The sequence below is a fragment of the Triticum aestivum genome, chromosome 2B, assembly GCF_018294505.1.
Source record: "Triticum aestivum cultivar Chinese Spring chromosome 2B, IWGSC CS RefSeq v2.1, whole genome shotgun sequence".
Taxonomy (NCBI): domain Eukaryota; kingdom Viridiplantae; phylum Streptophyta; class Magnoliopsida; order Poales; family Poaceae; genus Triticum; species Triticum aestivum.
The window spans coordinates 698670884-698739600 of NC_057798.1; the positions used below are offsets into that span (position 1 = coordinate 698670884).

General features: G+C 44.4%; 2 protein-coding genes and 1 pseudogene across 2 annotated transcripts; all 3 read right to left on the reverse strand.

Moving 5' to 3' along the window:
• Positions 1-29694: 29694 nt before the first annotated feature.
• Positions 29695-30588, reverse strand: LOC123042130 (hevamine-A-like; annotated as a pseudogene).
• A 14468-nt stretch (positions 30589-45056) lies between these two features.
• Positions 45057-45756, reverse strand: LOC123042131 (histone H4). The gene has a single exon (XM_044464649.1). It carries the CDS (start codon positions 45714-45716, stop codon positions 45405-45407), a length of 312 nt encoding a protein of 103 aa, XP_044320584.1. The 5' UTR covers positions 45717-45756; the 3' UTR covers positions 45057-45404.
• Positions 45757-50686: 4930 nt separating this feature from the next.
• LOC123042129 (hevamine-A-like) lies at positions 50687-51580 on the reverse strand. The gene has a single exon (XM_044464648.1). It carries the CDS (start codon positions 51578-51580, stop codon positions 50687-50689), a length of 894 nt encoding a protein of 297 aa, XP_044320583.1.
• Between the last annotated feature and the right edge of the window lie 17137 nt (positions 51581-68717).

Below are 68717 nucleotides of genomic sequence, written 5' to 3' on the forward strand. Positions count from 1 at the left end.
CACACTCCGGAGACCAAACGTACTTGACGTGCTTCTGAAGAAGATTTGAGAGAGGCTTGGCGATCTTAGAAAAGTTTTCAACGAATCTTCTGCAATAGCTTGCGAGACCGAGGAAACTGCGGAGTTGCTTCACGTTCTGAGGAGGTTCCCAATTCACAATTGCAGACACCTTCTCAGGATTCACGGAAATGCCCTTGGCAGAGATGATATGACCAAGATAAAGAACCTCATCGAGCCAAAATTCACACTTGGAGAACTTGGCGTAGAACTGATGTTCTCTGAGCTTGTCAAGAACCAAACGCAAGTGCTTGGCATGATCTTTCTTGTTCTTCGAGAAAACCAGAATGTCGTCGAGATAGACCAGAACGAATTCATTGGTGTAGGGGTTGAAGATGAAGTTCATCATGCGAGAGAACGTCGGAGGAGCGTTGGCGAGGCCAAAAGACATGACGGTGTATTCATATGAACCAAAACTTGTTCTGAACGCCGTCTTGGGAATATCTTGCTCACGAATACGAATCTGATGATAACCCATACGGAGATCAAGCTTGGAGAATACTTGAGCACCCTTGAGTTGTTCGAATAGCTCATTGATGTTGAGAAGTGGGTATTTGTTCTTGATGGTCTTCTTGTTTACTGGACGGTAATCAACACAAAGTCGACTCGATCCATCCTTCTTCTTCACAAAAAGAACACCACAACCCCACGGAGAAGTACTAGGCCGAATGAGACCCAATCTTTCTTGCTCATCGAGTTGTTTCTTCAGCTCCTTCAACTCTTCAGGCCCGAGCTTGTAAGGACGTTTGCACACAGGTTCCGTGCCAGGCTCAAGTTCAATAACGAATTCAACTGGCCGGTGCGGAGGCATTCCTGGGAGCTCTTCTGGAAAGACGTCTTGATATTCGCAAACGACAGGAATTTGCGAAATAGCATCCAATTCACCCTTCTCATTGAGAGAAAACAACCGGATGGAATTATACTGTATCAAGACGAAGCATATTGAGATTCGGTATCATTTCATCCGGGATCACATTAGGCGAGGGTAGATCGAGCTCAAGTATGTCAACACTCATGATAACCTTGCAGATATTTTCATGAAGCCCTTGGATGAAGCAAGATTTCGCGAGTTAAGGCAAGAGCTAAATATCATTGATTCGAGCAATGTGACTTGAACCCGTGCACCCCCACCACACTCAACTTGTTGTCTAGTTTAGGTGTAGGCATGGACATAGGGGGAGTGTTGTTCTCTCAATGAACTTTCCCTCCCCCCATTTTGCATAAATAGATCAACTCTTTCACATTAGCCATTTTTGATGGTACTTGTGCTTCAAAGACGAGTTTTGGTTATGGGCCCAAGGATAATTCTTCGTGGTGCCATACCATCTAAATCAAACATAGGTGGCTCCGGCCACCGCCCTCTCCTTTTTGAGAGGTTGTGTCGCATGGTGCTTTCTTGTTGTCTTTCTGCCTTTGGTTTGTGCGTGTTCTTGTGGCATCCTTTCTGTGAAAAGTTTTCTTGCAAAGACCTTCTTCTCGTGTTGAAACCCGCTGTGTCTTGAGCTCACGGTACTACCGTGTCCTGCCACAGTACTACCGCGTATGGGAGCACGGTACTACCGCCCCCACGCGGCAGTAATTTTTTACTGCCGCCTGGGTGAGCGGTACTACCACTATGGTGCGGTACTTCCGCCCGAGCGGTACTACCCCGATGATATGCGGTACTACCGCGCTAGCGTGGGCGCGTGGGGATAAGGACAGTCAGGGGGAGTTCTAACTCCCCCATACCCATTCACAGTTCCCCCCCACGTCGTCTCTCTCTCTCCCACGCTCAAGAATAGAGCCGGCGTTCGTCGCCGGATCTCCTCCTACGGCTGCCCTCCCGTGATTCCGTCCGGTGGGATCATTCCCCACCACGTGCTCTTGCTATGGACCAAGGTTTTTCCCCAACTTTTTCTCGTTTTGTTGAGATCTTTGCATCTAGGTTTTTGGGGGAGACTTGTGTGTTCTAGAGATTCTTAGGCTATTTCTATGCAAGAGTAGGATGAAGGAGAATGGTTTTGCGTAGGAATTATACTTGTATTTTTGTCCTGTGCTAGATTTGATCACCGTAGCGCCGCCATGGTTTCACGGTTCTTTTCATATTCGAAATGATGATTGGATCTGATGCGACGCGGTACTACCGCCCGTCCGGCGTGGTACTACCACTGGTCCGGTACTACCGCCCGTCTGGCGCGGTACTACCGCGCTCACATCGGCATTAAAATTTTACTACCGCTCCAACCACGGTACTACCGTGACCTCGCATGGTACTACCGCGACCTGGAGCGGTACTAATATTTTAGTACCGCAGGCTCTGGCAGCACTACCGTGGCTCACATCTATCTCATGGCAACTTTCACTTATACTTTCTATGTGTTTCGTGTGCTTTGCCGTGGTCTTTGCATTGATCCTCTTTGCGTTTCATTGGTGTTTTGCGTTTGTGTCTCAGGTGGTGGCTCTCGCCGTTCCAATCCCAGTCATGACATGGGCTCCAAGCGTCTGCGCAATCCAGGTGAAGCACCGGAGGGCTCCTCTGCCCCAAGCGCCATGTCAAGACATCTTCTAGCAAGCACAAGGAACCCGCTAAGGGCATGGACGAGATATCCCAATCTGAGTACGTCCGTCTCAGGCAACTCCACCTGTATGTGCACCCTCGTTCTTCTGTCAAAGGTTGTGAGCTGTTTTGGAACAAGCAACAGACTCTCATCTATCTGGATGTCATCCAAAACAAGAAGAATACCTACGTGGATGTGAAATGGATTGAAATGCATCACATGAGGAAGGACAAGTTTCGTGAGTACTTTGGAGAGGCTCTGGACTTGGTGGAGCAGTTTGGCATTGAGTATGTGATATCCTTTCACCTTGGCTATGACCCTGAGCTTATCTGTCAGTTCTTTGCCTCATTATACTTTCACTCTAATGAGGAGCGGAGGATGACCTGGATGACCAATGGCCGTCAGCTGACTGCTACCTGGAAGGAGTTCATGGATTTGCTCCAGGTTCCTGATGACGGGCTCAACACTCCCGTGGGTGTTCGCCCCCATGCAAACTCTGAGTCTACCAACAAGGACAAGCTTGCGCCATACTATGTTGAGAAGGCGCTCGCCAATGGCAAGACGGGGTTGGTGCTCAACTCTTTTCTGGATATCACGTATCACATCTTCCGCAACTCCTTGTTCCCTCACATTGGTGACAAGGAAAAGGTTCATGCCTATATGGTGGATATGATGCTCATTTGCGAGGAGGCTCGTTTGTCTCGGACTCAGCCACTTGATGTCTCACACATCATGTGGTGTGAGCTTCGGTTTGCGGTGTTCAACCGCAAGGTGCCTATCTATAGGCCCTATCTGTTTCTGCTGATCTCGAAGACGTGGGAGAAGATGTTCCCTGGTGAGGAGTTCCTTGCTCCAGACTAGATTCACCATGATCCCATATGTCTGCGTGTCCAGCCCCAATGGGCCAACACTACTACTCGTGGTGAGGCGTCGGCTGCTAGGGCTGCTGTTGATGAGGAGGATGCTGGCGCTGAGGATGTTGCTGAGGGCCGTGCTGCTAGGTCTTCCCAGAGTTCCTCTATGCCTTCGTGGGCGAAGAAGCTGAAGGACAAGATGAAGACTCTTTTCTGCATGCAAGCCAAGGGGCAGTACAGGACTCATGTGGCATCTAAGGAGAGTCACCGCCGGGACAAGAAGATCTTGAAGCTGTATGGCGAGGACATGTCTGGTGGTTCTGAGGATCGCATCACCCCAGAGGCCGAGTGGATGGAGAAGCAAGGCTACAAATGGACTGATTCTAAGGAGGACGTCGAGGAGACCATCCCTGCCGCCGAGGAGTCTGATGAGGAGCCTTGGGATGAGTTCCCTGCTTGAGCCACCCCTTGTGTGTAGGTGTCTTCTTTGCCTTTTTGGCGTCTCGATGCCAAAGGGGGAGAGAGTGTAGGGATTTGCGTCGTCGTTCGTGTTCGGTGTGTCTGCTGCTTTCTCGTTTTGAACCTCGTTTCAGTTGCTTTGGGTTGCTTTACTTCATTTGGTGTAAGACATATGCACTCTATCTATCTTAGCGAGCTTCTGATATATTGTGCTACCTTTGTGCTATGCTCTACTTAGATGTTAATTATCATGCCTTTGTCTCTAAAATATAGTGGGAGTGTTGATCCTAGTTTGTGTGTTATGCAGTCCAAAGCATTCATCTAGATTGCACACATCTAGGGGAGCCCGTCTATATTTTAGAGAGGAGGGGTTTTCCTTTGCTCAATATTATCTCATCTATGCGCAAATCCCGTATTGTCATCAAACCAAAAAGGGGGAGATTGTAAGGGCATATTTATCCCTTAAGTGTTTTGGTGATTGATGACAATGCATTTGCGGACTAATCGTGTGCCTTGAGTTTCTCACATGCTTCATCACTAGGCACGAGACGATTCGGTGCCCCTCGGAGACTATTGAAGACGACGTTGTTCTACGTTTCTCTTTGGTGGATTTGAGTCATAGGAGAGCCGTACTATTAAGAGGGGGTCCGCGTCGGAAAGGTTTGGGTGGAATCCACACATACACTTGTCCTACCTTTCCTTGCACTTTGGAGCGTCTTTCCGTTATCCTAGTTGTGCATAATCAGACGGCTACTGCTGTACTTCTGGTAGTACTGCTCTATGGAGTGGTAGTACCGCAAGCACCTGCGGTAGTACCGCTGGGGGTCACGGTAGTACCGCTCCTCTGGAGCCTTAGTACCGTAACTCCCAGGCCTAGTGCTGCTCCAGTACGGTAGTTGGAGCGGATGTAATTTTTTACATCCGCGCCCACATGGTAGTACCGCACGTCATGCGCGGTAGTACCGCGGGAGGCCACGGCAGTACCGCTCCCCTGGAGCCATAGTATCGTGGCCCTCATACCTAGTACCGTTGCGCCGCGGTAGTAGGAGCGGATGTAATTTTTTACATTCGTGCGTCAACAGTAGTACCGCACCTCGTGCGCGGTAGTACCGCGTCGGGTTTTTGCACTGTTTCTTTTTCAGCAAAAGTCGGCACGGATGTATTTTATTTCATCCGCGCTCTTCGTAGGCTTTGGCTTGCCTGCCTTGCGGTAGTACCGCAAGGGGAAGCGGTAGTACCGCGCGAGCGGTAGTACTGTGCTCAGCCAGGCTAGTCCCAGCCTCTGCTGCTGCCGCGGAAGTACCGTGGTCCTCCACGGTAGTACCGCGTGGCCTTGCGGTAGTATTGCACCCCTGGAGTGGTAGTACCGCATGTCGCAGGCTGGTCTAAGTGGATAACGGTTGGATTTCTTCCACGAGTATAAAAGGGGTGTCTCCTACCTCTAGTTGACTACCTCTTCCATCCCTAAGCTCCATTTTCGCCCGATCTCTCTCCCTAGACAATCAAACTTGTTGATTTGCTCGGGATTGGGTGACAAGGCCCCGATCTACATTTTCACCAAGAGAGATTTGATTCCCCCCACTTATCCCTAGCGGATCTTGTTACTCTTGGGTGTTTGAGCACCCTAGACGGTTGAGGTCACCTCGAAGCCATACTACATTGTGGTGAAGCTTCGTGGTGTTGTTGGGAGCCTCCAATTGTTGTGGAGATTGCCCCAACCTTGTTTGTAAAGGTTCGGTCGCCGCCTTCAAGGGCACCAATAGTGGAATCACGACATCTCGCATTGTGTGAGGGCGTGAGGAGAATACGGTGTCCCTAGTGGCTTCTTGGGGAGCATTGTGCCTCCATACCGCTCCAACGGAGACGTACTTCCCCTCAAAAGGAAGGAACTTCGGTAACACATCCTCGTCTCCACCGGCTCCACTCTTGGTTATCTCGCGCCTTTACTTTTGCAAGTTTACTTGTGTTGTTTCCCTTACTTGCTCGTGTACTTGTTGTTGTTGCATCATATAGGTTGTTCACCTAGTTGCATATCTAGACAACCTACTTTGATGCAAAGTTTAATTTGTAAAAGAAAAGCTAAAAATTGTTAGTTGCCTATTCACCCGCCCTCTAGTCAACCATATCGATCCTTTCACCCACTTATTTTTCAAACACGCGTTGTAAATGAACTCGCACACGTAGTATCCACAGTAATCATGCCCTTGTTCCTGCCACAAGCACTTTACGAGAAATAGAGGTCAATCAAACTGATAATGAAGCATTATAAATGGCATTGATGAAAGTATAGCTATAGAATCAACGGGAGATGCGCGCAACTAGCTAGCTAGTAGTACTTACTTTCGGGTATGTATATCGCAGCTCCTTCAGCAGTCCCGAAGCTTCTGCGGTGAACTGTTTCCAAACCCTACAAGACAAAGAAAATAATTATTATTACTTGAGATATCAGGAAATGAACAAAAAGTTGCCGATATGGTGCGATAATGATCGATTGAACTTACTTGTTGAGCATTTTAGTCATGTCCGCATAGGTTTCAGGATCTTTTCGTCTCGAGTCTAAGACGGTTACTAGTCCCCGCTCAAGCTTAATCTCCAGAAGAACATGGTGGAAGCTGCGCATGCATGCATAACTCATTGATTACATTACTATAACCTTGCACGAGTAATAAGGGAAACCAATATGCACATGACAGTAACACTTACTCGAAGTTGTAAGGAAAGAGTATTAAATCTTTGTTTTGATTTTTCATCAACGATTGTAGCAAGTTGGCCTCGGCCTCTTCGGCGTTCTTTGTAATCGGAAATCTATCTATGATATTTGTGTTAATGAACCCAATATCATACATTTCTTGTTTTCTGCACTCGACGATCTTCAATCTGCATAATATAGTGAGGATAATTAATTATAAATACATGCAATGAAAGAGCTGAGCTATATATAGAGACTTAATGACATAAATAGTACTTACAGACAGTAGCAAAAGACCGTTAAATTATCGAGGGCCTTTTGATTGAAGAACTCGAAGAACTCCTCAAATGGAACAGGAAACATATCATTTCCAATGAGGTCGTGCTCCTCTTTAATTCTCAGATACAAAGTATTCATCCCCCCAGACTCTCTGCAGGTTTTCATGTACCAATTATGGAATCTTCGCATCATCGTTGTTAGAGATTTTTCATCTTTGACGAGAGGCTTCCCGTACTCGTATTTGTGTTCGTCCACCCCCAAGAAATCAAAATGTACATCGTCAGGCAGGTAACCTCTAAGATTGCTATAACCGGGCACCGTCCCCGGAGCATTAGCGACAATGTCGCTAGACACATTGAGCGGGGGGCACGATTGCTTTGCTTGTTCGTCGAGCTGGGCAATTTTTTTCCCAGCTGCTCATTCTTTTGACCTTTGATGTCTGACAGTACTTCCCGACCGCTCCGCTTCGAGATATGCCTTTTCAGTAATGCGCTCATAGTTGGTTTTCGGCGGAGACTTTGGTGGTTTCCTCAGGGCATCGATAGTGCGCTTTGCTTTCACCGGATCTACCTTCTCCTCTGGAGGTGGATGTCTCTTTGCTTTCAACCCTTCAAAGAAGTCCTTCACTTCGGTCCACATGATCTTCGCGTTTTCCTCCTCGGTCCTCTCGTACAGTAACTTCTCTAGAGGCTAGAGAGGTGGACCATATCTGTATTGCCTCCCACCTCTGGTTGTACTGCTAGACGCTGGAGCAGACGGAGTGGCTGCGGCTGTCTCCTTTCGTGCTAGCTTACGAGGCGGAGGAGAAGGACTACGACGCGCCGGAGCAGCCGGGACGGCGGCGGGTCTCTTCCGCCCTTGCTGGCGAGGCAGAGAAGGAGGAGGCTGCTGGCTGCTTGGGCGCGCCGGCGCATGCGGATAAGGAGGCTGAGTGCCCTGATCTTGATACGTCTCCAATGTATCTATAATTTTTGATTGTTCCATGCTATCATTTTACCCCTTTTGGATGTTTATGGGCTTTATTTTACATATTTATATCATTTTTGGGACTAACCTACTAACCGGAGGCCCAACCCATATTGTTGTTTTTTTTGCCTATTTCAGTATTTCAAAGAAAAGGAATATCAAACAGAGTCCAAACGGAATGAAACCTTCGGGAACGTGATTTTTGGAACGAACGTGATCCAGAGGACTTGGAGTGCAAGTCAAGAAGCAGCCGAGGCTCCCATGAGATAGGAGGGCGCCCCCCCCTATAGGGCGCGCCCCCTGTCTTGTGGGCCCCTCGGGCGTCCACCGACGTACTTATTCCTCCTATATAAACCTACGTACCCCGAAAACATCCAGGGGGCAGACGAAACACAATTTCCACCACCGTAACCTTCTGTATCCGCAAGATCCCATCTTGGAGCCTTAGTCGGTGCTCCGCCGGAGGGGGAATCGATCACGGAGGGTTTCTACATCAACATCCTTGCCCCTCTGATGAGTTGTGAGTAGTTTACCACAGACCTACGGGTCCATAGTTATTAGCTAGATGGCTTCTTCTCTCTTTTTGGATCTCAATACAATGTTCTCCCCCTCTCTTGTGGAGATCTATTCGATGTAAACTCTTTTTGCGGTGTGTTTGTCGAGATCCGATGAATTGTGGGTTTATGATCAAGTTTATCTATGAATAATATTTGAATCTTCTCTGAATTCTTTTATGTGTGATTGAGTTATCTTTGCAAGTCTCTTCGAATTATCAGTTTGGTTTGGCCTACTAGATTGATCTTTCTTGCCATGGGAGAAGTGCTTAGCTTTGGGTTCAATCTTGCGGTGTCCTTACCCAGTGACAGAAAGGGTTGCAAGGCACGTATTGTATTGTTGCCATCGAGGATGACAAGATGGGGTTTATATCATATTGCATGAGTTTATCCCTCTACATCATGTCATCTTGCTTAATGCGTTACTTTGTTCTTATGAACTTAATACTCTAGATGCATGCTGGATAGCGGTCGATGTGTGGAGTAATAGTAGTAGATGAAGGCAGGAGTCTGTCTACTTGTTGTGGACGTGATGCTTATATACATGATCATGCCTAGATAATCTAATAACTATTCGCTTTTCTATCAATTGCTCGACAGTAATTTGTCCACCCACTGTAATACTTTTGCTATCTTGAGAGAAGCCACTAGTGAAACCTATGGCCCCCGGGTCTATCTCATATCATATTTGCTTCCAATCTACTTTTATTTGCATCTTTACTTTTTACATCTATATTATAAAATACCAAAAATATATTTATCTTATCTTACTATCTTTATTAGATCTCACTTTCGCAAGTGGCCGTGAAGGGATTGACAACCCCTTTATTCCGTTGGTTGCGAGTTCTGAGTTTGTTTGTGTAGGTGCGTGGAACTTTTGAGGAGCCTCCTACTGGATTGATACCTTGGTTCTCAAAAACTGAGGGAAATACTTACGCTACTCTGCTGCATCACCCTCTCCTCTTCAAGGAAAACCAACGCAAGCTCAAGACGTAGCAAGAATGATTTCTTGCGCCGTTGCCGGGGAGGTCTTCGCTCAAGTCAAGACATACCAAGTGCCCATCACAAACCCATCTCCCTCACATTTACATTATTTGCCATTTGCCATTGCCCTACTCATGGTTTGAATTTATGGATGATCATACAAAAAATTTATGCTGGTTTGAACTTTGCTTATAGAAATCTCTTAGATTCGGCCGCGGGAGGCACGTTTATGGAAATCACTTTAGGAGATGCTACAAAACTTCTTGATAATATTATGGCTAATTATTCTCAATGGCACACCGAAAGATCTTCTAGTAAAGAAGTGCATGCTATAGAAGAAATCAATGTTTTGAGTGGAAAGATGGATGGACTTATGAAATTGTTTGCTACTAAAAATACTTCTCTTGATCCCAATGATATGCCCTTGTATTCTTTGATTGAGAATAATAATGAATCTATGGATGTGAATTTTGTTGGTAGGAAGAGTTATGGAAACAATGCTTATAGAGGAAACTTTAATGCTAGACCGTTCCCTAGTAATTCCTCTAATAATTATGGAAATTCCTACAATAATTCTTATGGTAATTTTAATAAGATGCCCTCTGATTTTGAGAATAGTGTGAAAGAATTTATGATTTCTCAAAAGAAATTTAATGCTTTGCTTGAAGAAAAATTGCTAAAAGTTGATGATTTGGCTAGGAACATTGATAGACTTTCGCTTGATGTTGATTCTCTTAAACTTAGATCTTCTCCTCCTAAGCATGATATCAATGAGTCTCTCAAAGTAATGAGAATTTCCATTGACAAGTGCAAGGAAAGAACCGCTAGATTGCGTGCTAAAAAAGATAGCTTTATAAAAGCGTGTTCTTCAAGTTTCCATGAAAATAATGATGAGGATCTTAAAGCTATTGATGCGTCTCCTATTAGATCTATGTTTTGCAATATGAATTTTGATGATTATGGGACTGATGATGAATCAACTTTGCCTAGAAGGCGCCCCAAGAATTCGGAGTTTTTAGATCTTGATGCTAAATTTGGTAAAAGTGGGATTGGAGAAGCCACAACTTCAAATAACATTGAACCCACTATCTCAGATTTCAAGGAATTTGATTATGATAATTGTTCTTTAGAAGGTTGTATTTCCTTGTTGCAATCCGTTGTTAATTCTCCTCACGCTTATAGTCAAAACAAAACTTTTACCAAACATATTGTTGATGCCTTGATGCAATCTTATGATGAAAAACTTAATTTGGAAGTTTCTATACCTAGAAAACTTAATGATGAGTGGGAAATTACTATAAAGATTAGAATTAAAGATCATGAGTGTTTTGCTTTGTGTGATTTGGGTGCTAGTGTTTCCACGATTCCGAAAACTTTATGTGATATTCTAGGTTTCCATGATCTTGATGATTGCTCTTTAAATTTGCACCTTGCGGATTCCACCATTAAAAAGCCAATGGGAAGGATCAATTATGTTCTTATTATTGCAAACAGAAATTTGGTGCCCGTGGATTTTATCGTTCTTGATATAGGTTGCAATCTTTCTTGCCCTATTATTCTTGGTAAACCTTTCCTTAGAACGATTGGCGCGATTATTGATATGAAGGAAGGGAATATTAGATTCCAATTTCCATTAAAGAAAGGCATGGAGCAATTCCAAGAAAGAAAGTCAAATTACCTTATGAATCTATCATGCGGGCTACTTATGAATTTAGTGCCAAAGATGGCACTCGTTAGATCTATTTTTCTTTTATGCCTAGCTAGGGGCGTTAAACGATAGCGCTAGTTGGGAGGCAACCTAATTTTTTTTGTTTTTTTTGTTTTTGCTCATGTTTAGTAATAAATCTTGCATCTACCTTCTGTTTAGATATGTTTTTATCTTTTAATTAGTGTTTGTGCCAAGTAGAACGTATAGGATAACCTATGATGATAGTTGATTTGATTCTGCTGAAAAACAGAAACTTTGCGTGCACGAATATAATTTTGTTAAATCACAGGAACGTGCTTTTGCGTTGATTCTTTTTGATGCTGATCAATAAACAAATTGTCCAGGACTTCCTATTTTGGTAGAAATTTTAGAGTTCCAGAAGTTTGCGTTAGTTACAGATTGCTACAGACTGTTCTGTTTCTGACAGATTCTGTTTTTCGTGTCTTGTTTGCTTATTTCGATGCATCTATGGCTAGTAAATTAGTTTATAAACCATAGAGAAGTTGGAATTAGGTTTAACACCAAAATAAATAAAAAATGAGTTCATTATAGTACCTTATGTGGTGGTTTTGTTTTCTTTCACTAACGGAGCTTATAAGATTTCCTGTTGAGTTTTGTGTTGTGAAGTTTTCAAGTTTTGCGTAAAGCTTTTATGGACTATGGAATAAATGGTGGCAAGAGCCTAAGCTTGGGGATGCCCAAGGCACCCCAAGATATTCAAGAATAGCCAAAATCCTAAGCTTGGGGATGCCCCGGGAAGGCATCCCCTCTTTCGTCTTCGTTCATTGGTAACTTTACTTGGAGCTATATTTTTATTCGCCACATGATATGTGTTTTGCTTGGAGCGTCGTGTATTATATTAGTCTTTGCTTTTTAGTTTACCACAATCATCCTTGCTGTACACACCTTTTGGGAGAAGCCTATTTGATTAGAATTTGCTAGAATACTCTATGTGCTTCACTTATATCTTTTGAGCTTGATAGTTTTTGCTCTAGTGCTTCACTTATATTTTTTAGAGCACGGTGGTGACTTAATTTTGAAGAAATTACTAGTCTCTCATGCTTCACTTATATCTTTTTGAGAGTCTTTTAGAACAGCATGGTATTTGCTATGGTTTTAAAGTTGGTCCTAGAATGATGAGCATCCAAGTTGGGTATAATAAAAACTATAATAGAAAGTGAATTGGATGCTATGATCAATTTGATGCTTGATAATTGTTTTGAGACATGGAGGTAGTGATATTAAAGTCATGCTAGTTGGGTGATTATGTATTTAAAAAATGCTTGTGTTGAAGTTTGTGATTCCCGTAACATGCACATATGGTGAACCGCTTTGTGATGAAGTTGGAGCACAATTTTATTTATTGATTGTCTTCCTTATGAGTGGTGGTCGGGGATGAGCGATGGTCTTTTCCTACTAATCTATCCCCCTAGGATCATGCGCGTAGAACTTTGGTTTGAGTTCTAGATTTTTGCAACAAGTACATGAGTTCTTTTGACTAATGTTGATTCCATGGATTATACGCACTCTTTCACCCTTCCATCATTGCTAGCCTCTCTTGTGCCGCGCAACTTTCGCTGGTACCATACACCCACTATTTACCTTCCTCAAAACAGCCACCATACCTACCTATTATGGCATTTCCATAGCCATTCCGAGATATATTACCACGCAACTTTCCACCGTTCCGTTCATATGACACGCATTACTTTTGTCATATTGCTCTTTGCATGATCATGTAGTTGACATTGTATTTGTGGCAAGGCCACCTTCATAATTTTCATACATGTCGCTCTTGATTCATTGCATATCCCGGTACACCGCCGGAGGCATTCATATAGAGTCATATCTTGTTCTAGCTTTGAGTTGTAAATCCATAAAAGTGTGATGATCTTCATTACTAGAGCAGTGTCCTAGTGAGGAAAGAATGATGAAGACTATGATTCCCCCACAAGTCGGGATGAGACTTCGGACTTTACAAAAAGAAAAAGAAAAGAAAAAAAAGAGAAATGCCAAAAGAAAAAAAAGGAGGCCAAAGAAAAAAAAAGGAAAAAAAGAGAAAAAGAAGAAAAAAAAATATACAATGAGAGAAAAAGAGAGAAGGGACAATGCTACTATCTCTTTTTCCACACTTGTGCTTCAAAATAGCACCATGATCTTCATGATAGAGAGTCTCATATGTTGTCACTTTCATATACTAGTGCCCTAGGTCTTCGTGAGCAAGCAAGTTGGATGCACACCCACTTAGTTTCTTTTGTTGAGCTTTCATATATTTATAGCTCCAGTGCATCCGTTGCATGGCAATCCCTACTCACTCACATTGATATCTATTAATGGGCATCTCCATAGCCCGTTGATACGCCTAGTTGATGTGAGACTATCTTCTCCTTTTTTGTCTTCTCCACAACCACCATTCTATTCCACATATAGTGCTATGTCCATGGCTCACGCTCATGTATTGCGTGAAAGTTGAAAAAAGTTTGAGATTATTAAAGTATGAAACAATTGCTTGGCTTGTCATCGGGGTTGTGCATGATTAAATACTTTGTGTGATGAAGATAGAGCAACAGCCAGACTATATGATTTTGTAGGGATAACTTTCTTTGGCCATGTTATTTTGAGAAGACATGATTGCTTTGATTAGTATGCTTGAAGTATTATTATTTCTTATGTTAATATGAACTTTTATTTTGTATCATTTGGATCTGAACATTCATGCCACAATAAAGAAAATTACATTGAGAACTATGCTAGGTAGCATTCCACATCAAAAATTTCTTTTTTTTATCATTTACCTACTCGAGGACGAGCATGAATTAAGCTCGGGAATGCTTGATACATCTCCAACGTATCTATAATTTTTTATTGTTCCATGCTATTATATTACCCCTTTTGGATGTTTATGGGCTTTATTTTACACATTTATATCATTTTTGGGACTAACCTACTAACCGGAGGCCCAGCCCATATTGCTGTTTTTTTGCCTATTTTAGTATTTCGAAGAAAAGGAATATCAAACGGAGTCCAAACGGAATGAAACCTTCGGGAGCGTGATTTTTGGAACGAACGTGATCCAGAGGACTTGGAGTGGAAGTCAAGAAGCTGCCGAGGCTCCCACGAGATAGGAGGGCGCCCCCTCGTCTCGTGGGCCCCTCGAGCGTCCACCGACGTACTTCTTCCTCCTATATAAGCATGTGTACCCCGAAAACATCCAGGGGGTAGACGAAACACAATTTCCACCACCGTAACCTTCTGTATCTGCGAGATCCCATCTTGGAGCCTTCGTTGGTGCTCCACCAGAGGGGGAATTGACCATGGAGGGCTTCTACATCAACATCCTTGCCCCACCGATGAGTTGTGAATAGTTTACCACAGACCTATGGGTCCATAGTTATTAGCTAGATGGCTTCTTCTCTCTTTTTGGATCTCAATACAATGTTCTCCCCCTCTCTTGTGGAGATCTATTCGATGTAAACTCTTTTTGCGGTGTGTTTGTCGAGATCCGATGAATTGTGGGTTTATGATCAAGTTTATCTATGAATAATATTTGAATCTTCTCTGAATTCTTTTATGTGTGATTGAGTTATCTTTGCAAGTCTCTTCGAATTATCAGTTTGGTTTGGCCTACTAGATTGATCTTTCTTGCCATGGGAGAAGTGCTTAGCTTTGGGTTCAATCTTGCGGTGTCCTTCCCAGTGACAGAAAGGGTTGCAAGGCACATATTGTATTGTTGCCATCGAGGATAATAAGATGGGGTTTATATCATATTGCATGAGTTTATCACTCTACATCATGTCATCTTTCTTAATGCGTTACTCTGTTCTCATGAACTTAATACTCTAGATGCATGCTGGATAGTGGTCGATGTGTGGAGTAATAGTAGTAGATGCAGGCAGGAGTCGGCCTACTTGTTGCGGACGTGATGCATATATACATGATCATGCCTAGATAATCTCATAACTATTCGCTTTTCTATCAATTGCTCGACAGTAATTTGTCCACCCAGCGTAATACTTATGCTATCTTGAGAGAAGCCACTAGTAAAACCTATGGCCCCTGGGTCTATCTCATATCATATTTGCTTCCAATCTACTTTTATTTGCATCTTTACTTTTTGCATCTATATTATAAAATACCAAAAATATATTTATCTTATCTTACTATATTTATTAGATCTCACTTTCGCAAGTGGCCGTGAAGGGATTGACAACCCCTTTTTTGCGTTGGTTGCGAGTTCTCAGTTTGTTTGTGTAGGTGCGTGGAACTTTTGAGGAGCCTCCTACTGGATTGATACCTTGGTTCTCAAAGATGAGGGAAATACTTACGCTACTCTACTGCATCACCCTCTCCTCTTCGAGGAAAACCAACGCAAGCTCAAGACGTAGCAATCGTCACTCGCCAGAGGAGGAGGCGGTGGAGGAGGCGGAGTGCCCTGACTCGCCGGGGGAGGAGGAGGAGGCGGAGGCGTCCAGTTTGGAAGGTTGACGAACTCCTTCCGCCATAGGCATGGAGTCTTTAGAGCAGAACCCAGCTGAGTCGCACCTTCACCGGTAGGGTGGTCAAGCTAGAGGTCCTCAAATCCCTTCGTTATTTCTTCCACCATCACCCTAGCATATCCTTCTGGAATTGGACGACAGTGAAAAGTTTCACCGGGTTCAGAAGGTCGAACAAAGCCGACAGCCGCCTTGACTTTTAAGTTCTGCCATTGCGTCATAAGGTGGCAATTTTGAGACTCCGTAATAGCATCCACGGGGTAGCTAGCAGGAGCCATCAAGACATGCTCCGGCTGAAGCAGCTCGGTGGAAGCCATGCTGCTTCTCCGCTGAGATGGTGGGGTAGCTTCGGGGGAAGCTTCGGCAGTTCGTTTGCTGTGATTTGCTTCTCGTTCCTCTATTGCTTGTACCCTTGCGTGCAGCGCCTACAGTTCGGTCTGCTGCACTTTCTTCCTCCTCTCCTCGCATTTGTAACCGCCTGCGTCCGGAAAACCAGCCTTCCACGGAACGGAGCCTGGCGTGCCTCGTGTCCGTCAGGGTGCTCAGGATTCTCGAGGGCCATTGTGAGCTCGTCATTCTCTCTGTCTGGAACAAACATCCCTTCCTACGCTCATCGATATAGTGTTGAAGCCTCTTGACTGGTATTTTCATTTGCTCGTCCGTCCAAAGGCACTTCCCTGATACAGGGTCCAAGGTTCCGCCAGCCCCGAAGAACCAAGTCCGGCAACGGTCTGGCCATTTCATTGTCTCTAGTTCGATCCCTTTATCAAGCAGATCATTCTCAGCCTTGGCCCACTTAGGCCAGGCTTTGAGGTAGCCACCTGACCCCGTGCGATGGTGAAGCTTCTTCTTCGCAGCATTTTGCTTGTTTGTCGCCGACATCTTCTTACTCTTTTTCGATGTCTTGTGGGCCACAAATGCGCGCCAGTGATCTCTGATCTTCTCATATTTGCCGATGAATTCTGGTGTCTCTTCTTTGTCGACAAACCTTTTCAGCTCATTCTTCCACCTCCTGAATAGGTCTGCCATCTTCTTAAGAGCATGAGACTTAATTAATTGCTCTTTAACTGGCTTCTCCGGATCCTCCTCTGGCGGTAGGGTGAAATTTGCCTTCAGCTTAGTCCAAAGATCATCTTTCTGCATATCATTGACATAAGACACCTCAGGGTCTTCGTTCTTAGGCTTATACCATTGGTGGATGCTGATCGGGATCTTGTCCCTAACAAGAACCCCGCACTGAGCAGCAAATGCTTCCTTTGTCCGGATGGGTTCAATCGATTGGCCGTCGCGCGCGATTGCTGTGATCTCAAACCTTTCATCCGAGCGCAACTTTTTCTTCGGGCCTCGTCTCTTTACTGAAGTTGTGCTTGATCCGGAGGGCTAGAAAAAAGAAGAAAGACGAGAGTTAATTAATATGTGTACATATACCAAAACAATGAATGCATCAATTAGCTAGTTAGCACAGGCTTAACTAATATATATACCTGGCCGGACTCGGTTTGGTCACCGGAGCCGTCATCACGGTCTCCTTCTTGCACCGTCATTGGGTCACCGGAGACATCATAATCATGTCTTTCCTCCTTCATTCTTCGATCACCGTAGCCTGCTTCTTCATCCCGTTCTTCCAGACCATCATTGTCGTTAAGATGCGACAAGATATCACCCCCGGCTAAGATTATGTCCCCAAACACCTCTTCTGCTTCCTCGTCTCGCATGTGCTCCATTGTTTCTGCAAATATTACAACATGGCAATTATTACACAAACATGACAGCAGGTGGATATATTAGTGGCAAATGTAGACCGAGCTTATTCCGGGTTTGGGGTGGCCTCGGCAACGCTTCAAGGGTAGGGGCGCGGCGGGAGGGGTAGGAGACCGACATCGTTTTTTTCTAGGGTTTGGGTGTCCTCGAGAGTTTTGGTCGAGCGAGAGGGGGTGGCCTCGAGAGAGTTTGTCGGGTAGGGGCGCGGCGGGAGGGGGTAGGAGACCGACATCGTTTTTTCTAGTGTTTGGGTGTCCTCGAGAGTTTTGGTATAAGTTATCACAGTCGAGAGGGGGTAATATCGACAATGATGACATACATACACGGGAAAATAATGTTATCGGGGAGGGGGTATATCGATCCCCCCCACGTGTTGAAGTTATCGGGAGGGGGTTATATCGACAACGACGACATACGTACATGGGAAAATAATATTATCGGGGAGGGGGTATATCGACCCCCCCCCTCGTGTTGAAGTTATCGGGAGGGGTATATCGACAACGACAGACTCGATAAAACATAAGGAAACGAAGAAGAAATAAAAAGAGGAGAAAAAAGAAAGGAATAGAGGAGAAGATCAAAGAAAAAAAAGAAGAAAAAAAAGAGGAGAAGAAGAAAAAATAGAATATTTTCTATTTTTTCTTTTTCTCTTCTATTCCTTTCTTCTTCTCCTCTTCTTTTTCTTCTTTTTTCCTCTTCTTATTTATTTCTTCTCTTCTTCCTCTCCTCTTCTTCTCCTTTCTTCCTCTTCTTATTTTCCTTTCTCCTTCTCGGTCTATGCACGATAGAAAAATCTAAAAAAATACATATATGATCCCTCATACATACATACATACAAAAAATACATCTAAAAAATACACATATGATCCCTCATACATACATACATACAAAAAACATCTAAAAACAACATATAAGAACATCTAAAAAAATACATATATGATCCCTCACACATACATGCCTACATCTAAATTTCTTTTATGAACAACTAAAAACATCTGAAAACAGCATATAAGAACATCTAAAAACATCTAAATAAATAGCATATATATATATATATATATAACAAAAAAAGAAAGCTAGGGGCCGGGCAGAGGGGCATGGCGGCGGCGGTGGCGGCGGGGCAGGTCAGGGGCGCAGGTGCGCGAGGCAGGGCAGGGGCACGAGGCAGGTGTTCACAGGGGGTGGCGGGGCACGGTGGGCGGCGTCGGGGTAGGCGCAGGAGCGCGGGGAGTGGCGCCGATGTCGGGGCAGATGGCACCGAGGGCGTCGGCGGGGGCGGCGCAGGGGTGTGGGGAGCGGCGCCGGCGTCGGGGCAGATGGCATCGAGGGTGTCAGCAGCGGCGAAGTTGAGCAGCCTAACGGCGTCCTCGTCGTCGGCGACGGTGACGCGGACCAGCCTGACGGCGTCGGGCAGGCTCGGCGGCGACGGCGACGAGGAGCAGGGGACGTCGGGCGGAGAAAGTTATTGATTTTGGAGAAACTGCTAAGTCCTGCTTATATACACAGCGCACTGGTCCCGGTTCGTGGCAAAACCGGGAAGAATGCCCCCTTTGGTCCCGGTTCGTGCCACCAACCGGGACCAAAGGTCTCTTTTCAGCAGCCCAAAGGGCGGGAAATAGAAGCCTTTGGTCCCGGTTGGTGGCACCAACCGGGACTAAAGGGGCGCATTGGTCCCTGTTGGTGCACGAAAGTTTAGTCCCACCTCGCTAGCTGAGAGAGCTCGAGAATGGTTTATAAGCGCTGCTGCGCCCACCCTCTCGAGCTCCTGTCAATTGTAGGCTTTCAGGCCTAACCATACGATGTGTGCCTGTGGTCCTACTGGGCCTCATGCGGGCCTGAATCCTGGCCCATGGTAGGGTTTCTAGTCGTATTCACGCCGTGGGGGCCCAGTAGGTGGCACTTTTTTTGTTTTTTGTTTTCTTTGTTGCTTTATTTATTTTATTTTGTTTGTACTTACAACAAAATACTTATTGTTGCTATTTTTATTTATTTTATTAAAGTTTATTTTTAATTATTTTTCTTTTAGGTCACAAAAATTATAAACTTTCTGTTAGTGCCATTAGTTTTCAAATTTAAATAGTTAAAATTACTGTGTTTAAAATTCAAAGTTTTTTTCTAGTTTTTTTGTTTTGTTTTTTGTAGTATTTATTTTGTTTTGTTTTTTGCTTTATTTTTTAATTCTTTTTGCTTTTAGGTCAGCAAAATTATAAACTTTTTGTTAGTGCCATTAGTTTTAGAAAAAATATTTTGTTTTTTTGTTTTCTTTGTTGCTTTATTTATTTTATTTTGTTTCTACTTACAACAAAATACTTATTGTTGCTATTTTTATTTATTTTATTAAAGTTTATTTTTAATTATTTTTCTTTTAAGTCACAAAAATTATAAACTTTCTGTTAGTGCCATTAGTTTTCAAATTTGAATAGTTAAAATTTGAATTCTTTGAAATTTGTGTGAATCACAAGTTTGTGATTAACTTTACTAAAAAAATGAGCATAGATGCGCCTATAGAGAAAATTCAACCTAAATTCATAATAAATTTCTATGAATTTCTGAAATTCAGTATGAATTTAGGTCAAATTCCCTGTATAAGGGCATCTATTTTCACTTTGAGAGGAGCTCAACAAGGCAGAGAGGGAGGGGCTTATAAACCGGTGTGAGCGCCCTTCGGTTGGCGAGGTGGAACTAAACTCTGACCGCAACGATGACCAACCCTTTAGTCCCAGTTTGTGGCACAAACCGGGACTAATGGTCATGGGACAGGGGCGAGGCGCATTGGTCCTGGTTCGTGCATGGAACCGGGACCAAAAGGTCCAGACGAATCGGGACCAATGGCCCACGTGGCTGCCCTCTTGAGTGTTATTGGTGAGAACATAGTTGACAAGGAGCGAACCGGGATTAATGGTATTACGAGGGCCGAACCATAAGACATTAAAGCATTTCAAATAAACTCTGAAAAAGTTGAAAGTTGGCATGGTATCATAATTTCACCCACATAGCATGTGCATGTACAAAACGGACAATGGTATCATACTCGTCTATTACAAAGTTGGCATGGTATCATCATAATAGTTGCGGGAGAAAGTCCTCACTTTTTCTTCGCTTGTGTCATTTGCTTATTGCGCCATAACCATGGATAATCTTCATCGTTTATTAGGATGCTTGGGTCAGTCTTGACTTTGAAGGGAGGAATTTCATGAAACTTTTCATAATCTTCAGACATGTCTGTCTTGCCCTCCACTCCCACGATGTCCCTTTTTCCTGAAAGAACTATCTGGCGCTTTGGCTCATCGTATGACGTATTCGCTTCCTTATCTTTTCTTTTTCTCGGGTTGGTAGACATGCCCTTCACATAGATAACATGTGCCACATCATTGGCTAGGACGAACGGTTCGTCAGTGTACCCAAGATTTTTCAGATCCACTGTTGTCATTCCGTACTGTGGGTCTACTTGTACTCCGCCTCCTGATAGATTGACCCATTTGCACTTAAACAAAGGGACCTTAAAATCATGTCTGTAGTCAAGTTCCCATATGTCCACTATGTAACCATAATATGTGTCCTTTCCCCTCTCGGTTGCTGCATCAAAGCGGACACCGCTGTTTTGGTTGGTGCTCTTTTGATCTTGTTCAATCGTGTAAAATGTATTCCCATTTATCTCGTATCCTTTGTAAATCAATACAGTCAAAGATGGTCCCCTGGACAACAAGTACAACTCATCACAAACAGTCTTCCTCTGAGACGTGTTTCCAACCAACTGTTGAAAGTCCGGATGTGTTCACATGTAATCCAGTCGTCGCACTGCTCCGGGTGTTTGGAGCGCAGACTATTCTTGTGTTCATCGACATACGGGGTCACCAAGGTAGAGTTCTGTAGAAATGTGTAGTGTGCTTGAGACCAAGAATATCCATCCCTGCATATTATTGAGTCCCCTCCAAGCATGCCTTTTCCAGTCAGTCTCCCCTCATACCGTGATTTAGGGAGACCTATCTTCTGAAGGCCAGGAATGAAGTCAACACAAAACCCAATGACATCCTCTGTTTGATGGCCCATGGAGATGCTTCCTTCTGGCCTAGCGCGGTTACAGACATATTTCTTTAGGACTCCCATGAACCTCTCAAAGGGGAACATATTTTGTAGAAATACGGGCCCTAGAATGACAATCTCGTCGACTAGATGAACTAGGACGTGTGTCATGATATTGAAGAAGGATGGTGGGAACACCAGCTCGAAACTGACAAGACATTGCGCCACATCACTCCTTAGCCTTGGTACGATCTCTGGATCGATCACCTTCTGAGATATTGCATTGAGGAATGCACATAGCTTCACAATGGCTAATCGGATATTTTTCGGTAGAAGCCCCCTCAATGCAACCGGAAGCAGTTGCGTCATAATCACATGGCAGTCATGAGACTTTAGGTTCTGGAACTTTTTCTCTGGCATATTTATTATTCCCTTTATATTCGACGAGAAGCCAGTCGGGACCTTCATACTGAGCAGGCATTCAAAGAAGATTTCTTTCTCTTCTTTCGTAAGAGCGTAGCTGGCAGGACCTTCATACTGCTTCAGAGGCATGCCGTCTTTTTCGTGTAAGCGTTGCAGGTCCTCCCGTGCCTCAGGTGTATCTTTTGTCTTCCCATACACGCCCAAGAAGCCTAGCAGGTTCATACAAAGGTTCTTCGTCACGTGCATCACGTCGATTGAAGAGCGGACCTCTAGGTCTTTCCAGTAGGGTAGGTCCCAAAATATAGATTTCTTCTTCCACATGGGAGCGTGTCCCTCAGCGTCATTCGGAACAGCTAGTCCGCCTGGACCCTTTCCAAAGATTAGGTGTAAATCATTGACCATAGCAAGTACGTGATCACCGGTACGCATGGCGGGCTTCTTCCGGTGATCTGCCTCGCCTTTGAAATGCTTGCCTTTCTTTCGACATTGATGGTTGGTCGGAAGAAATCGACGATGGCCCAGGTACACATTCTTCTTGCATTTGTCCAGGTATATACTTTCAATGTCATCTAAACAATGCGTGCATGCGTGGTATCCCTTGTTTGTCTGTCCTGAAAGGTTACTGAGAGCGGGCCAATTGTTGATGGTCATGAATAGCAATGCCTTTAGGTAAAATTCCTCCTGTTTGTGCTCATCCCACGTACGTACACCGTTTCCATTCCACAGCTGTAAAAGTTCTTCAACTAATGGCCTTAGGTACACATCAATGTTGTTGCCGGGTTGCTTAGGGCCTTGGATGAGAACTGGCATCATAATGAACTTCCGCTTCATGCACATCCAAGGAGGAAGGTTATACATACATAGAGTCACGGGCAGGTGCTGTGATTGCTGCTCTGCTCCCCGAAAGGATTAATGCCATCCGCACTTAAAGCAAACCATACGTTCCTTGGGTCACTTGAAAACTCATCCTAGTACTTTCTCTCGATTTTTCTCCACTGCGACCCGTCAGCGGGTGCTCTCAACTTCCGGTCTTTCTTATGGTCCTCACTGTGCCATCGCATCAACTTGGCATGCTCTCCGTTTCTGAACAGACGTTTCAACCGTGGTATTATAGGAGCATACCACATCACCTTCGCAGGAACCCTCTTCCTGGGGGGCTCGCCGTCAACATCACCAGGGTCATCTCGTCTGATCTTATACCGTAATGCACCGCATACCGGGCATGTGTTCAGATCCTTGTACGCACCACGGTACAGGATGCAGTCATTAGGGCATGCATGTATCTTCTGCACCTCCAATCCTAGAGGGCATACGACCTTCTTTGCTGCATATGTACTGTCGGACAATTCGTTGTCCTTTGGAAGCTTCTTATTCAATATTTTCAGTAGCTTCTCAAATCCTTTGTCAGGCACAGCATTCTCTGCCTTCCACTGCAGCAATTCCAGTATGATACCGAGCTTTGTGTTGCCATCTTCGCAATTGGGGTACAACCTTTTTTTGTGATCCTCTAACATGCGATCGAACTTCAGCTTCTCCTTTTGACTTCCGCATTGCGTCCTTGCATCGACAATGACCCAACGGAGATCATCATCATCGGGCACATCGTCTGGTTCCTCTTGATCTTCAGCAACTTCCCCCATTGCAGCATCATTGGGCACATCATATGGTTCCTCTTGATCTTCAGTAGCTTCCCCCATTGCAGCATCACCGTATTCAGGGAGCACATAGTTGTCATCGTCCTCTTCTTCTTCGCCGTCTTCCATCATAACCCCTATTTCTCCATGCCTCGTCCAAACATTATAGTGTGGCATGAAACCATTGTAAAGTAGGTGGGTGTGAAGGATTTTCCGGTCAGAGTAAGACTTTGTATTCCCACATTTAGGGCATGGACAACACATAAAACCATTCTGCTTGTTTGCCTCAGCCACTTCAAGAAAATCATGCACGCCCTTAATGTACTCGGAGGTGTGTCTGCCACCATACATCCATTGCCGGTTCATCTGCGTGCATTATATATAATTAAATGTGTTAAAAACCATTACAGAACATCATGAATAGATAATTAAGTGACCAAATTAATAGAAGTTATCATCACATTAAAACCAAAGTACATATATAGTTCTCATCTAACAACATAAAGCTCTCCAGAGTATCTAAATTAATTAAACCATACATTGAAACTATGTAAAACATTTCAATGCGAAAACAAATGCGATCATAATCACAACCAAGGTAACAATTGATCCAACGACATAATGATACCAAGCCTCGGTATGAATGGCATATTTTCTAATCTTTCTAATCTTCAAGCGCATTGCATCCATCTTGATCTTGTGATCATCGACGACATCCGCAACATGCAACTCCAATATCATCTTCTCCTCCTCAATTTTTTTATTTTTTCCTTCAAGAAATTGTTTTCTTCTTCAACTAAATTTAACCTCTCGACAATAGGGTCGGTTGGAATTTCCGGTTCATATACCTCCTAGATAAATATAATCTATGTCACGTTGGTCGGCATAATTTTCATAAACAATAAATGAAGCAATAGTTATTGAAAGAGCAATCATGCCCTTAATCATATTTTGATGTTGATGACAACACATATGCTAGGGACTAATCATGTTTATCAAGTATATCTCAGGATTATGTCTCAGAGACCGTGTGCATGGATCATGACTAGGGACAAAAAGCATATAACTCAAGAATGGTGATACAAGACATTGACTTCATTTATGGTTTGTCCTTGAGTATAGGGATCCCGCATTATTAAGAGGGGATCGTTGGATCTAGTGAAAAACTTGCTCAAAAGCCATTGTTCCTATATCTTGCCTTCGGACGTCCAGTGATCTACGGACGTCCGGTCTCTCTCGGCTGCCCGGACGTCCGGCCACTTCCGGTCGTCCGGTGTTCCTTTACAGAATGACTTTTACGGATGTCCGAAACTTTCCGGACGTCCGGTACTTTCACAACAGAATCTTTTTACGGATTTCCGCACTCTCCGGTCGTCCATGCTCCGGATGTCCGGCCCGTCTCGGATGTCCGTGTCCTGTACACTAGGTCGAGGCTCACAGTTTCACAGTGGTCGGTCGTCCGATAACTGTCGGACGTCCGGACCTATTTGTGCCTCTGGACGTCCGATGTTTTCCAGACGTCCGACCGATCCTGAACACTTATGTTCCCCAAACGGTCACTTTTACTCACCTACTATATATATGCCCTTCCCTTCCACGGGATTGGGTTGACCACTCACTATGAGCCTATCAAGAACACTCCTCTCTCTCTCACTCACCTACACCAAATCCTAGATTCCCAAGAGTTCTAGGAGCATTTGAGAGAAGTTCTCCAATCAAGTGATAGATCCACTCCTTCCCCTTCTTTGCACCAAAGGAATTCATGATTTGAGCAAGTTTTGAGCTTTCCCCCATCGTTCTTGTTACTCTTGGAGGTTGGAGACTCCTAGGCGGTAGGAGTCATTCGGAGAGGAATCGAACTTTGTGATTACCCTCGAAAAAGTTTGTGAGGGTTTGGAGACCACCCCAAGGTCTACCACTAGTGGTTGAGAAACGCCTCCGTGGTGTTGTCTCAAAGGGAGAATAGGGTGAGCCTTCATGGCATTGGTGTGCCTTCGTGATAACATCCACCTCTCTAACGGTGACTAGCTTCCCTCCAAGGAAGTGAACATCGGCATACATCCTCATCTCCCGGAGTTCTGGTTATTCCTAACCCTAACTCTCTACTTGTGGTTACTTGTCTCTTTGCACTTACATACATCATATTGTGCTTGCCTACTTACGTACTTGTGTTACTTACTTAGTACTTAGTACTCACTTACAATTGTTAGGCTCATCTTCATATTCCGCATTATTGCCTAAAATTGCTAAGTAATAATGAAAATTTTGTAACTGTACCTATTCACCCCCCTCTAGGTCCATCTCGATCCTTTCAGTTATAAAGATAATATATACCACATCTGAATCATAGACAGGACAAGGGCCGACGGGGGCGGATACCAAAACCATCGCACTATATAATAACAAGCAATAAAATAGTAAGAAAATTAGACAAGTATCTATCTAAAGCAAGAATTTTTTTTCTTTCAGAAAGAAGATAGGAACAAGAGGCTCACCACGGTGGTGCCGGCGACGAGACGGCGCGGGCGATCGACGATAGTGAAGACGAGGACAGGGAGTGACGGGCTGCTAATATAAACCTAGACAAATCTCGGGAAAAATAGAGTTCGGAGGTCGTGCTTCGAGAGGAGAAAGCTTAACTAGTGTGGCTTGAGAATTTCATCGAAAACCTCATGTGCATAGGAGGTAAGCTAGAGCACCACAAAGCCCTCCCCTCCCCCGCAAGAGAAAAACAGAGCAGTGGAGTGCTCTGCTCGCGGGCGAGGGGTATATATAGGCACCTCAATGGTCCCGGTTCGTGGCACGAACCAAGACTAATGGGCAGCCTGTTGTCCCGGTTCAAGCCACGAACCGGGACAATGGTGGTGGGCCAGGAGCCAGGCCCATAGGTCCCGGTTCATCCCACCAACCGGGACCAAAAGGTCCAGACGAACCGGGACCAATGGCCCACGTGGCCCGGACGGCCCCCTGGGCTCACGAACCGGGACCAATGCCCCCATGGGTCCCAGTTCTGGACTGAACCGGGACTAATGGACTGACCCGGCCTGAACCAAAGCCCTCTTTTCTACTAGTGTAGTAGTCATGTACATCTAAATGCACATTTTATACAATTTATTACATCATACAGATATGTAATGACATTTACAAACAAGGTGAGGGTGAAAGTCTTGCTTGCATTAATTGTTGACATTGGACAAAGGCTCGATGGCTTTAGGAGGCAACTATGTCGGCTTCCCTACCTCTGAGAAAGTCTATCCACCGATTCCAGGGCGAGCAACCAGATCTCATTCTTGTATGGGATCATGGCACAATGAATTTTCTTTTTGCGGAAGAAGCAATCTAGCATAGTGTTGTTTGTGAGCAAGCACCAAAAGGTAGAGATGGTGGATGATGCCTTTGGCGAATTGAGAAATGAGTTTGTCCTTTTTCTGGTGAAAACCTGTGATTTAGCCATAACGTACATGTGACGGCAGTACCCTTCTTGAAGGTGTTAGCTTGAGGGTGATAAACCACAGACAATTTTTTTTGGTTAGACCAAATAGCATCCCTGAATGATCACCTATTTCTTAGTGAAGTTGTTGTCTTCAAGTACAATCCTCTCGGGTAATTTATGTATTATTGTGCTAGTGCATTTTGGTCCTTGGGTTAAGATTGTGCAAAATGATGGAGAAAATGACTGTCATGAGGCCAATTATGAAGATGATAGACTGAAATTTCGTTTCATTTTTGTAAAAATATTTCTTCATCTTCATGCCTAACCATTTCCAAATTCTCAAGTAGTTAAATAATTCTACTTCCAAGAACATAAACAACAATAACTTAGTTCCTTGTACATATGCTCACATTATAAAGAGTGGCCAGTTTTGTGTTGCATGCTTGAGTGTGATGAATAGTTCAATTGTATGGTTCTTAATTTTGTGTCAACCATTTTTGGGTGATGCGATTATTTGTTTGTGAGCTGTCTATGACACCAAACATATAGTAGATGGTTTTGCGAGTTATGGTACATGATATGAAGATGTCCATATGGTTAAAATATCATTTGTAATATTATGGAGATATCACATACTGTCAACCGTGGACAGCTCGAGAAACATTTTTTTCCTTCAGGAAGATTGTATTGTTCTTACAAAACTGTATGCGATGTCACATACATGATAATGCACCATTGACCATATAAATAAACATAATAAAAGAAAACACCCACTATGTAATTTGCAAGACATCCTATATATGATCGAAGATTGCCTTCGAGTAGAGTTTCCTTCCACGATCTTCTCAAGAGGAAGAATGCCGACTATGCCTTCTATCCCCATCCTTGAAAATAATGACCCCGCCATCTTGCCAACATTCTTTAGCAATATTTCAAACAACCATAACATTCTATAGCACTACTTCTCATAGCATTGAATAATAAGATCTTTTTTCCGTAATCCCGTTGTTCTCACAGCTCGACAAAAAACCATTGATTCATACCTATATGTGAGACCAACAACCTTCACCAATAAACAAATACATCCCTACCTATATGTGGGACTAACAATCTTCGAAGAAACATAAATAAATAAATATACTTTTACTGAAATGTGTGACCTAACACAAATAAACAACTAAAGTAATATTTTTAATTTCTCTTCTCAACTGATTTCTTCCAGTTCTATATGACAGAACAAGAGAGTGAAAAAATTGTAATCCGATAGAGCTTGTCCTCCTACCCAATCCACGACCTTGTCCAATCAACTTACTAATGCGTATTCTCATATGTTTCAACTTATGAAATGTTGTGTCTTGTAAAGAACCTACTAATGACCATTTAAAATTCTCAAATGCCTGCAACAAGATTTGGCATTGCATGTTTTGCTTTTTTTAATCATGAACCACATGCAAAGGTGGTAGGGTATGAACATATTTTAACGACTTCTTAAGGTAGTGACCTATCTTCTTGTAATTTATAGTTTCATAGCAATGCACGGACATCATGCTAGTAGAACATAATATAGGGGTCTTACTATGAGGATATGCAACAAATGAGCCAAAATGATATGATGCATTTTGGACTCATTAGGGGTAGCAGGGGATTTTGTGAGGTGCACAAGCGAGATGTCAAGACACCGGTGAGGATGTATGGTGATTCTGGTTGTCTCGGTGCTCGATGGTCGTGGTGTCAACACGCTCGTCACCACAACGGATCATACAATCGCCTCAACGAGAACTGATGCTACTCATGAGGTCTATCAACATATATACTCGTATTTTTTATAAATATAGTTATACAAACAAGACATCAAACCCACGGAAGGCATATCCATGTACAAGTCCTAAACAACTATGGAACCTTCCCTTCCGACATGTGTGGCTTATGGAAACTGGAGCAGATGAGAAAGATTGCATGGATGAGTGCACGTTCATCAAGATTAAGGAAGTTATGCCTTATTCCTTTGTTGGTAGGAGTTAGGTCTAGGTTCCTCATCTTGGATACCACAGTAGAACACCTACATATAAGGACCCATAGGTAGAAGCGGAAGAATAGCCAGTTTAACACAAATACAACACCATGATGTAGATGGATGAAGAGAAGCGCTTTGTGTCGACATTGTGGCAAGATGTAGATCTGTTACATGAATCTAGATTGTTATAGTTTCACTCATGTTAGCCACCATCATACTTTTGCATTAAGATCATAGGGAAGACAAAGAAAATAAGTAGGATTCTTACCTAACCCAGGTAAAATCGTGCATCCCTAACTTCATCCTCATCCGCATATGCACGCGAGTTTGTTTCCGAGATCCTTGCAACCTTAGCATTGTTTATTTGAGCATTCTATGATTTTAACAACTCTAGATTTTGAGTGTGTTTTGACTTTGGTCGATCCCACCATAGGATGGAGTGAGTAATTTTCTATTATTTATGGGCGTGGGTGGGGATTGGGGTTGTTGTGTTGCCTCTTCGATGTTTCTTTGCTTTTTTGCAGCTTTGTTCAAAAGAGGCTTTGCATTTGTTCTCTATGCACCCAACACCATTTAATATAAATCAAAACCAGCCATGACATGCAAACCTTTTCATGTTGAACTAATTATCATTAGTCCACATTTCCTCATTGGAAAACGCTAGTAGATAACAGAATGGAAGATCCAAGTAAGTAAAAATATATTTATATTACACATGACAATCCAGCACCACATAATAACTTAAAAATCACAAGGGAAAATAAAATAAATCCTCAAACAACACAAGGAAGTGCCAATCATATGGATCAGATGAAAGGCAACCCTCTCAAACATCACTCTTCATCGAAGAGTTATACCCATCCTGGTCATCATAATACTTGGACCACAACATGATCCCACCATACTTCCCCGCACTCTTGATCAATGGGAGGACATCCGACTTTAGGTCATCAGCCGGGATGAACCCGCTCCCAGCAGCCTCAGGTGACGCCGGGAGACCGAGGAAGATCTGCTTTGCAGGAACTGTCAACCACTGCTTCCATGAATCAGCTAGATTGGAAGTGCTTCCTAAAGTATATTGGCAAGGAGCGTTGTTGTAGAATTGCACCCACACATAGTCAAAGATGCCGGTGTCGAGGGCACCTCCCACCCAGGCATCAGGGAAAGGGCATTGTGGTGCGGCAGTCAAGTACACTCTCCTGCCGGAGTTGCTATACCCTTTTAGGAACCTTGCAAGATCGTCCCAGTGCAGGGGTGTACCGCCCTCAGTATCGAAGTCGATGCCGTCAAGGACTGCATCACCGAGAGGCCGCGAAGATGACTTACCTCCTAAGAAGTTGTTCCACAGGTACGTCGCGACATTCTTGGCGTCTTGGGACGAGGAAAGGTAGTAGCCGCCTGCCCCGCCACCGATGAAGAGCATGACCTTGACGCCGTTGCTCTGGCATGACTTGATGTCGGAGCTTAGGCTAGCGCACCCGTCGTTGGTTGGGACGCAGTGGCCTGCCAGGTTGAGGACTGGCGGTTGGCCATTGCCAAAGGAGGAAAGGAAGGCGATGTTGACAAATTTGTAGTTGCTAGTGGCGCAGGTTGCAGCCAGCGTGCCCTCTCCACCATTCTGACCCTAGTAGATGGAAATACCGCCGGCTTCCGACCCGAGAAACTGCGCCGCGGCTACTGCCACGACTAGCAGTTGCAGCAGAGATGACCTAGTAGCCATCTCTGGGGCAATATTTGTTTCTATTGGACTCTTCTCTCCACTGTTGGTGTTTTCAGATGTAGGAGTATGCCTTCTGTTTTGCCGCGTGTGCTGAGTTTGTGCTTGGATGGTTGACTTATATACGAGGGCACTCTTCGTGTGAAATCTGCACCCCCATATTGTTTATGTTTATGCGTGACTTGTTGGGCACATGGATGAACACTTGTGAACGTGCTCTGCTGGCATCTTCGAATTAACGGCGACGGAGTTCGTGATTTTGTACTACACCTTCAGCTTGCAAGGGATTATCTTACGCTACTTGAACAGAATAACGTGCAAGGCAGCGATATAGAATAAGAAAAGGCGTACTACAGCTGTGTTGGCGACGGCAAACTAAGCAATTAAGAGCAGAGAAACTCATAAAAAAGCGATTAATAAAAGAATAATAGAAGGCGTGCTACATAAGAGATAAATCTTGTACCGTTCGCATTCGTCATGCTATGTTTTCTTAGGGTATACTTCCGCCTCTTCGTTTTTGTTTAACATAGTACAAACGCAGATGCTCATATATACGTACATACCCTCATCCTTATAAATGCGCACATGCCTTATCTTTATAAGCATCTTCGAAAAACTGAGCTGGCACATCATTTTAAAATTGACGAAGTGGAGACAGACACCTTCGTAGTCGACCGAAACGTCTTCTCGCACTAAACACACATCACCGAAAGACCTGAATTTAATCCAGAAAAATGCGAGCACCGGTGAGTACTTGAAACCTGATGGGTTGAGGATACCATTATATCCTCCTAACCATCCAACTGCATATTCGTTTGCTACTTTCACCTGTCGTGCTTGAACAATCCAATCAGCAGCCCCGCGTCGCTCCCGTGCGAGCGACACGGGCGGACTCTACAGCCCTAGCCGCCGCCGCCAGTATCCCGGCCACCCCTCTCCGCCACCGTCGGAGGACGCCGCAAGGCGAAGCCTCGCGGCCGACGGCGGCGGCGGGGGACCTTGCTCGTGGCGCGGGGGGGCACTCGGCACGACGGGTCGTCTCCCGGTTATCTGCGCGTTGCCATGGCGCTGGTGTCCGGATCCGCCCGATCTGATGCATCCGGCTCTGGCTGCCATGGTCTTCGCCGGTGAGGGCCTGGATCTGAGGCGGCGGCCTCGCTGGTGCGGACGGCGCTCCTTCGGCGGTGGGGAGTGCTCGTCGGTGAGGTAGGCCGGATCCCCTCGGCTGCGCGGGCAGCGAGGTTCCGGTGGGCGCTGGTCATGGCGCGGGGAGGCCCCAGGCTCCCCTCGTCAGATCGGAGGCGATCTGGTCCGCTCGTGATGCATTACCTCCGGCCGGCCTGGATCTCCGGCGTGCACGCGCCTGCTGATGTTGTTGCTAGTTCGGAGGTGGCGGCAGGGTGCTTGGGCGGGGGAAACCCTTGGCCGCCGGTGGCGGTCACGGCGTCGATGGCGTCCCGGACGCCATTCCCTCCTTGGTGGCGGCGCCGAGGCTAAACCTCCCCTGACTCCCCCTTCCCTTGCACCCGGGTGAAAACCCTAACCCCGGTGGCTAAGCGGCGGCGGCGCCACAGCGTCGTCACCTTCTTGAAGGCGCCGATTTGGGCATGGGGATGCTGGGTGTGCATGGCGAGCTTGTCTGGTTCCTGGTGGCGGCCCGTCTGATCTACCGCGTCGCAGCTCCGGGCAGTGTCTCGTGGCTGCGGTGCTTCTTTTCCGGTCGTGTCTCCGATGGGGACCTCGCCCTTCCTCACCTTGTACATGCCTTGGTGGAGCGGTACTTCATCTCACTCATTGATGGCGGCGAAGATCGGCGGCATGGCGCTGTGGAGGCTCGCCGCCCGATGCGCGGAGATGGACTCGCGCAGGTGGAGATAGCTGTCTGGCGTCATGTGTGTCTGACTGGATCGTGCCCCAGACCCGGTATGTGGCTTGGCTGGGGCTTCCGGCTTTTGATGTTAGGTTTAGGTGAGTGGTTTGGGTAGTGGCCCAACTAGCATCCCTTCATCATATGGGTAAGAGTAGCGGCATATGTTGCCGAGATGGTGGATTCAGAAATATTGTCTGTAATACTTTGTAAGGTCCTCGGGAATAATTAATAAAGTGGCCGTATGCATCTCCCAGATGCAGAGGCCGGGGGTCATCCTCCTTTTCTAAAAAAAAACATGAAGGGAACGGGCGCCTATATCTCACTTCCAGCGAGACAAAAAATATATAAAAGATATTCATGCTGTTCTAACACTTCAAAAAAATGTTTGCATGTTTAAAATTTTAATATTCATGACATTTAAAAATGTTGACCATGCGTTTAAAAATGTTAGCTTTGCATTTAAAACACATTTACCATGTATTAAAAAATTGTTCAATGTGCACTTTTCAAATGTTCTGCATGTACTTGGCTAAATGTTCAACATGTATTAAAAAAAGGTTCAACATGTATCTAAAATATGTTCAATCATCATGAAAAAGTGTTCAACGTGTGTTTGATAAGTAGATGTGCATGAACAATAGTTGTCGCATTCGGAACCGACATCGAAAATAGATTTCAAATAGCGCATCGGGGGGAAAGTAGTCATCGTACATATTCATATGACCCTGTGGCCTGTTCATTGAACACTTGATGTCCCTTTATTGAACCCTTGAAGTTGAGAACATGCTCCTCCCCACGCTTCATTTCTTTAAGAATCGCTCTCATCATCGTTGTTTTATCCACATCTTCGTCATCATCGGACGAAGACAAATCCATGAGCTCGTCGTAGAAGTACTCCTCGTTCGAATCCATCGTATTTGCTTGAAAGTAAACAATGAGAACTTCAAAATCTTGCACTAGGCATTTGCCCGGACACTTGTTGGGTGCATTGTCCGCCATGGATGGCGTACATAGGGGCGGAGGGTACCTGGGTGGCAACCGGATCCGAGAGACATGGTGTCGGTGTCTGGCAAGGCTTGGGTGGCGTCAGCAGGGGTCTGGCAAAGGCTGGGCGGCACCCCGGGGCTACGGCAGTGCCAGTGGTCTCGTTCTCTGGGAGCATGGGATTGAGAGCGACAGGAGGAGAGTATGAAGGTGAAGATGCAGAGGCTCCAAGTGGGGTTTTCAATGGATGTGAAGTGTTAGTCTGACATAGCGGATGCCCGGACTCCACCAGAGCTCCCCTCATTTTAGAGACGACTTGTGGGATTTCGGACGTTCGGACCAGTCCATGCCGACTTAGTGATCCGCGTTGGATGGCTAAAACTGTGTAGATGGCCTGGTCCGGACAATAGCGGCGCTTTGAAATGCGTTGGAGATGTCAACATTGGCTCTCTTCCATGAGTCATTACGAGGACAATAGTCATACATCACAGATTTTTACATGCATCTCACCCCCTCCCTCGTGAATTCCAGGTAGGTGTGGCCGGGTGTGGCCCTTCTTCCCCCTATTCTCCTCCGATCCTAAAGCTCCATATGTGCCCGTCCGACTTCTTCCCCCTATTCTCCTCCGATCCTAAAGCTCCATATGTGCCCGTCCGTTAGCATCGCTCTTGTGAGGAGGAGGTAGGCATACATATAGCTTTTAACGTACATCCCCAACAAGCATAAACACATTATTTGAGACGTTGCTTAATAAAGTGGACATACATATGGCGAAACATATTCGGATAGAGATATGTGCACTATTTTAGGCGATACGGAACACTAGAAATGATTTGATTTTTAATGGGACGAACTTCACTAATTTATTGCAGGTTATCTACAAAGCTACAGCTTGGATCCGTACGTGGTCGTTACTCACTCATGCGGACTCCATGGAGCTTTTGTTTATTGGATGCAACCGTTGGGAGACGGTAGCACGGGCTATCTTCAGCCGATTTAGATGGCAAGCTAATAATAGGCTAGGTGTATAGACATTGTAGTCTGTTCTTTATCGTTGGATGTGGCATCTTTTTTTATGTTCTCTTCCGATCTGCGCACAGGTTGTGAGCCTTTTGTGGATCTAAGATTTTGTTACACTACTTTTTAATAATATGGCTGCATGCCTTGATTGATACAGAGGCCGGGGGCTTTTTTCCTTTTCAAGAAAAAAAATAAGGAGGAGGTGGGCGAAAATGCCTGATAGTTCATAAGAAGTAGTTTCTGAAGGAAATAGACTGCTTGGAATAAAAATATTACACTGTTTGCGAATGTATATGAAACTCGACCCGTTTATTTTTTTCAGATGCTTTGTACCTCTGGTGAATCTTTGTAAGATCTGATTCTTTAACACACATGAAACTCATCGTACACGTTTCATATCATATGTACTAGAGGCGGTTACAACAGCAGTCCTGATTCGGCAACATCTCCTGCACGGTGGGATTTCCTACGACGGTCAAATCACACGTGATGGTGAAGCAGTCTCCTCGCAGCTTGGACTTGTTTGCAATCCGGATGTTGCCCCATCTAGTACCCGCCGACCCGAAGGTTTTGCTCCACACTCGCCCGGCCATATGTACTTTGCCGTCTTTCTCCCGCATGCTTAAGCGGTACTTCACCATCACGCCCGTCGCTGCCTCGTCCCCGCGGAGACGCAAGAAGGCCGCCACGTAGCCAGGCGCCCGGCTGTCGCCGCCGGGGCAGAAGTCGATGCACCAATCGTAGCCCCCGACTCTGAACGTGCTCGACGTGACGTATTTGTCGACGCCCATGCCGTCGAGCAGCGAGTAGTTCTTCACCACGAACTTGTGCACCGCGGTGGTGGCCTCCGTCGTGCATACCGACGAGGTCACGCTTACCGGCGGCGATTGCGAGTTCGCAGCCCAGCAAGAGTTGATGTTTCCCATGGCAAACTAACGCAGACGATGAATCAAAGGCAAACGGGTGAGCTTGTCTCGATCTATCTAATGACTTGAGCGGAACCTGGCCGTATTTATAAGCCTAGGAAGGCAAAGGATTATACGAGGAGGATACCAGGTCGGAGTAGGAGCAAGTAACCCAAACTGAAAACTTAGAGTTCGGACTTTACTTCCGAGCCAGACACCAACTCGGACTGCGCACGGTCTAAGATGCGGCTTGACCCCTCACCTTTCATCTGGTTCGAGTGCGTGCGTACAGAGCTTCTTGACATCCTAGCACAAACCGAGGATTTGGCAGACTAGGATGGCCGCGTCGGCTAAGCGCTTCACCGGCCGCCGTCGCCGCCCCTACACCCGTCGGACCTCGTTTTCAGCATTGCCACTATGTCTGCCCCGGCGACGCAGGCGATGATGATTCCGACGAACTGTCCTTGCCTCCACGACCGCCGATCCCGAACGAGCTGATTCCCTGTAGAAGGACCCCGCCCTACTGTAGTGAAAGGAGGAGAACATGCGGAGCGAGATCGCGGATCTCCTTGTCAGCGACCCAGGCCACTGTTGGGCTTACACTTGGACCAGAGGTGACGACCTGGCCCAGTTCTAAAAAAAAGATACCTGAAGCTTTTTTTCGTAAAGTTTTTTTTTTACCTGAAGCTTCGATTGACTGATTCATTCACTTGGATCACGGTAACGGCGGTGACACTCTCTGTCTCCGATTCCCCATTTTTCGTTTTCGTGCTTCTCGGTTTTTATTCATTTCGTATATTAAGTTTGTCTTAAATTATACTTTGGAAAGTTTGATCAAGTTTATAAAAAAATCTATGTTTATAATACCAAAAAAATATCGTTAGATCAATCATATTTTATTTTTCATATTATATTTATTTGGTATTGATTTGCCAAAAAAATATTTATTTGGTATTATGGTGAGGTTTTGTTATAAAGTTTTGGCTATCCACGGTCCTTCTATGCTGCTTGCTAGACCAAAGATGTGCCTCGGTTCTTTGGGTCCCATCTTTGTTAAGAAAGATGAAATTTGCAAACTAGAGGGCTCATAGATGTGATCTACACGGGGGCCACGTGTTTAACGAAATTTGTATATGGCATGGGGGTCAGGTGTTTAACAAAATTTATATAGGGCTCAAGATAAATAATGAACATTTTGAACCACCATGAACATATTTTTAATAAGTGATGCAAATTTTTCTAAATATGCATGAACATTTTTAATACATCGTTAACATTTTTAAATACACTTCAATATTTGTGAAATACACAATTAACATTTCTTAATACAAAATACGTTTTAATAGATGATAAACCATTGTTAAATACACAATGAATGATTTTAAATATGAGATGTACAGTTTTGTGTAATACATGGTGAAGAAAAAGGAACCGAGAGAAAATATATAAATAAAAAGGAGGAAACATTATTTCTGGTGTATTTGTAAAATAGAAAAAATGAATAAAGAAAAAAAGAAACATGAAAAGAAAAGAAAAGAAAGAGCAGAAAAAACGGAAAGGGGGAGTAAAAGGGACACCAAAAGGGCTAGTAAACCGAACGAAATAACAAGAAAATGAAAATTGAAAAAAAAAACACGGAAGCTGACCAGTCCACAACCACTAGGCAAGTGTGATATAGGTCTCACAGTACGTGAGATTTAATCCTTGAAGAAGAGAATCAAAGTCCATTTCGATTCACATATTCATTACTAACTCTGTAGGGGACCTTGCGTCCTTGCAACAACATTGGATGGTGCACTTGGTGATTCAAGATGGAAGAAAGTAATGGACGAAAAATATTTTGCGCTCATGAAAAACAAGACCTGGCATCTTGTACCAAACCAAAGAAGTAAAAATTATTGTTGATTGTAAATGGGTGTATAGAATAAAGAAGAAAGCATATGGCTCCATTGACATGTATAAGGCACGTCTAGTTGCAAAGGACTTTAAACAGTGTTATGGTATAGATTATGAAGATACTTTTAGCCCTCACTACTGCAGGATGCTGCTAACGCGACACTACGATCAGTGTTATGGTTTAGATTATGACGAAATTGTCTGTGATGCCATAATCGCAAACGGTGGTGTAAAATAACCGTCAAAAAAATGCAAAACGTTTGTGATGGAGGATGCATCAAACACGGTTCAGATTTTAGTTGCGTGTGCGATGCAGGGCATACAGTTTAGTTCAATTAACTGTTTGCGATAAGGAGGAACAAAACAAACGGGCAGCCAGATGAAGGTGTGTGCGATGTACAGTATACGATTCACTCGGATGAACTGTTTGTGATTAGGCAACACAAAAGAAACAGTCAGCAAGATCAAAGTTGTGTGCGATATACGGCATTGCGATTCACTCGGATGAACTGTTTGCGTTGAGACATGAGAACAGAAACGGTTCAAATGAACAAGATGTGTGTGATACGAGGCAAATAGGTCTGTAATCAGAAACGTGTGCGAAGACCGATAAGAACACAGACGATTACTACTAACAAGTCGTGTGTGTTGTGAGCAAACGATTGCTGATATACAATTGTGAGTGATTGATGAAAACATCACCGACAGGTTCCATTGTTTAGTACGTGTGTGATGTGATTTTTTTTGTCCGCACACCATCTACGCTCTGTCTATAGAGCATCAACATATATATTTAAAAAGACAGCATTACATAACCAAATTAAGCATACAATTACACAAGTGACTACACACATAACATTTACACACACTAAAGTAAGCAATTACATGCATACTAAAGTAGGAGAAACGAGGATCTAATCATCTACTTATTGTTGCGACGACGCTTGCCATTGCTCTGCTTCCGGCTGGATCCCTGGCCGTTTTGGGGAAGGAGGCACTTCCTCATGTCAATAATCCGCATGTACATGTCGTAGCTCGTGTACGCCTCCTTGGCCGCGTGCATGACGTGAACTTTGTCGAGTTTCTCCATTCAGGCCGAGTGCCAGGCACGCTTGTCCTTGTTGCATGAATCTTTCATGTCTCTGTAGTAGGGGTCAATGATGGCCTCGGTGAGGTGAACCAGTGAGTCCTTCTCATGCTCCTTGCTGCCCCAGATCTTGTATTGGCCCTGGATGTCGACAAGATTCTGGCAGGCGATGCCCGAACTCTCGAGCGCCTTTACATCGTTGGTGATATCCACCGTAGTGAACATGTAGTGGGGGCTGTTGACAAACCTGGCGAAACGCTCGCAAGGCCTTGTGGCCAGGCAGTAGTGGTAGACGAGGACATGGTGACACACGCACATCTGGGCGACGGCGACCTTGGGACGAGACCCGGCACGAGAGCGGGTGTACTCAAGGTCGAACCCGACCACCTTGTACTTCTCCTCGGCAAGCAATAGCTCCATGATGTGGATGGAGTGCTCCACCCAGACCGGATTGTTGGTGTACACCACCGAGAGGTCCATGAACCTTATGTGGGTGTCCACCACGGCACGCATGGTGAACTGCTGCTCGTCGTCGGCAGCCGCTCGGGGCGCCATTGGAGCTACACAGGATACCCTTTAAGAATTTCTCGTGGTGGGTGTGCTTCTTGCAATGGTGGGGAGCGATCGAAAGGTTGAAGAGACACAAGGGTAGGTTAAATGGCCGCTGTAATAAATGGGGGCCGGCCGGCCTGTAATCATCACGTCTTGTCACGACATTCATAGCGGAGGATTTCAGAATCCAGTGCACGCTTGACAACACCGCACCCCAGGCGTGGGCTCGAAGAGGCGCCAAATGTACCGTCGGTGAGCCTGTTCCCGCGCTACCGTGCTGTTTACCGCGCAAGCTTCTCGCCCGACTAGTTTGCCACGCGTCGGCTAGAAGAGGGACAAACCGTAGGCGTTTATTGGCAAAAAGCTTTGTAAAAACGAAGTGTGTGGAATGACTTCGGTCATAAGTTTACATTTAGGTGATGAGGTCAAAGTTACACAGAAGGGTGATGATGGACACTCGAGTGCGATAATTAATTCTGCGCTCTACGGTGCACACGGTGGAAGAAACCAACTATGTGCAATAATGTCGAAGATCGCAGTCAAGTTAGCTATACAGATCGTCTGCTGTGAGATCGACAAGGTAAACTAATGATTCCAGAATGGTTAATAAAATCTAAGACCATTGCCTACTAAGGTCAAAATAGTGCTAGCAATATACGAGTCTCATACGATGCCATTTCAACGATTGTACCACAAAAGCTCGAAATGTTACAAGGTTCAAATTCCAGAGTTATATGGCTAAAATTCAAAGATTACAAGGTTCAAACTGATATTAGAAATGAAATTCAGCTCATCAGCTGCAAACGCTCGCGCTGATGCGCTGAACATGGATATCAGAGAGGTTTAAACTAATATCACCGCTTCTAAGTCTGGCATCGAAACCTCACAATTTTTGCAAAGGGGCCAGCCACTGAGAAGTCATGTATGGGATTGACCTGATGACTTCTGATTACTCTGTCATCTGAAGTTCCAAAATGGAACTCAGCATTTTTGGAGCCTACTCCATTCTACCGCAGGCGCCGGCGCTGATCAACAGATCATTCATTTTTGCGAAATAAATGTAGGGCAAATCTCATTTCCTTCAGCACCCTTGCTCTGAGAACAAAGAACCTGGCGAATATAATCTCCGGTAAGGTCTCTCGGTAGGAGTTCAAAGTAATTTCTGAGAGATGCAGATCTAGGCATTCGACGTGATTGTTATATTGTATCACATTATCCACCACTGGGCCTAATCTTATCTGTAAAATAAGAAAACGTGTTAGTGCCTATATGCAGTTTTGAACATTCGACGTGATTGTTATATCGTAAATGATATTGGACATATTGTAGATGTTTTAAAACTCGTGGCCCCTGATATCAAGATCTCCTTTGATGGTTGAAAAGTGGTCTGTGATATTATGGAGATATAATGAACCGGAGACGACTTGAGGAACCATTTTAGTGTTACAGTGGATTTTTAAAATTGCATTCTTAGAAATGTTTGAGTAATGCACCATTGACGACATAAATAAGGCACAAATAAATCTAACAAACATCAACCACCACTAAAATTCGCACTCGTAGTAAATATTATATTGTTACATAGACCGTTGATGGAAGTTCCCCCCAAAGAGTCTCCTCCACATGGAGAAACACTGAAGCCGTCATCAGCAAAAACTAGATCATGATGACGCGCGTTGCCGCGCCCGTCCATTTTGACAAAATGATGACATGGATGTTAGAAAAAGATTGGCGCAACAAGTAACCGGGAAGCAATGTTACCAAACAAACACAAGATAATCCGAATTTTTGAAAAATGTGTTCCCATGAAAACACAAACAACAAAAGTAATAGCATGCTTGTAAACGCTTTGTTTCAACAACCAACTTAAAGCAAGATGGTCTCAATTCTGTTCGTTATAATCTAACCGTCTAGAATTAATAAGACTCTTATTAAGAAAATAGAGAAGACCAAGTAACTGACCGTTACATCCTGGAAATGCTATTATCAGGTCCTCAAGAAGCGTCGAACTTCATCCTGTGATTGATCCTCTCTATTCGCACCTATGCATGTCGAGGCACAATTCAATACGCCACAAACAAATTCGACAAACTGAACAAGGAAAAAGAAAGGGCATCCATCGACAGTTATGTGTGTTCTTTGTAAGGTTGTGCATATGCCTTCCCTGTCCCTACCAGACATGAAAATAGTCCTGGGGTGGATAGCTCCACCGGCCTGGCACTATTCCCCTTGCCCTTCTTCTAGCCATCCTCGATTGAGTTGGGTTTGCCTTCTTCTTGGTATCACCCTTGCATCTATTGGATCTCATTCTTTTTGCTCCTCTGCCTGAAAGTCTGAAGAATTAATGTTGCCTGGCCGTCAGTGGCATGCATAGGGATCGTCCCAATAAGTGAACAAATTGAAAATCACCAATCCTGGAAAGTGACTGCAGCAATCTTCTCGATCCAATCAGCCATTGTCAGCAGGGCACTAGCGTTCCCAATAACCGAGGACGTAAAAACTTTCATGAAAGACTTTGAGACCAGTTGCGTCAGGACAATTCAAAGGGAGAGCGGCGCATTGGCCCCTGAAGTTGCCGCATATGCTGATTTCCATGGAGATTTAAGATTAGAATCTAGTGTTCCTGAGTTGTATTGTAAAGAGTGTGATATGGCTCTGGTGAATGTTTGGTGAATTGTTTTCCCTCAAAAGAAAAAAAAATTGAAACTGACCTAAGTGCGTCTACAGCTAGAATATTCAATTGTGCCTTCCAAACCAGCCGAATGTTGGAAACAACTAATGGAAGGTGCAAAGCGTCAGCTTGACGACTCATGAATTGTGATTGAAGCTATATGATCAATCTAATAGTTAATTTCCTTCAGGTTTCAAGTTTTCAACCCAACCACGGTCCTGTTATTTGAATGTAGAAATATAGTTAAAGAAGCTCACGGGTCACGGCCATACATAGCAATCATCTGTGGCAAATGGCTAGTGACTTATCAACTGAAATAAAAGTAAAACACATACATGACAGATTGAACAGAAAAACATGCAAATATCAGGATGTCGGGAGGAAATTTAGGAAGTAAGCAAAGCAAGATCACAAACATTAATATAATGGGAATGATTCTCTCCTTTGGTTGTCCACGATCAGCAAAAGAATTGGTACGTACCTTTATCCACTGCATCCGGCTTGTGAGCGCTGCCAATGTTCTCCCAGAACGGGAGCCACCTCCGCGTGTTCGCCATCAAGGACTCTGTCACCATCACATATGGAAACAAAGGAAGCAAAGAGGCCGCCATGGCCGCCATCACATATGGAATGAATCTGGGTAGGAATTTGTGGCTTCTTGAACTCAAGGAAAGAGGCAAAAAAGTAGGCGACCCGATTAGTAACGCACCTCCACCATCGATCGGGAAGTCGAGCAGTTGAGGAAATGAGACGGCCGTGTGACCGCATATCCCACGTCGCCTTGCCTCGCACCGTCCCGCCCGGCGCCATTAACCACGTGCCTCCACATCGAGAGCGTCCTCTCTTTGGATATGCCGACCAAGAAAACCACACTCTTCGACCCATGCTCGTGCGGCCCAACAACGTTTTTCAGAATCATCCGACTGGGCTGTGTGCCACGTTGGCCCGATTAACGAGAGGACGCCCAAGTCAGTCTTGGGAGCAGCGGCCCAGGAGACGTTTCGGCTGGCCCCGACAAGAAGATTGGCACGGTGAAAAACTGTTGTGGACGACCAGGCGATCCTGAGCGTTGAAGGAGCAGATCAACGGTTAGAAGTGTCAAATCGCTGTGGGGAAGCGTAGCTCGCTGCATCTTACTGTTTCTCAATAACCTCCACCATTTCTCAAACATCCTCCGCCAATATTTTGAACAACTGCAAACTGTCGCAACATATTTCCCATTGCACTGAATAATAATATCCTTCTATTGTAATCCCTCTGTTTTGATAGCCTGGGATGCCTGCTTGATGAAAAACCCACCCATGCCTTCATACAACGACTTGGGAACTTGCCCCCAAGCCAGACACTAGGGAAGCTACAAATTTACGCCGGAAACCATGATGGTCGGCCGACAACACTTGCCGGTTCTCTTGAAGTGAGACACTTTAGAAGACATTAGACGGCAGGAAAGGAGCATAATCCAACCATGCAAAAGCATCCAAATGACCGGAATTTAGTGATTTCAGTTTTGATTCCGGTCAAAGGACTGGAATTTCCTTTTGAATTTGATTTAGATCTAAATAATATTTTGTTTTATAAACTAACTTGAATTTTCGTGTACTACTGCAATTGCTGAATATTTTGGCCGATAGATAATTTTATCAGTATGTACGAAATTAATAAAATCAAAACCATGATCCCAATGAAGACTCAAGCCCTAATACACTAGTTAAAAAGAACGTAAGATCCCAACCGAACCTCTAAAATAAATGATATTTTTTATTCTGAAAACTATACAAACATCTAAATAGATGGCGGAAAACGTAAAATTTGGTCCCATGTTAGAAAACTGACACGCAAAACGATGCAGACATATATAGCATTTTTGTTTGTACTGTAAAATCATAATGGGTAGAAATTGGGCTTCCGCTCCCCCTAATTCAAGCCAGATGCATTAAGAACATGGGACAATACAGATAATTTACTGTGTGAGCAACGACACATACGACAACAAAGGTTGTAGAGGACAATGCATACACTAAGTTAAAGACATGCTTCTCAACATAGCAATCCCACAAACAAAACGGGCAAATGATCATACTATCATTTGCTTGAGGATCCTATGAAAAAAGGGTCACTAAGAGATAAATGGGCTCTAAAGGCCAGAACGAAAACCTTGCACTTTCTTTAGAGTTCAGTGGCTGCCCCGGTCTCCATGCCCTCGGCCACCATCTCACCAACGTGAATGCTTTCATAGCTATCATTGAAATGCTGCGCTGAGTCTTCCGTTATGAGAAAACACAGATACAGAACATGCACCCGAGTAGCTGGAGAATGTGGATGAGGAAATGACGACAAAGGTAATGTGCTCTCCCGGTAGGTCAGACCGTGTCGCTAAGGTCCTCATACATTGGTCGAAGGCGGCATGGTATCTTCTCAAGGCTTTGCACTAGGAAGTTTCTTGTTTCCATTTCATATTGATTGTTGCTTTCCCAATGTCTCCTATTCTTAAGCTCTTAATTTATAACCTGATCCATTTTTTGTGTTGTTTTCCATTATTTTTGCTAATAATTGATGATGAAGGTGTCGAGCCTCGGTGAATAAAGAATGGAGGCGGTGCATTTGATCGGTGGTCGCAACGAATTGTTTTTCCTTGGATTTTTTTCTACTGGCGGCTAGTGTAAAAGAGAAAGGTGCTGAAATGACTGGTGATGCATATAGTGGATGCACTTGATACTAGTGGTATATAAATGGTTGGTTCTGCAAGGTGCGGTTGCTGGAACCATTTATCTTTTATCAATGTCACACTCACACACACACAACTACTTCAAACACGAGTGCCTTTATGTTGCGAGCCTGTGCCGATTCATTCCTCACATGTCATGTTCTTACAAACACAAGATATGAAATGAAAGAGAAGACAACTACCAATATAACAAAAGCTCACAGAAAAAAGAACACTCAACTAGAAATGCCCGGCATTCGCTTTGCTGCAAAAACAGTGAAACGCTATGCATACTCCATCGGCTAGATTACGAGTCATCTAAGTCAGAAGTCCAAATTGGCCAACAACATATAAGGCCCCACACACACACACCAACAGTCGCAGCACAATAGTTCTACCGAAAAAGAAGCCATGGTTGGCAAGAGGAAGGAGATCGATAGAGGCGAAAAAATCGAAAGCAGCCACCATTGCCGCACTATGCATTTTCCTCGTCTGATGTTTTCCAGGCAGCAGCAGGTGGCCGCCATGATTATGCCTGATCCACAATAAATAGTAATTTGACTTTAATTTGGCCTATCCTTGCATGGATCCAAATATATTTTGTATATTTATTTGCGAGGTATCTCATTTTAATCTTTTTTATTAAAAAAATTCCAAATGCTAGTCAGCCAACTCATTGAGGCTGGAGGAGGGAAAGGGGACGAAGTAGCATAAGATGATTGTGAGTTGTTGATCTGGAGCTCACTTCCAGGATGGAAAATCACACAAACATCACAGATAACTTTCACAGATAACTACGTCACTGAATTTCACAAGCAGCAAACAATGAGGCACGCAGGTTCATTCCTGTCTTCCTGAAGTAATGCAACAACGTCTGAAAAAAATAGTGAAGATGTTTCTATAAGCCCAAATGTCATTCACACCTGTTGCAGTTTACTGTAATATTTGCTCGGAGATTGGTTCATTATCTCCTAATCTTTCTGGCTGGGAAGAATTTAACAAGCTTACAGAAACATATCGAGAGATGCATCCATATTCAGGAAGACCCTACTGCACACAACGACAGAACAACACGCGCACTCCGGCAGATGGAACAGGAGCTGGCAGAGACTGGACGGAGCGGCAGCAGATCAGCCGCCGAAGCCGTAGAGGGTGCGCCCCTGTCGCTTGAGCGCGTAGACGACGTCCATGGCGGTGACGGTCTTGCGGCGGGCGTGCTCGGTGTAGGTGACGGCGTCGCGGATGACGTTCTCGAGGAAGATCTTGAGCACGCCGCGGGTCTCCTCGTAGATGAGCCCCGAGATGCGCTTCACGCCGCCCCTGCGAGCCAGACGCCGGATAGCCGGCTTCGTGATGCCCTGGATGTTGTCCCGCAGCACTTTCCGGTGGCGCTTGGCGCCGCCCTTGCCCAGACCCTTCCCGCCCTTGCCGCGGCCGGACATGATGGTGGCTTGGAGCTCCGAGCGGATGGAATTGGGTGGAGACGCTGGAGCGGTGGCGGCGGCGGCTGCTGCTCGGGAGCGAGGATCGAAGGGGAATTTAACGAGGGAGAAAGGGTGCGGCCTGCCGTTGGATCCGGACGAAAATGGACGGTCAGGATCTCGATCCGATGAGAGATGGCGCGGATCGCTGACGCGGTGGAAATTTCATCGTCCGGTGAGGCGGGAGCCAGCTCAAAATATTGGATTTTGCCGGTTCCAAGCGAGCCATCTGCTTTCTTGCCACAAAATTCGTGTGTTCGTTCATCTGAGAACTGAGAATTGACAAGCAAGGGCATTTCTTTTTCTAAGGAAATTATAGATTTCATGGCATAAATCACTCGGCACTCTGAGGATGCTGGTCTGCCTCGTCCGTAGGGATTTATTGCCTCTCTTCCAAGGTGATTAGGGCAAAGCTTCCTTCTATCGATCTCCGCTGGCAAACACGTGGATTCGCCCACCTTGATCTCCGCCGGCAAACACGTGGATTCGCCCATCCTCTGCCTATCGTTTCGGCGGGTGATGGCAGGCAGGGAAACCCTTGTGCCTCGGCTCCCGTAAATACATACTCCCTCTGTTTTCATCTACTCCTCATGTTAGCTTTGACCAAGTTTAGTGAAAACAATCTAAACTTTCACAATAACAAATATATATGGTATGAAAATATATTGAGTGATGATTCTAATAATATTGATTTGCTATTGTGGATGTTGACAATGTTTTGTATAAACTTAATCAAAATTTATAAGTTTGACTCGAGACAAAGCTATTATGTCAAGTAAATGAAAACGAAAGGAGTAGGTTAGGTTTTAGTCCTCTTAGAGGCAACACTTGTGTGGATGGCGGCGCTTTATCTTTGAGTCAATTTTTGAGCTATGGTCCTCCTTAAGTACGTCCTTTGGGGCGGATTAGATAGAGCTTCGACATAGATTCCCGTCGACTCGTCGAGGCGGCAAGGTTAGGATTTTGGTTGTGCGTACTCGATGGCGAGATTTGGCGTCAGGTTCTTTGGGCCGATTCAAGGGTTCAACGGTGACGACTGCAGCTCCAGAGCGTTGGTCCTTAGTGGCGTGTGCACAAGACTTCCTGGCTATTATTGACAAGGCCATGCAGGCTCCGGTATGGAAGCGTCAACAACAGCACATCAGCAACGACAATAGTCGGTCGATGATCCAGAGCCTTCAATGTAAAAAAAACATGATGATTTGTGCTTTGGTGAACATTTTATGATAGATCTGAGTCACTTTCGTAAAATTAAAATAAAAATCCGCCCCACACCCCCATCCGTGCGGACGAAGAAATACATTAGGCGTTGTTGCAATTATCCTTAGATGAAAGGACATAGGCTATACACGGACTCTTTGCCGCGTAATGGCGAAGGTTACGTCATGGCGACAATGCAACATTTGCTAGTCACGGCCTATAGGTATGGGATAGACACACTCAAGATGTGATCTGCAAAGAAAAACCGTGCTATGAAGACCGTCACCGCAACATTGGCATTGGCCTAACAACAACACTAAGGTCGGCTCAAGGATGTGTGTCTTAAATTTATTACGCCATCATAGGAAGTACTAGGTATCATACTAGCGGGTACAAACACATCATGGCGAGTATCCCCTTGGTTTTGGAGGAGGTTCTTGAGCGTAAAAAAATCGATAGAAATGAAACAAATCCACCTTGAAACTCAAATGATTTTGTGAGCTGTTTGATAAGTAGAAGTCCAATCATTGTACTAGTAGTCATGTACATCTAATTGCACATTTTATACAATTTATTACATCATACAGATATGTAATGACATTTACAAACAAGGCGAGGGCGAAAGTCTTGCTTGCATTAATTGTTGACATTGGACAGAGGTTCGATGGCTTTAGGAGGCAACTATATCGGCTTCCCTACCTCTGAGAAAATCTATCCACCGATTCCAGGGCGAGCAACCAGATCTCATTATTGTATGGGATCATGGCACAATGAATTTTCTTTTTGCGAAAGAAGCCATCTAGCATAGTGTTGTTTGTGAGCAAGCATCGAAAGGTAGAGATGGTGGGTGATGCCTTTGGCGAATTGAGAAATGAGTTTGTCCTTTTTCTGGTGAAAACCTGTGATCTAGCTATAACGTACATGTGACGACACCCTTCTTGAAGGTGTTAGCTTGAGGGTGATAAACCACAGACAAACTTTTTTTTGGTTAGACCAAATAGCATCCCTGAATGATCACCTATTTCTTAGTGAAGTTGTTGTCTTCAAGTACAATCCTCTCGGGTAATTTATGTATTATTGTGCTAGTGCATTTTGGTCCTTGGCATTAAGATTGTGCGAAATGATGGAGAAAATGACTGTCATGAGGCCAATTATGAAGGTGATAGACTGGAATTTGGTTTCATTTTTGTAAAAATATTTCTTCATCTTCATGCCTAACCATTTCCAAATTTCCAAGTAGTTACATAATTCTACTTCCAAGAACATAAACAACAATAACTTAGTTCCTTGTACATATGCTCACATTATAAAGAGTGGTCAGTTTTGTGTTGCAAGCTTGAGTGTGCTGAATAGTTCAATTGTATGGTTCTTAATTTTGTGTCAACCATTTCTGGGTGAATTGTGATTATTTTTTTGTGAGCTGTCTACAACACTAGACATATCTTAGACGGTTTTGAGAGTTATGGTACGTGATATGAAGATGTCCATATGGTTAAAATGTCATCTGTAATATTATGGAGATATCACATACTGTAAACCGTGGATGGCTCGAGGAACCTTTTTTTCCTCCAGGAAGATTGTATTGTTCTTACAAAACTGTATGCGATGTCACATACATGATAATGCACCATTGACCATATAAATAAACGTAAGAAAAGAAAACACCCACTATGTAATTTGCAAGACATCCTATATATGATCGGAGATTGCCTTCCAGTAGAGTTTCCTTCCACGATCTTCTCAAGAGGAAGAATGCCGACTATGCGTTTTATCCCCAACCTTGAAAATAATGACCCCGCCATCTTGCCAACATTCTTTAGCAATATTTAAAACAACCGTAACATTCGCTAGCACTACTTCTCATAGCATTGAATAATAAGATCGTTTTTCCGTAATCCCGTTCTTCTCACAGCTCGACAAAAAACCATTGATTCATACCTATATATGAGACCAACAACCTTCACCAATAAACAAATACATCCCTACCTAGGGACTAACAATCTTCGAAGAAACATAAATAAATAAATAAATATACTTTTACTCACATGTGTGACCTAACACAAATAAACAACTACAGTAATATTTTTAATTTCTCTTCTCAACCGAGTTCTTCCAGTTCTATATGACATAACAAGAGTGAAGAAATTGTAATCGGATAGAGCTTGTCTTCCTACCCGATCCACGACCTTGTCCAATCAACCTACTAATGCATATTCTCATATGTTTCAACTTACGAAATGTCGTGTCTTGTTAAGAACCTACTATGACCATTTAAAATTCTCAAATGCCTGCAACAAGATTTGGCATTGCATGTTTTGCTTTTTTAATCATGAACCACATGCAAAGGTTGTAGGGTATGAACATATTTTAACGACTTCTTAAGGTAGTGACCTATCTCCTTGTATTTTATAGTTTCATAGCAATGCACGGACATCATGCTAGTAGAACATAATATGGGGTGGGTTTTTACTATGAGGATATGCAACAAATGAGCCAAAATGATATGATGCATTTTGGACTCATTAGGGGTAGCAGGGGATTTTGTGAGGTGCACAAGCGAGATATCGAGACAACGATGAGGATGTATGGTGATTCTGGTTGTCTCAGTGTTCGATGGTCATGGTGTCAACACGCCCGACACCACAACGGATCGTACAACCGCCTCAACGAGAACTGATGCTACTCATGAGATCTATCAACATATATACCCGTATTTTTATAAATATGGTTATATGCACGAGACATCAAACCCACGGAAGGCATATCCATGTACAAGTCCTAAACATCTATGTAACCTTCCCTTCCGACATGTGTGGCTTATGGAAACTGGAGCAGATAAGAAAGATTGTGTGGATGAGTGCACATTCATCAAGATTAAGGAAGTTATGCCTTATTCCTTTGTCGGTAGGAGTTAGGTCTAGGTTCCTCGTCTTGGATAGCACAGTAGAACACCTACATATAAGGACCCATAGGTAGAAGCAGAAGAATAGCTAGTTTAACACCAATACAACACCATGATGTAGATGGATGCAGAGAAGCGCTTTGCATGGACATTGTGGCAAGATATGTAGATGTATTACAAGAATCTAGACTGTTATAGTTTCACTCATGTTAGCCACCATCATACTTCTGCATTAAGATCATAATGAAGACAAAGAAAATAAGTAGGATTCTTACCTAACCCAGGTAAAATCGTGCATCCCTGACTTCATCCTCATCCGCATACGCACGCGAGTTTGTTTCCGAGATCCTTGCAGCCTTAGCATTGTTCATTTGAGCATTCTAAGATTTTAACAGCTCTAGATTTGGAGTGTGTTTTGACTTTGGTCGATCCCACCATAGGATGGGGTGAGTAATTTTCTATTAATTATGGGCGTGGGTGGGGATTGGGTTGTTGTGTTGCCTCTTCATATTTCTTTGCTTTTTGCAGCTTTGTTCAAAAGAGGCTTTGCATTTGTTCTCTGTGCACCCAACGCCATTTAATATAAATGAAAACCAGCCATGACATGCAAGCTTTTCATGTTGAACTAATTATCATTAGTCCACATTTCCTCATTTGAAAATGCTAGCAGATAATGGAATGAAAGATCGAAGTAAGTAAAAATTTATTTATATTACACACGACAATCCAGCACCACATAATAACTTAAAAATCACAAGGGGAAATAAAATAAATCCTCACACAACACAAGGAAGTGCCAATCATATGGATCAGATGAAAGGCAACCCTCTCAAACATCATTCTTCACCGAAGAGCTATAGCCATCCTGGTCATCATAATACTTGGACCACAACATGATCCCACCATACTTCCCCGCACTCTTGATCAATGGGAGAACATCAGACTTTAGGTCATCAGCCGGGATGAACCCGCTCCCAGCAGCCTGAGGTGACGCCGGGAGACCAAGGAAGATCTGCTTTGCAGGAACGGTCAACCACTGCTTCCATGAATCAGCTAGATTGGAAGTGCTTCCTGAAGTATATTGGCAAGGAGCGTTGTTGTAGAACTGCACCCACACATAGTCAAAGAGGCCGGTGTTGAGGGCGCCTCCCACCCATGCATCAGGGAAAGGGCACTGTGGCGCGGCAGTCAAGTACACTCTCCTGCCGGAGTTGCTATACCCTTTTAGGAACCTTGCAAGATCGTCCCAGTGCAGGGGTGTACCACCCTCGATATCGAAGTCGATGCCGTCGAGGACTGCATCACCGAGAGGCCGTGAAGATGACGCACCTCCTAAGAAGTTGTTCCACAGGTACGTCGCGACATTCTTAGCGTCCTGGGACGAGGAAAGGTAGTAACCGCCTGCTCCGCCACCGATGGAGAGCATGACCTTGACGCCGTTGCTCTGGCATGACTTGACGTCGGAGCTTAGCCTAGCGCACCCGCCGTTGGTTGGGACGCAGTGGCCTGCCAGGTTGAGGACTGGCGGCTGGCCATTGCCGAAGGAGGAAAGGAAGGCAATGTTGACAAATTTGTAGTTGCCAGTGGCGCAGGTTGCAGCCAGCGTGCCCTCTCCACCATTCTGACCCCAGTAGATGGAAATGCCGCCGGCTTCCGACCCGAGAAACTGCGCTGCGGCTACTGCCACGACCAGCAGTTGCAGCAGAGATGACCTAGTAGCCATCTCTGGGGCAATATTTGTTCTTATTGGACTCTTCTCTCCACTGTTGGTGTTTTCAGAAGTAGGAGTATGCCTTTGGTTTTGCTGCGTGTGCTGAATTTGTGCTTGGATGGTTGGCTTATATACGAGGGCACTCTTCGTGTGAAATCTGGCACCGCCATATTATTTATGCTCATGCGTGACTTGTTGGGCACATGGATGAACACTTGTGAACGCGCTCTGCTGGCAGCTTCGATTTAACGGCGACGGTGTTCGTGATTTTGTAGTACACCATCAACTTGTACGAGATTATCTTGTACTAGTTGAACAGAATGACGTGCAAGGCACCTCTATAGAAAAGAAAAGGAGTACAACAGCTGTGTGTTGGCGACGGCAAACTAAGCGATTAAGAATAGAGTAATTCATCAGAAAAGCAAATAAGAACTGAATAATACAAGGCGTACTATATACTCCCTCTGTTCCTAATTATAAGTATTTTTAGAGATTTCTATATAAACAACATACAGATGTATATAGACATATTTTAAAGTATTTTGCTTTGTTTGTACTCTGTATTAGAATTTCTAAAATAACTTTTATTTAAGAATGAAGGAAGTAAGAGATAAATCTTGTAACGTTCGCTTGCTTCCTTGCAGAGGGTTGTTTTAGACACCTACCCACCAGAAACTTCGCTTTGCCACCCAGGTATAATCAAAGCCTTCCACAAAGGAATATTTACTACTGGGTCCATCACGTGTCCAGATACCGGTGCATCCCTTGCCGTGCGCGGAGCCGGAGCCGGCATGTTCGCCCGCTGGGCCGAGTGTTCGCCCACTTCTTTTTCTTCGTCTTTAGAGAGAAATCCGTGTCCGCCCCAGCAAGAAAACGTATGCGCGTGTACGGAAGCGCAACGGCTTTCGCGCCGTGTTTCTTAGGGGTTTATTTTCGCCTCTTCGTCTTTCTTTAGTATAGAGGCAGACATTCATATGTACGCATATACACTCATCCTTATAAACGCACGCATCCACGCCTTACCTATGAGCATCTTCGAGAGACTGAGCCAACACATCATTTGAGATTGACAGAGTTGCCACACACATCTTCGTAGTGGACAAGAACGTCTCCTCGCACTAAGTACATATCACCGGAAGGTCTGTAATAAATCCAGAAAAATGCGAGCACCGTTGTTAAGTCTAGAACTTGAAACATGATAGGATGAGGATATCATTATCCTCCTAACCATCCAACTATAGATTGGTTTGCTACTTTCGCCGTGCTCGAAGCCCAATGAGTGGTCTCACATGAAGGATAGGCGTGCTGGAAGCCCAACGAGTGGTCTCACATGAAGGGAACGTGCACGCCCATATCTCGCTTCTAGCGAGACAAATAATATATATATAATGTTGGTCATTGTTCTAACACTTAACAAATGTTTACATGTTTTAAAAAATAATATTCATGAGATTTTTGAAAAATGTTGATCATGTGTAAAAAAAGTTTAGTTTTGTATTTAAAACATATTTACCATTTATTTAAAAATTATTCAATGTGCATTCAACACGTATTTTGCTAATGTTCAACATGTATCTAAAAATGTTCAGCAGTTATGCAAAAATGTTCAACGTGTGTTTGATAAGTAGATGTGCATGAACAATAGTTGTTGCATCCGGAAGCGACATTGAAAATAGATTTCGAGTAGCGCATTGGGGGGCAAAGTAGTCATCGTACAGATTCATATGCTCCCGTGCCTTGTTCATTCAACACTCGATGTCCATTTATTGAACCCTTAAAGTTGAGAACATGCTCCTCCTCACGCTCCATTTTTTTAAGAATCACCCTCATCATCATTGTTTCATCTTCATCTTCGTCTTCTTCAGACAAAGACAAATCCATGAACTCGGCGTGGAAGTACTCCTCCTCCTCAGATGTGTGCTCAAGGCTGGATCCGAAGCATGGGTGCCTCCAAGGCCCTGCCCTGAGATTGAATCCGGTGTTAGGGCGGAGATGTTAGCAGTATCCTCGGACTGGCCTGGCAGCCAGTCCGAGAAAGCAAGCCCTCCAGGAATATCCGCGGCGTACTCCAGATTGCCGAACCTGATGAACTAGCCGGGAGGAAGGTTCTTGACTTGGCCGAGGCAGCCTGTCGAGTCAGCGTGCAACACCATGCTGTCGAAGGCAAAAAGTTGACCATGGAAAAAGGTATTCCCACAACCAATGTCATCGCTGATCTGAAGACGAGCCATCGAGCCTTTGAGACCACACAACGGGACCTGCATGGGCCACCAATGTCGGTGCTAAAACCGATCGATCTCGGGTAGGGGGTCCCGAGCTGGTGATCTTGGCACGATGGTAACAGGAAGAGGGGACACAATATTTACCCAGGTTCGGGCCCTCTCGAAGAGGTAAAACCCTACATTCCACTCTTGTTATATTGATTGTGGATGGTGTACAAAGTACATGATGATCTACCTCGAGATCATATGCATGAGCACTAACCTCTCAAAATCTTGTCTCTACAGACTAAACGCCTTGGCTTATATAGGCACCGGGGGTATCCAGGATTACCAGTATGTCGGCTACAACTAGGGATAACATGCCGATCATTCGAATATGACTTGAAGTGTACGCCAAGTCTTTGGAGGATCCCATCTTGAGCATGCCAAGGGCCAGAGCTATTGGGGAACATAGTAATTTCAAAAAAATTCCTACGCACACGCAAGATCATGGTGATGCATAGCAACGAGAGGGGAGAGTGTTGTCCACGTACCCTCGTAGACCGAAAGCGGAAGCGTTATGACAACGCGGTTGATGTAGTCGTACGTCTTCACGATCCGACCGATCCAAGTACCGAACGTACGGCACCTCCGAGTTCAGCACACGTTCAGCTCGATGACGATCCCTGGACTCCGATACAGCAGGGTGTCGGGGATGAGTTCCGTCAGCACGACGGCATGGTGACGATGATGATGTTCTACCGACGCAGGGCTTCGCCTAAGCACCGCTACGATATGACCGAGGTGGAATATGGTGGAGGGGGGCACCGCACACGGCTAAGGAACGATCACGAAGATCAACTTGTGTGTCTAGAGGTGCCCCCTGCCCCCGTATATAAAGGAGCAAGGGGGGAGGCCGACCAGCCCTAGGGGGCGCGCCAAGGAGGGGGGAGTCCTCCTCCTAGTGAGAGTAGGACTCCCCTTTCCCAGTCCAACTAGGAAGGAGGAAGGGGGAAGGAAAGAGAGGGAGAGGGAGAGGGAAAGAGGGGCCGCGCCCCCCTCCCCTTGTCCAATTCGGACTCCCCATGGGAGGGGGCGCACCACCTCCTGGGCTGCTGCCCTCTCTCTCCCCTCAGGCCCACTAAGGTCAAATACTTCCCCGGGGGGTTCCGGTAACCCCTCCGGCACTCCGATTTTCTCTGAAATCACCCGGAACACTTCCAGCGTCCGAATATAGTCGTCCAATATATCAATATTTATGTCTCGACCATTTCGAGACTCCTCGTCATGTGCGTGATCACATTCGGGACTCCGAACAACCTTCGGTACATCAAAACTTATAAACTCATAATAAAATTGTCATCGTAACGTTAAGCGTGCGGACCCTACGGGTTCGAGAACTATGTAGACATGACCTAGAACTGTTTTCGGTCAATAACCAATAGTGGAACCTGGATGCTCATATTGGCTCCTACATATTCTACGAAGATCTTTATCGGTCAAATCGCATAACAATATACGTTGTTCCCTTTGTCATCGGTATGTTACTTGCCCGACATTCGATCGTCAGTATCCAATACCTAGTTCAATCTCGTTACCGGCAAGTCTCTTTACTCGTTACGTAATGCATCATTCCGTAACTAACTCATTAGCTACATTTCTTACAAGGCTTATAGTGATGTGCATTACCGAGAGGGCCCAGAGATACCTCTCCGACAATCGGAGTGACAAATCCTAATCTCGAAATACGCCAACTCAACATGTACCTTTGGAGACACCTGTAGAGCTCCTTTATAATCACCCAGTTACGTTGTGACGTTTGGTAGCACACAAAGTGTTCCTGCGGTAAACGGGAGTTGCATAATCTCATAGTTGTAGGAACTTTGTATAAGTCATGAAGAAAGCAATAGCAACATACTAAACGATCAAGTGCTAAGGCTAACGGAATGGGTCAAGTCAATCACATCATTCTCCTAATGATGTGATCCCGTTAATCAAATGACAACTCTTTTGTCCATGGCTAGGAAACTTAACCATCTTTGATTCACGAGCTAGTCAAGTAGAGGCATACTAGTGACACTATGTTTGTCTATGTATTCACACATGTATTATGTTTCCGGTTAATACAATTCTAGCATGAATAATAAACATTTATCATGATATGAGGAAATAAATATAACTTTACTATTGCCTCTAGGGCATATTTCCTTCAGTCTCCCACTTGTACTAGAGTCAATAATCTAGATTACACAGTAATGATTCTAACACCCATGGAGTCTTGGTACTGATCATGTTTTGCTCGTGGAAGAGGCTTAGTCAACGGGTCTGCAATATTCAGATCCGTATGTATCTTGCAAATCTCTATGTCTCCCACCTGGACTTGATCCCGGATGGAATTGAAGCGTCTCTTCATGTGCTTGGTCCTCTTGTGAAATCTGGATTCCTTTGCCAAGGCAATTGCACCAGTATTGTCACAGAAGATCTTCATTGGTCCCGATGCACTAGGTATGACACCTAGATCAGAAATGAACTCCTTCATTTGCTGCTTCCGAAGTAGCTATGTACTCCGCTTCGTATGTAGATCCCGCCATGACGCTTTGTTTAGAACTGCACCAACTTAAAACTCCACCGTTTAATAAAAATACGTATCCGGTTTGTGATTTAGAATCGTCCGGATCAGCGTCAAAGCTTGCATCGACGTAACCATTTACGACTAACTCTTTGTCACCTCCATGAACGAGAAACATATCCTTAGTCCTTTTCAGGTATTTCAGGATGTTCTTGACCGCTGTCCAGTGATCCACTCTTGGATTACTTTGGTACCTACCTGCCAAGCTTATTGCTAAGCATACGTCAGGTCTGGTACACAACATTGCATACATGATAGAGCCTATGGCTGAAGCATAGGGAACATCTTTCATTTTCTCTCTATCTTCTGCGGTGGTCGGGCATTGAGTCTGACTCAACTTCACACCTTGTAATACAGACAAGAATCCTTTCTTTGCCTGATCCATTTTGAACTTTTTCAAAACTTTATCAAGGTATGTGCTTTGTGAAAGTCCAATTAACCGTCTTGATCTATCTCTATAGATCTTGATGCCCAATATGTAAGCAGCTTCACCGAGGTCTTTCATTGAAAAACTTTTATTCAAGTATCCCTTTATGCTATCCAGAAATTCTATATCATTTCCAGTTAACAATATGTCATCTACATATAATATCAGAAATGCTACAAAGCTCCCACTCACTTTCTTGTAAATACAGACTTCTCCAAAAGTCTATATAAAACCATATGCTTTGATCACACTATCAAAGCGTTTATTCCAACTCCGAGATGCTTGCACCAGTCCATAAATGGATCGCTGGAGCTTGCACACTTTGTTAGCACCTTTTGGATTAACAAAACCTTCCGGTTGCATCATATACAACTCTTCTTCCAGAAATCCATTCAGGAATGCAGTTTTGACATCCATTTGCCAAATTTCATAATCATAAAATGCGGCAATTGCTAACATGATTCGGACAGACTTAAGCATCGCTACGGGTGAGAAAGTCTCATCGTAGTCAACCCCTTGAACTTGTCGAAAACCTTTTGCAACAAGTCAAGCTTTGTAGACAGTTATATTACCATCAGCGTCAGTCTTCTTCTTGAAGATCCATTTATTCTCAATGGCTTGCCGATCATCGGGCAAGTCAACCAAAGTCCATACTTTGTTCTCATACATGGATCCTATCTCAGATTTCATGGCTTCAAGCCATTTTGCGGAATCTGGGCTCATCATCGCTTCCTCATAGTTTACCATACCACTCTGGTGCAGATCTTACTTTGGTAGACCTACGGGGTTCAGTAGAAACTTGATCTGAAGTTTCATGATCAATATCATTAGCTTCCTCACTAATTGGTGTAGTTTTCACAAGAACCGGTTCTTGTGATGAACTACTTTCCAATAAGGGAACAGGTACAGTTACCTCATCAAGTTCTATTTTCTTCCCACTCACTTCTTTCGAGAGAAACTCCTTCTCTAGAAAGGATCCGAATTTAGCAACGAAAATCTCGCCCTCAGATCTGTGATAGAAGGTGTACCCAATAGTCTCTTTTGGGTATCCTATGAAGACACATTTCTCCGATTTGGGTTCGAGCTTATCTGGTTGAAGGTTCTTCACATAAGCATCGCAGCCCCAAACTTTAAGAAATGACAACTTTGGTTTCTTGCCAAACCACAGTTCATAAGGCGTCGTCTGAACGGATTTTGATGGTGCCCTATTTAACGTGAATGCGGCCGTCTCTAAAGCATAACCCCAAAACGATAGCGGTAAATCAGTAAGAGACATCATAGATCGCACCATATCCAGTAAAGTACGATTACGACGTTCGGACACACCATTTCGTTGTGGTGTTCTGGGTGGCGTGAGTTGCGAAACTATTCCACATTGTTTCAAATGTAAACCAAACTCGTAACTCAAATATTCTCCTCCACGATCAGATCGTAGAAATTTTATTTTCTTGTTACGATGATTTTCCACTTCACTCTGAAATTCTTTGAACTTTTCAAATGTTTCAGACTTGTGTTTCATCAAGTAGATATACCTATATCTGCTCAAATCATCTGTGAAGGTGAGAAAATAACGATACCCGCCGCGAGCCTCAATATTCATGGACCACATACATCAGTATGTATGATTTCCAATAAATCAGTTGCTCGCTCTTAGTTCCGGAGAACGGCGTTTTAGTCATCTTGCCCATGAGGCACGGTTCTCAAGTACCAAGTGATTCATAATCAAGTGATTCCAAAAGTCCATCAGTATGGAGTTTCTTCATGCACTTTACACCGATATGACCTAAATGGCAGTGCCACAAATAAGTTGCACTATCATTATCAACTCTACATCTTTTGGCTTCAACATTATGAATATGTGTATCACTACTATCAAGATTTAATAAAAATAGACCACTCTTCAAGGGTGCATGACCATAAAAGATATTACTCATATAAATAGAACAACCATTATTCTCTGATTTAAATGAATAACCGTCTCGCATAAAACAAGATCCAGATATAATGTTCATGCTCAACGCTGGCACCAAATAACAATTATTTAGGTCTAAAACTAATCCCGATGGTAGATGTAGAGGTAGCGTGCCGACCGCGATCACATCGACTTTGGAACCATTTCCCATGCGCATCGTCACCTCGTCCTTAGCCAATCTTCGCTTAATCCGTAGTCCCTGTTTCGAGTTGCAAATATTAGCAACAGAACCAGTATCAAATACCCAGGTGCTACTGCGAGCATTAGTAAGGTACACATCAATAACATGTATATCACATATACCTTTGTTCACTTTGCCATCTTTCTTATCCGCCAAATACTTGGGGCAGTTCCGCTTCCAGTGTCCAGTCTGCTTGCAGTAGAAGCACTCAGTCTCAGGCTTAGGTCCAGACTTGGGTTTCTTCTCTTGAGCAGCAACTTGTTTGTTGTTCTTCTTGAAGTTCCCCTTCTTCTTCCCTTTGCCCTTTTTGTTGAAACTGGTGGTCTTATTGACCATCAACACTTGATACTCCTTCTTGATTTCTACCTCCGCAGCCTTTAGCATTGAAAAGAGCTCGGGAATAGTCTTGTCTATCCCTTGCATATTATAGTTCATCACGAAGCTCTTGTAGCTTGGTGGCAGTGATTGAAGAATTCTGTCAATGACACTATCATCAGGAAGATTAACTCCCAGTTGAATCAAGTGATTATTATACCCAGACATTTTGAGTATATGTTCACTGACAGAACTATTCTCCTCCATCTTACAGCTATAGAACTTATTGGAGACTTCATATCTCTCAATCCGGGCATTTTCTTGAAATATTAACTTCAACTCCTGGAACATCTCATATGCTCCATGACGTTCAAAATGTCTTTGAAGACCCGGTTCTAAGCCGTAAAGCATGGCACACTGAACTATCGAGTAGTCATCAGCTTTGCTCTGCCAGATGTTCTTAATGTCGTCAGTTGCATCTGCAGCAGGCCTGGCACCCGGCGGTGCTTCCAGGACGTAATTCTTCTGTGCAGCAATGAGGATAATCCTCTGGTTACGGACCCAGTCCGTGTAATTGCTACCATCATCTTTCAACTTAGCTTTCTCAAGGAACGCATTAAAATTCAATGGAACAACAGCACGAGCCATCTATCTACATCAAACATAGAAAAGCAAAATACTATCAGGTACTAAGTTCATGATAAATTTAAGTTCAATTAATCATATTACTTAAGAACTCCCACTTAGACAGACATCTCTCTAGTCATCTAAGTGATCACGTGATCCAAATCAACTAAACCATGTTCGATCATCACATGAGATGGAGTAGTTTCAATGGTGAACATCACTATGTTGATCATATCTACTATATGATTCACGTTCGACCTTTCGGTTTCCGTGTTTCGAGGCCATATCTGTATATGCTAGGCTCGTCAAGTTTAACCTGAGTATTCCGCGTGTGCAACTGTTTTGCACCCGTTGTATTTGAACGAAGAGCCTATCACACCCGATCATCACGTGGTGTCTCAGCACGAAAAACTTTCGCAACGGTGCATACTCAGGGAGAACACTTCTTGATAATTTAGTGAGAGATCATCTTAAAATGCTACCGTCAATCAAAGCAAGATAAGATGCATAAAGGATAAACAGCACATGCAATCAATATAAGTGATATGATATGGCCATCATCATCTTGTGCTTGTGATCTCCATCTCCGAAGCACCGTCGCGATCACCATCGTCACCGGCGCGACACCTTGATCTCCATCGGAGCATCATTGTCATTACGCCATCTATTGCTTCTACGACTATCGCTACCGCTTAGTGATAAAGTAAAGCAATTACAGGGCGTTTGCATTTCATACAATAAAGCGACAACCATATGGCTCCTGCCAGTTGCCGATAACTTCGGTTACAAAACATGATCATCTCATACAATAAAATATAGCATCACGTCTTGACCATATCACATCACAACATGCCCTGCAAAAACAAGTTAGACGTCCTCTACTTTGTTGTTGCAAATTTTACGTGGCTGCTATGGGCTGAGCAAGAACCGTTCTTACCTACGCATCAAAACCACAACGATAGTTCGTTAAGTTAGTGTTGTTTTAACCTTCGCAAGGACCGAGCGTAGCCACACTCCGTTCAACTAAAGTTAGAGAAACAGACACCCACTAGTCACCTGTGTGCAAAGCACGACGGTAAAACCAGTCTCGCGTAAGCGTATGCGTAATGTCGGTCCGGGCCGCTTCATCCAACAATACCGCTGAATCAAAGTATGACATGCTGGTAAGCAGTATGACTTGTAACGCCCACAACTCACTTGTGTTCTACTCGTGCATATAACATCAACGTATAAAACCTAGGCTCGGATGCCACTGTTGGGGAACGTAGTAATTTCAAAAAAATTCCTACGCACACGCAAGATCATGGTGATGCATAGCATCGAGAGGGGAGAGTGTTGTCCATGTACCCTCGTAGACCGAAAGCGGAAGCGTTATGACAACGCGGTTGATGTAGTCGTATGTCTTCATGTTCCGACCGATCCAAGTACCGAACGTACGACACCTCCGAGTTCAGCACACGTTCAGCTCGATGACGATCCCCGGACTCCGATCCAGCAGGGTGTCGGGGATGAGTTCCGTCAGCACGACGGCGTGGTGACGATGATGGTGTTCTACCGGCGCAGGGCTTCGCCTAAGCACTGCTACGATATGACCGAGGTGGAATATGGTGGAGGGGGGCACCGCACACGGCTAAGGAACGATCACGAAGATCAACTTGTGTGTCTAGAGGTGCCCCCTGCCCCCGTATATAAAGGAGTAAGGGGGAGGCCGGCCGGCCCTAGGGGCGCGCCAAGGAGGGGGGAGTCCTCCTCCTAGTGGGAGTAGGACTCCCCTTTCCTAGTCCAACTAGGAAGGAGGAAGGGGGAAGGAAAGACAGGGAGAGGGAGAGGGAAAGAGGGGCCACGCCCCCCTCCCCTTGTCCAATTCGGACTCCCCATGGGAGGGGGCGCGCCACCTCCTAGGCTGCTGCCCTCTCTCTCCCCTCAGGTCCACTAAGGCCCAATACTTCTCCGTGGGGTTCCGGTAACCCCTCCGACACTCCGATTTTCTCCGAAATCACCCGGAACACTTCCAGTGTCCGAATTGTTGGAAATATGCCCTAGAGGCAATAATAAAAGTGTTATTATTATATTTCCTTGTTCATGATAATTGTCTTTTATTCATGCTATAACTGTATTATCCGGAAATCGTAATACACGTGTGAATACATAGACCACAATATGTCCCTAGTGAGCCTCTAGTTGACTAGCTCGTTGTGATCAACAGATAGTCATGGTTTCCTGGCTATGGACATTGGATGTCGTTGATAACGGGATCACATCATTAGGAGAATGATGTGATGGACAAGACCCAATCCTAAGCCTAGCACAAAGATCGTGTAGTTCGTTTGCTAGAGCTTTGCCAATGTCAAGTATCTCTTCCTTTGACCATGAGAGCGTGTAACTCCTGGATACCGTAGGAGTACTTTGGGTGTATCAAACGTCACAACGTAACTGGGTGACTATAAAGGTGCACTACAGGTATCTCCGAAAGTATCTATTGTTTTATGCGGATCGAGATTGGGATTTGTCACTCCGTGTAAACGGAGAGGTATCTCTGGGCCCACTCGGTAGGACATCATCATATGCGCAATGTGACCAAGGAGTTGATCACGGGATGATGTGTTACGGAACGAGTAAAGTGACTTGCCGGTAACGAGATTGAACAAGGTATTGGATACCGACGATCGAATCTCGGGCAAGTAACATACCGATAGACAAAGGGAATTGAATACGGGATTGATTAAGTCCTTGACATCGTGGTTCATCCGATGAGATCATCGTGGAACATGTGGGAGCCATCATGGGTATCCAGATCCCGCTGTTGGTTACTGACCGGAGAACGTCTCGGTCATGTCTGCATGTCTCCCGAACCCGTAGGGTCTACACACTTAAGGTTCGATGACGCTAGGGTTATAAAGGAAGTTTGTATGTGGTTACCGAATGTTGTTCGGAGTCCCAGATGAGATCCCGGACGTCACGAGGAGTTCCGGAATGGTCCGGAGGTAAAGATTTATATATGGGAAGTCCTATTTTGGCCACCGGAAAATGTTCGGGATTTTTCAGTATTGTACCGGGAAGGTTCTAGAAGGTTCCGGAGTGGGGCCCACCTGCATGGGGGGACCCACATGAACGTGGGTAGTGGGGGCAAGGCCCCACACCCCTGGTCAAGGCGCACCAAGATACCCCCTTAGAAGGAATAAGATCATATCCCGAAGGGATAAGATCAAGATTCCTAAAAAGGGGGGATAACAATCGGTGGGGAAGGAAATGATGGGATTTCTTTCCTCCCACCTTGGCCAACGCCCCAATGGACTTGGAGGGCAACAAACCAGCCCCTCCACCCCTATATATAGTGGGGAGACGCATGGGAGCTTCAGACGAAGTTCTGGCGCAGCCCTCCCCTCTCCCAAGTCGTCCTCCTCTCCCGCGGTGCTTGGCGAAGCCCTGCAGGATTGCCACGCTCCTCCACCACCACCATGCCGTCGTGCTGCTGCTGGATGGAGTCTTCCTCAACCTCTCCCTCTCTCCTTGCTGGATCAAGGCGTGGGAGACGTCACCGGGCTGTACGTGTGTTGAACGCGGAGGTGCCGTCCGTTCGGCACTAGGATCATCGGTGATTTGAATCACGACGAGTACGACTCCATCAACCCCGTTCACTTGAACGCTTCCGCTTAGCGATCTACAAGGGTATGTAGATGCACTCTCTTTCTACTCGTTGCTGGTCTCTCCATAGATAGATCTTGGTGACACGTAGGAAAATTTTGAATTTCTGCTACGTTCCCCAACAGTGGCATCATGAGCTAGGTCTATTGTGTAGATTCTTTGCACGAGTAGAACACAAAGTAGTTGTGGGCGTTGATTTTGTTCAATATGCTTACTGTTACTAGTCCAATCTTGTTTCGACGGTATTGTGGGATGAAGCGGCCCGGACCGACCTTACACGTACTCTTACGTGAGACAGGTTCCACTGATTGACATGCACTTGGTGCATAAGGTGGCTAGCGGGTGCCAGTCTCTCCCACTTTAGTCGGAACGGATTCGATGAAAAGGGTCCTTATGAAGGGTAAATAGCAATTGGCATATCACGTTATGGTGTTGCGTAGGTAAGAAACGTTCTTGCTAGAAACCCATAGCAGCCACGTAAAACATGCAACAACAATTAGAGGACGTCTAACTTGTTTTTGCAGGGTATGCTATGTGATGTGATATGGCCAAAAGGATGTGATGAATGATATATGTGATGTATGAGATTGATCATGTTCTTGTAATAGGATTCACGACTTGCATGTCGATGAGTATGACAACCGGCAGGAGCCATAGGAGTTGTCTTTATTTATTGTATGACCTGCGTGTCATTGAAGAACGCCATGTAAATTACTTTACTTTATTGCTAAACGCGTTAGCCATAGAAGTAGAAGTAGTCGTTGGCGTGACAACCTCATGAAGACACGATGATGGAGATCATGGTGTCATGCCGGTGACGATGATGATCATGGAGCCCCGAAGATGAAGATCAAAAGGAGCAAAATGATATTGGCCATATCATGTCACTATTTGATTGCATGTGATGTTTATCATGTTTATGCATCTTGTTTACTTAGGACGACGGTAGTAAATAAGATGATCCCTTACAAAATTTCAAGAAGTGTTCTCCCCTAACTGTGCACCGTTGCTACAATTCGTCGCTTCTAAGCACCACGTGATGATCGGGTGTGATGGATTCTTACGTTCACATACAACGGGTGTAAGACAGTTTTACACAGCGAAAACACTTAGGGTTAACTTGACGAGCCTAGCATGTGCAGACATGGCCTCGGAACACGGAGACCGAAAGGTCGAGCATGAGTCGTATAGTAGATACGATCAACATGAAGATGTTCACCGATGATGACTAGTCCGTCTCACGTGATGATCGGACACGGCCTAGTTGACTCGGATCATGTAATCACTCAGATGACTAGAGGGATGTCTATCTGAGTGGGAGTTCATAAGATGAACTTAATTATCTTGAACATAGTCAAAAGACCTTTTTGCAAATTATGTCGTAAGCTCGCGCTTTAGTTCCACTGTTTAGATATGTTCCTAGAGAAAATATAGTTGAAAGTTGACAGTAGCGATTATGCGGACAGTAGAACGCTTATGTCCTTAATGCACTGCTCAGTGTGCTGAACCCCAAACGTCGTTTGTGGATGTTTCGAACATCGAACATACACGTTTTTGATAACTACGTGATAGTTTAGTTAAATGGTTTAAGTAGAGGCACCAAAGACATTTTCGAAACGTCGCGGAACATATGAGATGTTTCGAGGGCTGAAATTGGGATTTCAGGCTCGTGCCCACGTCAAGAGGTATGAGACCTCCGGCGATTTTCTTAGCCTGCAAACTAAGGGAGAAAAGCTCAATCGTTGAGCTTGTGCTCAGATTGTCTGAGTGCAACAATCACTTGAATCAAGTGGGAGTTAATCTTCCAGATGAGATAGTGATGTTTCCCCAAAGTCATTGCCACCAAACTGCTAGAGCTTCGTGATGAACTATAACATATCAGGGATAGATATGATGATCCTTGAGGTATTCGCGATGTTTAACACCGCGAAAGTAGAAATCAAGAAGGAGCATCAATTGTTGATGGTTGGTGAAACCACTAGTTTCAAGAAGGGCAAGTGCAAGAAGGGATACTTCATGAAACGGCAAATCAGCTGCTGCACCAGTGAAGAAACACGAGATTGAACCCAAACCCGAGACTAAGTGCTTCTGTGATAAGGGGAATAGCCGCTGGAGCAGAATTACCCTAGATACTTGGTAGATAAGAAGGCTGGCAAGGTCGATAGAAGTATATTGGATATACATTATGTTAATGTGTACTTTACTAGTACTCCTAGTAGCACCAGGGTATTAGATACCGGTTCGGTTGCTAAGTGTTAGTAACTCGAAATAAAAGCTACGGAATAAACGAAGACTAGCTAAAAGTGAGCTGACGATATATGTTGGAAGTGTTTCCAAGTTTGATGTGATCAAACATCGCACGCTCCCTCTACCATCAAGATTAGTATTAAACCTGAATGGTTTATTGAATCTCGATCGTAGTGATACACATTTTCATGCCAAAAGATATAAGATAGTAATGATAGTACCACTTACTTGTGGCACTGCCATGTAAGTCATAATGGTATAAAACGCATGAAGAAGCTCCATGTTGATGGATCTTTGGACTCACTCGTTTTTTGAAAAGTTTGAGACATGCGAACCATGTCTATTGGTGTATATGCATGAAGAAACTACATGCAAATGGACCGTTTGGACTCACTTGATTTTGAATCACTTGAGATATGCAAATCATACCACATGGGCAAGATGACTGAAAAGCCTCGTTTTCAGTAAGATGGAACAAGATAGCAACTTGTTGGAAGTAACACATTTTGATGTGTCCAATCCAATGAGTGCTGAGGCATGCAGTGAATATCGTTATGATCTTACTTCACAGATGATTCGAGTAGATGTTGAGAATGTTTACTTGATGAAACACAAGTCTGAATTATTGAATGGTTCAAGTAATTTCAAAGTGAAGATCATTGTGACAAGAGGATAAAATGTCTATGATATGATCATAGAGATGAATATCTGAGTTACGAGTTTTGGCGCACAATTAAGACATTGTGGAAATTGTTTCGCAATTAATACCGCCTGGAACACCATAGTGTGATGGTGTGTCCGAACATCATAGTTGCACCCTATTGGATATGGTGCGTACCATGATGTCTCTTATCGAATTACCACTATTGTCCATGGGTTAGGCATTAGAGACAACCACATTCACTTTAAATAGGGCACCACGTAATTCCGTTGAGATGACACCGTATGAATTATGGTTTAGAGAAACCTAAGTTGTCGTTTCTTAAAAGTTTGGGGCTGCGACGCTTATATGAAAAAGTTTCAGGTTGATAAGCTCGAACCCAAAGCGGATAAAATGCATCTTCATAGGAAACACAAAACAGTTGGGTATACCTCCTAATTTAGATCCGAAAACAATATGGATTGTTTCTTGAATCGGGTCCTTTCTCGAGGAATAGTTTCTCTCGAAAGAATTGAGTGGGAGGATGGTGGAAACTTGATGAGGTTATTGAACCGTCTCTTCAACTAGTGTGTGGCAGGGCACAGGAAGTTGTTCCTGTAGCACCTACACCAATTGAAGTGGAAGCTTGTGATGTTGATCATGAAACTTCGGATCAAGTCACTACCAAACCTCATGGGATGACAAGGATACGTACTACATCAGAGTGGTACGTAATCCTGTCTTGGAAGTCATGTTGCTGGACAACAATGAACCTACGAGCTATGGAGAAGCAATGGTGGGCCCGGATTCCGATAAATGGCTCGAGGCCATAAAATCCGAGAACGGATCCATGACTTTGGAAGAAATACTTGATGGTCGTAAGGCCATTGGGTACGGATGGATTTTAAAAGGAAGACAGACAATGATGGTAAGAATTACCATTAAGAAAGCTCGACTTGTCGTTAAGATATTTTCCGACAAGTTCAAGGAGTTGATTACGGTGAGGTTTTCTCACTCGTAGCGATGCTAAGAGTCTGTTGGAATTGGATTAGCAGTTACTGCATGATTGATGAAATCTTGCAGATAGGATGTCAAAACATTGTTTCCTCGACGTTATACTTGAGGAAAGGTTGTATGTGATACAACCGGAAGGTTTTGTCAATCCCAAAAGATGCTAATAAGTATGCAAAGCTCCAGCAATCCTTCTAAGGACTGGAGTGAGCATCTCGGAGTTGGAATGTGTGCTTTGATGATGATCAAAGATTTTGGGTTTGTACAAAGTTTACGAGAAACTTGTATTTCCAAAGAAGTGAGTGGGAGCACTATAGAATTTCTGATGAGTATATGTTGTTGACATATTGTTGATCAGAAATGACGTAGAATTTCTGGAAAGCATATAGGGTTATTTTGAAAGTGTTTTTCAATGGAAAGCCTGGATTAAGCTACTAGAACATTGAGCATCAAGATCTATAAGGATAGATCAAAATGCTTAATAATACTTTCAAATGAGCACATACCTTGACATGATCTTGAAGGTGTTCAAGATGGACCAGTCAAAGAAGGAGTTCTTGCCTGAGTTGTAAGGTACGAAGTTAGGACTTAAAGCTCGACCACGGCAGAAAAGAGAGAAAGGACGAAGGTCGTCCCCTATACTTTAGACGTAGGCTCTACAGTATGCCATGCTGAGTACCGCACCTGAAGTGTGCCTTGCCATGAGTCAGTCAAGGGGTACAAGAGTGATCCAAGAATGGATCACAGGACAGCGGTCAAAGTTATCCTTAGAAATTAGTGGACTAAGGAATTTTTCTCGATTATGGAGGTGGTAAAAGAGTTCGTCGTAAAGGGTTACGTCGATGCAAGCTTGACACCTATCCGGATAGCTCTGAGTAGAGATACCGGATACATATAATGGAGCAACAATTTAGAATAGCTCCAAGTAGAACAGTTATTTGGATTAGCTCCAAATAGAGCGTGGTAGCTACATCTAGGAGATGACATAGAGATTTGTAAAGCACACACGGATCTGAAAGGTTCGGACCCGTTGACTAAAACCTCTCTCACAAGCAACATGATCAAACCTAAAACTCTTGGGTATTAGTCACATGGCGATGTGACCTGTGAGTGTTAATCATATGGCGATGTGAACTAGATTATTGACTCTAGTGCAAGTGGGAGACTGTTGGAAATATGCCCTAGAGGCAATAATAAAAGTGTTATTATTATATTTCCTTGTTCATGATAATTGTCTTTTATTCATGCTATAAC

What these genes read in the sequence shown, in the direction of transcription:
- LOC123042129 (XM_044464648.1), bottom strand. Translation starts at nt 51,580, where the DNA reads ATGGCTACTAGGTCATCTCTGCTGCAACTGCTGGTCGTGGCAGTAGCC.
- LOC123042131 (XM_044464649.1), bottom strand. Translation starts at nt 45,716, where the DNA reads ATGTCCGGCCGCGGCAAGGGCGGGAAGGGTCTGGGCAAGGGCGGCGCC.